The sequence below is a fragment of the Lactuca saligna genome, chromosome 4, assembly GCF_052625555.1.
Source record: "Lactuca saligna cultivar CGN05327 chromosome 4, ASM5262555v1, whole genome shotgun sequence".
Taxonomy (NCBI): Eukaryota; Viridiplantae; Streptophyta; class Magnoliopsida; order Asterales; family Asteraceae; genus Lactuca; species Lactuca saligna.
In genome coordinates, this window is record NC_136420.1 from 195,437,841 (window position 1) to 195,509,929 (window position 72,089).

At 34.9% G+C, this 72,089-nt stretch overlaps 2 protein-coding genes across 2 annotated transcripts; one reads left to right on the plus strand and one right to left on the minus strand.

Moving 5' to 3' along the window:
* Positions 1 to 36,946: 36,946 nt before the first annotated feature.
* On the minus strand, positions 36,947 to 40,636 carry LOC145040409 (uncharacterized). Its single transcript, XM_078988342.1, has 4 exons — positions 37,992 to 40,636; positions 37,808 to 37,907; positions 37,098 to 37,730; positions 36,947 to 36,964 (listed from the first exon to the last, which is right to left on the minus strand). Exons 1-4 carry the CDS (start codon positions 40,634 to 40,636, stop codon positions 36,947 to 36,949), a joined length of 3,396 nt encoding a protein of 1,131 aa, XP_078844468.1.
* Positions 40,637 to 48,172: 7,536 nt separating this feature from the next.
* LOC145038986 (uncharacterized) lies at positions 48,173 to 48,898 on the plus strand. Its single transcript, XM_078987162.1, has 3 exons — positions 48,173 to 48,259; positions 48,331 to 48,588; positions 48,691 to 48,898. The coding sequence occupies exons 2-3, from the start codon at positions 48,334 to 48,336 to the stop codon at positions 48,817 to 48,819; spliced, it is 384 nt and encodes a 127-aa protein (XP_078843288.1). The 5' UTR covers positions 48,173 to 48,259; positions 48,331 to 48,333; the 3' UTR covers positions 48,820 to 48,898.
* The last annotated feature ends 23,191 nt before the right edge of the window (positions 48,899 to 72,089 follow it).

Consider the following 72,089-nt stretch of genomic DNA (forward strand, 5'->3'; position numbering starts at 1 on the left):
CAAGTCAAAGACCAATAATTGGCTACCGATCACTCATACCAGACATACTAAATGATCCAGATCATACTCCAAGGAACGAAAGGGTCAGATCATACCAAGGACCCATCCACTGTACTGTAATCAGAACTCAATTGAACAATGAACTCTCAACATCCTGTCCTTATACATAGAAAATGATCATGCTCGCTCAGAAGTATCCTCTGACATCTAATAATCATAACCACCAACTCCCTTCTCAAATATCCCGTTCAACACTGAGCACCAGGTCAACTCCCGACCTTACAGTTAAACCTCCAAAGGTTACCCATTGCATACCCCAAAACGTCTCACTGACTTCATTCTCACAATAAGTATCTCAGCCCAGTGTGATACACAAGTCACGAAGTTCGTTTTACCCCAAGCGAATATTACAACCCTAACTAAAATCTTCGACCTCTATCATATACTAATCATTAGTTTCATTGGTCTCGTGGTCCTTCTCATACAAAAAAAAACTAGCCCACTCAGGTCTAACACACCAGATGAGACACAATACCCCTCAAAATGGAACCCACCTCTAAATCTAGAATCTCGTTTCGCCCTTTCAATACACCATTAGAGCCAAACTGAAACTCGATAGTCTGGCCCGACACAAAATTGGAGCCACCCATCCTAATGAAGCACTCAACTCATAACCCATGACCCGCAACTCACGCATACATCACTTCTCCAATTCCTTCTGATTGCGATAAGCACACCTTAACTCAGAATACAACGATTCCCGGTCATTAGGGAGTTCCCAATCTCGTCCCTGGCCCGACCACCAGGATCCCACAGATTCAATTGATAAGGCTTCACAAGACTAGGAACTCCCCTATGTCATGCCCTAACAAGTGAATAATATGGCTCCCCATAAATTCACAACGATTCTCTCTTATTTGTTGGCTAGTGAAAGTTATGGTTCCCCGCAGTTCCATAATACTCTTCCGCTGACCAGTGAAAGCTACGGCTCCCCGCAGTTTCACAACGCTCTCTTGTTGTTTGGTTAATACTATGGATACACGCGGTATCACCACACCCTCTCGCTGACTGGTGAATACTACGGTTCCCTGAAGTATCACCACACTCTATCGCACTAACTCATAGGTGGTATAGCCCCCTGTAGTCTTATAACACTTTATCTTATCACCCCATGATCTCATCATCAATTCGACACCACACTGTGTTCACTAAATCATGCTCTACATCCCAACATAGATAGGTGCACACACCTATCCAAAATAAGCATCAGTACTCCTGATGGCAACCGCCATGAAAAAACTCCTTTTCTCATTGTAATTCCCATTCTTAGATAATCTCACTTGATGTCAAATAGCCGAAGGGCTCCCACTAGAGCCATAGATACTTGATACGCCACTTGCCATCTCTTAACTCAAGACTCAAAATAATCTAAAATTTATGACATCGTACTCAGATACCTCATTACACCATCACAGAACCTCACGATGTCTTGCCTCAACCACTGATCTCATACTCACGGCATCGTACTCAGATACCGCAAACTACCCTATCAGAATCTCACAACTGTTCTCCCTCTCACAAAACTTGTAACTTCAGAATATTCCATTTCTCAATTTGAAACACGGAGGCATCATCAATGACTCAGAACACATTGACGACAATCTGAAACTCCCTTCTCTTATTTCTCGAGACCCAAGCAAGAATACTCATACCGAATCTAAAGTTGGTTGCCCATTCAACTTCTTCCCTTCCCAAAATGCATATAACAATCCATACATCTAACTAGAAATTCTCAATCGTGGAATCTACCCTTACGAGCCAACCACCTTGAATTCGCAATTATAACCTTGAAGAGTCCCTAACCATCATAATGTCCCTAGCCTGTGGCTGCTCGTTGTGGAGAAACTTATCCTTTCCTGAACACGTACATCATACGTTACCTCACTCTGCACCTCGCCTCTACCACCAATAACATTGGCCTCATGCATTAGTACCGCATGTCTCCATACCCCGTTCTCTAGCAGCACTTGAACAAATCTATGATCCTCTCAATAGAATACTTAGTTCTCCTCCACTTAGGGCTTGAACCATCACCAATCGGCATACCAACAATCTACTCCACAGGCTGTTCCACCCGGTATCTCACACTTGACTCTTATAACGTACCACATAATCACTTCAATGATATTCCCGATGGAACAATCAACTCCAACTATCCCGTAACTCAGACAAGAATCTTAGAATCCTCCCAACCTAACTGCCTCTAGTCATCTCGAAGCCTCATACTAATATACCGACAGACAGGCCAACTATTATGAATTAGTCCTGAGTCTCGGTCCAGAAATAATTAACTATCACACACCTTGTATCTGACTCCTCGACTAGGCTACCATCGCGGGAATCATCATAAAAGCAAGAGACCCCACTCTCACAGCCGATACACAATGAAGACAACAAGAGCCACTGCCCCGATATACTTCCCTTAACCACCTAAAACAGCAGCTAAAAGTATTCCTCCCTCAAAAGGCACCTACCTGATCTCTTGAATCATAGACAGACAAATGACTCTCTCATGGTATAATAAATACCTTGTAGCAAACATACTACCCAAAATACTTTAGTGAAATGGTTGCAACCTTATGCAACCCCACGAGGTTTGCCCGCAGACTCTTAAGACCGGAACCTCGTCATCTCTTTTGCTTCTCCCAGGAAACGGGGACAACGCAACTCTTGCCATAGAAGATGACACCTCATCTTTCAGTCGATTGCTAAACTCAGACCACGATCCTCCAATAAGCATCATCTCTACTCATCCCTAAGTCTAGCGACTTCAACTGTAATCTCACCAAAAATCTCTTGGAAACTAACTCGATTTCCCCCTTAAGGTACGCTCCACTGAGACACGTTCAACATGGCCCTCTGGCCCCATATTTTATCACATCTGATCTCAGTCTAATCAATCACAATCGCATAACTGGTAAAATCAAAAGCACTGACTGCCACGAATCATGGTACTCGAACCATGTGATCACCTCTCGATCTGCTATGAATGATGGTACCCGAACGATGATATCTCCTCTCAATTTGCTACAAATCATGGTACCCGAACCATCTTATCTACTCTAAATCTGCAATGAATCATGGCAACTGAACCATGTTATCTCCTCTCAATCTGCTACTTAGAACCTCTTGAATTCTCCCTGTGTCGAGTACGGGTCCACTTCTTTCAGTAGTATGGGCCTATACTACCTGCCACATCTACCCATACTTTCCGCACGGATCGTCCCAAAGTTCCTAAGTAGCTGCTCAACCTTCTCGATCACCAATCCCGTTAAACCTGGTCACTCCCAGCGAATACTCTCCTCTATCAGCGTACTCATATAACTAATGCTACTCCCTAGGATCTTCTGAGGTTCTCACACTTCTCTGCCATCAGCTGTTGAGGAACTCCTTACGATACCAACCATCTACCTCTTGAATATCTTCATATTCACTTAGTAGCTGACTCCCATCATCAAGAGTTCCACAAAGCATGAAGCAAGCAGCATTCGGGCATTGAATAATCTCCACCAGCACGTAAAATCACTCTATGTTACAACTCTATCTTCTCTACTCACACTCGAAAGGTATCACCGAACTCTAGTAACCCTACCTCTTGTAGGTATCTAATTACTACCTCAGTTGGCTTCTCCAATGCTCATCTAGGTATCTCTCCTTGATTACTCCTCTACTCAAAGCTCTCTAAAAGATTCCTTCTGGATACTCTTACTCCGCGCATACTCAAAGCACATCAAAGACAACAACAACTCCTAAGTTAAGGCATCACAAATCATGAAACTCTAGCCCTAATATATGAAATACCAAGCCTATCATCTAGCATGCATCACGAATATCTCAATAATAACTCATAATGCAAATCATTAAGGGTATTTTGGGAAATCACCATTCAGGCTCTGGCTGATTGCACACACTACTCCTTCTCGTTTTCTCTAAGAAACTCTTGCTCGTTTTAGAAAAATCATTTCTTTTGAAAAAATTTCGCAAATCCCCAGTTTGAGTCCAAACGTACCTGAAGGTGCATCTAAATCTCTCAAACCAAGACTCTGATACCAACTTGTAAAGACGTAAATTTTTAAACCAAAATTTTCAATTTAAATTTACCTTAATCAGCATAATAAAATCTCATAATGTCACAATGTGAAATCATCAAGTCTCATAATCAAAACTGTATAAATTAAAACTCCAGGATCTCCTTAACCATAACTCAATCTTGGATGTGTGTACATTCAAGTCGTTGCCTTCCCGTGATTCAAAGAAGTACCTGAAACACATAACACATAACACGGTAAGCCCGAAGCTTAGTGAGTTCCCCAAAATACCATATACAACTTATTAGCCACTCAAGGCTATAATTCTGAAAGACCCTCTAGTCAATGTGTCTCAGTGGGACACTCCATTCCCACGACTCTGATGGACCTTCTGGTCCTAACTTTGTGCACCCTTCGGTCCTAACTTTGTGGACCATCTGGTCGTAACTTTGTAACTCATAATAATAAATGGCATAGATCACACAATGCATGATATCACTGTACTTAAATATACACATAAGACCCTCCGGTCACACACAACTCATATTACCACTTTAGGTCCGTATAGTGAGAAGTCTCACCTTGCATGCAAGTGAGCAAATAACCTCGCACTCGTATCTCGAACTAGCCACCGTCTAACACAAAGGATGAATATCTCTAATTAATACTCTTTTCTCGACTCTAATAACCAAAAGATACTCTTTCTCTCTCTAACTCTTGAAGTGGATAAAATACCATTTTACCCCTAAATGGTCTCCATTACTCATGTTTGACCAAATCCTAAAGTTAACAGAAGTCAAAGTCGAGTCAATAGTCTATGTTTGACCTGACTCTCGAGTGCACCGATGTGACTCGTCGAGTCCACTCTACTCCTCAGAAGTCTCGTGAAGATCCAACTCAGCTCGTCGAGTTGACCCCCAACTCATCGAGTTATCGCATCATCAAGCTAATCAAGACAAACCCTCACCGACTCGTTGAGTCGGCTCATCGACTCGGCGAGTCCATTCAAACTCATTCCTCATTCAGATGATTCTAAGCAGATCTACCACTCCAAACACTAGATATAGCATCTCAAGACTCAGTTATCACGTAAAGCTTTGATCTTTACGCTCATGCATGGTAATTTGCTCCAACATACCAAAACATGCTCTCATAAGGTGTTAAGCACAATAATCCTCATGTGGATGAATAAAATTAGGACCTCTGGACTCTAGGGACCTCACAGGGTCTAGATCTGAGATTTAAACCCCTAAATAACTTTATATGCTCGAAGTCCCATCAAAAGGTGGAAGAAACCCTAATCTTCCGTAGTAATGAGATCTAGGCAAGTAAATGACAAATGTGTTAGATTAGTGTCTAAGTCCATAACTATAATTGGTATGTACTTGACCCGACTCAGCATGGTCCATTTGGGTTGCATGGCATCAAAACCTTTGGATAGACCATTTCTGAGAAGAGGACATTTGTGACATATTAATATATTATAAGTTCTAATATATTAATATGACATCATGTTATTTAATTAGTATTGATCAAGAACTAATTTGGACTTAATTTAGTGATCAAAAGAGACTAATTAAATATATGGGGATTGATTGTGTAAATCATTAATTCTTTTATATATTGGCTTATAATCCAAGATCCCTTATGTTGATTTAACCCATGTGATGACCCATGGATACTCCATGGATGTTAAAACCCATGGAGCATAAGGAATGGGTAAAGTCATGGGTTACATGGTGTAACCCTAATGTGCACACTATATAAGGACACCTTTGGCTCAAGAAATTGGCACTAGTGATACATATATGAGGGCTAACTGATTTGAGCATGAATTGTCTTCTTCTCATGGTTATTCCAAGTGTTGATGATGTTGTGTGAACCATTTGAGGTGTCACACTTCGGGCACTAGGATCTCCTGCTTCATGGAGTCAAGTCACATCAAGAGTTATGTATTCTAACTTCTTATATTACCCAAGTATTAAAAGATTTAGAGAAAACATAGATCCAAGGTATTTAGGGTTGCATATACACTTAGGAGTGTTAGAATGCTCAAAAACCCAACAGTGGTATCAGAGCCACGGGTTGTGTTCTGTTATATTGATGCAAATGTTTTATTTTCAAAGTTGAAAAAAAAGAAAAAAAAACATGACGTTTGTCAAATTTTAAGGTAAACTAATTATTTGTAAAATTTGAATCATTTGCTATATGAGTTGAATTAGGTCAAATTTGGTAAATGATAAAATGACATGATTATTTCAGTAGTTTTAAAAGTTTGATCTAAAGAGTTTTTTTTTAAACGCCCATAAGTTATGGACATGAAAAGCTTTTAAAAAAAATTGATTCAAAGTTATTATGGAGTTACAAAATTTGTTGTTACTGTTTTAAAAGAATTCCATAACTTATTTTAGATTGATGGAAAAAAAATTGTATCCTTGATTTATGAGTTAGTTTAGATTGGAAAAAGATAGTGTTTTAGTTGTTTTCAATCCTAATTAATCTAGAGGTAGTTCATAAAATTTGTTTTTGTAACTTGTCCTCAAGTTACATAAAAGGTCACATTTATGAATCTTAAAACTCATAAAAGTGTTATAGGTTACATAAAAAATGAAGAGTGTTTTTCATTAAATAATATTATGACTCCATAACTTGTCATCAAATTATGGATGTTTAAGACTCACTTCTTTAAAAGTGTTATTTAAGAATAAGAGTTTATATAAAAAAATGAAAAATCTTCATTTAATGAACCATTAAACTCATAAGTTATGAAATGAAAAGTTTTGAATAGTTTCACAAAACCTTTCTCTCGAGTTTTGGAATTTGTAAAGTTTTCACATGAATACTTTATTTCCAAGTTAAGCCCTTAGAATTTTAAAAGTTAAAATTTAACCCATATACTTTATAATATTATAAGTTAATAATATATATATATATATATATATATATATATATATATATATATATATATATATATATATATATATATATATATAAGAGGAAGTCGTCTTACCATTATTACGCCTCATTCACAAAGCCGGTCTATAAGTGGGTATAAGGTTACTGCCTATAAAATGGTAGTCTAGTGGGTGTTAACTCTCACCCACTACTTCCTTAACTAGTGGAGGGTCGTTAGCCGAACAGGTAGGACAAGGACAATAATTCTCACTTCATTAAAAGTATTAATGATAAATATTAAGTAACTAAATGTTTTTTTATAATTCTCAATCTTAGTTACTTTACGAAAATGTGAATAAGGTGCTAATCCATGAAAGGGCCAATATTAGAAAAGCCCTTAAATTTTAACGTATAATTGGAAAAAGTCATGATATTTTTTTTATTATTGTTGTGGCCACAACTTTCTCGCAGAATTATCACTCTAGCCCACTTAACGAGTTTCATTGTTAAGTTCGTTAACTTTTTTCCAAAATTAGTCCTAAAAAGTTCAAATTTAGTCCCTGAGGTTTGAAAAAAATTACACCACATGGTTTTTTAACTTTATTCTTCGTTTTTTGTATACTTTATTTGTTTTTGGTTTTTTTATAAATATATGTATATTTTTTATTTTCTTTTTATATATATACTTTATTTATTTTCATTTTTCAACAATTTTTTGTAACCTTTTCACCTTTTGTTTTCTATTTTTTAGTGTATATATAGAGTATATTAGAGTTTTTTTTTTTTTTTTTTTTTTTTTTAGGTTTTTTCATATTTATTTTCGTATTATATTTTATTTGTTTCATCTTTTTATTTATTTATTTATTTTTTCTATTTTTTGTTATTTATAGTTTTTCGAATATTTTTTCTAAGGTTTTTTCATATTACAATTTTTGTTTTCTATTTTTTTCCTATTTTAGTTATTTATGGTTTTTCTAATGTTTTTATTTACTTTGATTCAAGTAAACAAACTTGAATTCAATATAAATTACTATAACAAGTTTTTTTTTTATATAGATCGACTATTATTAGTATTATTATTATTTTGTTTTCTTTAGTCTATTATCAAATTCAAAAATATTATCTTGAATTTAATCTATTGATATCACATATAGAAATATGATTTAATTTGCAAGTTATATAACACATTAAAACACTAATTCTTAGTAAACAAACTATTTTTTTTTAATTTTCAGTTTTTGGTAAGATAAATATGATAACACTAAAGAAAAAAAAAAAAAAATAAGTTGGACCAAAATTACAAATATAAACATAACTACTTTATTTACTTGAATAAAAATAAAAAACAATTATAAAAACTATAAATTATCAAAATTGTAATATACTCTAATATATTAATACAGTTTATATTTTTTAAAAAACGTCAATAAAAAGATAAAAAAAAAATAATTGGAAAACAAATAAGAAAAAAAAGATGAAAAAAAATAAAATATAATTCAAAAATAAATATGTAAAAACCTAAAAAAAACTCTAATATATTCTATATATACACTAAAAAATAGAAAACAAAAGGTAAAATTGTTTAAAAAAATTGTTGAAAAATAAAGTTAAAAAATGAAAAAAAGTAAAATATATACATAAAAAAAATTAAAAAATGTACATATATTTATAAAAAAACCGAAAATAATAAAATATACAAAAAACGAAAAATAAAGTTAAAAAACCATATGGTGTAATTTTTTTCAAACCTCAAGGACTAAATTTGAACTTTTTAGAACTGATTTTTCAAAAAAGTTAACCAACTTAACCATGAAACTCGTTAAGTGGGCTAGAGTGATAATTCTGCAAGAAAGTTGTGGTCACAGCAATAATAAAAAAAATATCACGGCTTTTTCCAATTACGTATTAAAAATTTAGGACTTTTATAATATTAACCCTCCATGAAATTACACTTTGCATTTTGTTTAAGTCAGTCAGTGGAGCGTGTGTGGTTAACCGGCACACTAACTCGTATTTAACAAGGTAGGCAAATGGTAACTTAACTTTTATCATAGTATTGATGGAGCGTGTGTGGTTAACCGACACATCGATTGAGGGGTAAACACTTAAGAGTACTAGGTAATTTGCTTGGTTACTTCACACCTTGTTTTGTGATCCTCGGCATCCCAGTCACAAAACCTGAAGGGCATCAAGATTGAAACATGCCATTGAACAGTTTAATGAATCTCAAAAGATCTAGGAGTTTCAAATAAAAACCTAATAGATTATTTCGTTTTTCATGGTGGAAATTGGTGAATTGTCATTCACCTACATTAAAATATTCTATAGCTTGGATTACGGCATCCCTCTTCCAAGTTATAAAATATTGTGTTGGGTCCTAGCCTTAATATTTCATATTGGGTGTTATATTAAGGACTTTAGATCAACTATCTTAAATATCTCCCAAAATATGTTTAATTCAGACATCTATGATCTTCCCAAATCTCTTGAAACTTCACTTTCTCCATCTCCTCCAATTATTTTCCCTAACCCACAAGTTCAAGGTCACTCAAGCCCTATTGGCAAGGAAAGTCTATGTATGCTCACATCTTGGAGATAAAGTCACAAATTGACAAGCCAGGAGAGTTGGGTGTCAAAGTCTTGAGAAAGTTGGATGTTCAATCACTTTCTATGTGACATAGTGAGTTCCTTTGGGACTACTATGGAACAGACTATGACATGACCCCTAATTATCTTATACATTTGCTTGGTGCTTCTAAATCAGCAATGATTAGGAGGACTAGTAAAGCAAATTTTATTAGAAGATCAACTTCCCAAACTTCCATGGACATTGACAATGGTACATGGTAAAGGGCATTGGTTACTAAGCTCTTAAATTTACCTGAAAGATCTTCAGGTAAAGTCCACTATCAAACTTTGTTAAGTTTCTATTATGAGATTCCTATTACATAATGTGACTGGGTCACATATTTATGTTTTAAGAATCAAAGAAAAAAGTGAAGAAGGAAGTATATGATGATTCTGATCGCGTAGATGGATTTCGATCGCATGATTTGTTGATCAGAATATTGAGCTGTTACTTAGGAGTTATGTAATATTGCATAGGAATAGATAACAACAAGTTTTTCATATGCTTTTGCATCGTAAGGATAAGTTTTTCACAAAGTTTTTAAATAAAATTTTTGGTTTTATTTATTCTAAGTATCCTTACAATGGCATTTGTGAAAATTTGTTGTATATATGATTAAATTGATAGCAATATTGGAAAGTGGATTTGATTCTTTCATTTGTGGTGGTGTGTAAATTTACCAAACAAGGAAAGATTCTCATCACCCAAGTTTCAGTCGGATAGAAACTTGGAATCATGCAAGTTGTATGATGAATGAGAATTTTCATCTTTGGAAAATTAAGACTAATTCCTTGTTCACATGTTTAAGTGAATCAAGTGAAGGACCAAGGGATCGAGTACACATTTGTCATGATTTACTGAAGATTACTAAATATGGTTATACTTACAAGTTTAAGGTATAATTCTGAAACATTGGAAAAGTTTCAATGTATGGCAGAACGAAAGAGAAGAATCAACTTAGGCAGAAAGATAAAATTTTCTCAAATCTGAAAAGATGGGAGAGTACTTTAGCATCATGTTTTGTGTCCGTCTTAATGACTTAGAAATCATGTCACAATTAGTCCTCTAGAGTCATCTTAGTGTATTCTTATGAATAAGAAGAGGAATCTTGAATTGTTTAAATGATTAAATCAATAAGATGATTCATACCTCGTTCCAAAAACAATTCTTAGAGTCATACTCCAAGATTCTAACTTGAGTGACATATCTTAAAAGAAGCTTTCTTAACACAAGTCGAATGTAAGAGTAAAAGTATCCTACTCTTGTACATTTAAAATTGGTAAGTTGTGATGTTTTGGATAAAACAAAGACCAACTAAGGAAAATTGTGTGAAGTGTTTGTCTTGATAAAGAATCTGCACTATCTATTGAATATTTGGCAAGATAGTCTTATATGTCAAGAGGGTAGTGGGAGTCTTAAAGATCCTAAAACAAATTTCAAGATCTAATCAAGAATAAAATCCTATAGTTTAACATTAGCACACGACGTGAGGTTTATAACCTATCGTGTTGACATATTTCCATTTCTATGCCCATTACAGTTAAAGTTAGCTTTGCATATGAGGTCTTAGAGTTCTCAATTTCTTGCATAACAACTTGGAAGCAATGGCATGCCCTTGAGCTGCCAGGTGGCAAGATATTAAGATTGAGTTCAGTCCATATGGGTTTTGATTTGTCATTAACCGTGTCTTGTAATTTTGGTTTTGAAAAATTCACATGGATAAGAACACATACATCATAAAATCTAAGGGTCATAAGGTTTCTCTCCGATTCATGAAAAATGATGGTGAGGATATATGTCCGCCAAGTAGATTTGAAGTCGATAGCAAAGATCTAAACAATTGAGATGTCACACCCCGAAACCAATGGCGGAAACGTTCCGGGGCGGAGGACATCATGTAAAGTATCACAACCAATGTACATAGCAAGCATAGTAAACACAACCATTACATTACATAGAAAATATTTACATTTGTTTGAAAGCAAGGTAATACATGTTTTATATATACATCAGTAAGAACAAAAGTAAAGACGAGACTTCTATATACTCCGTCTTCTCCATAAGAACGCGGGATATCTGTCTAACGAGAACCTGAGAATACAAGAAGTTTTAAAAATATCAACATAAAGTTGGTGAGTTCATAAGCGGTTTGTTTTTGGTAAAACAATAAGTTTACTTTGGTTTTATGAAAAGTTGTTTCCCAAGAAAATCCCATAATATCATAAAAAAGTAGTTTGGTTATTCATTTGTCAAACAGCCTGTTCATGAAAAGTAAAGTTATCCCAGGAAAAACCCTTATTTTCCTTTAATGTTGGTGGTTAGTTATCGATACGGAATGAAGTGTAAAAGTATCTACCATACTTGTATTGTTAAGTGACGTTTCCCTGAAAGCTTGGTCATCCTTGAAAAGTAGGTTAGTTTTAACACGTATATAAAACTAATAAGTAGGTAGTAAACTAATTCCTAAGGGTATTACTGATAACCTCTAGTAATCAAAATAGTTATTACTTTGAGGTTAGTTTACTAGGTTTATAATTACTAAAGTAAATCTCCACTATCTAAGTTGCGAGTTCAATAACCATACAATAAACTAGATATGGCTCGTAACAGGGCCAGTATCATTTTATGAATTTTGTCACCCGTGGACCTATGGGTCCCACTTTAGCTAGCAACCAGGTACGGGGTAGTCAGTCCCGTATAGATCTATACACTCAAGTCACGTTCTCCCTCCAGGAGAATTTGGTTACAGGGGCGGTCCTCCACTCTCGTATCCCTGGGGAGTGTTACCAAAGACGTGTCTCCAATCTTAAGATTAGTGAATTTACAAGTAATAATATAAAAAGAAATTCCTGTCATATGAATGGCATGAAATCCTTTGTGAAATATAAAATATATCATTTTATAATGAGTTTCACAAGTTTTTTTTATTTTACTTTCGAAAGCAAACTCTACCAGTGAAACGGTTGGTAATACGGTTTTCTGTGTCAAAAGCATACTAAACATGTAACATTTCATACAAAATAATAAGTTTTCAATACAATATTCCCTTAACCTTTTGCTTGTATCCCCCCCCCCCCTGAAAACATGAAATACACGGAAAATGGTCTAGGGGTATGAACTCACCAGACGAGAATGTGCCGGGTAGGATGCTAAGTGTCAATTTAGGGCTTGAACACGCACGAGGGTCCTATGTAACATGAAGTGATACATAATTGTATCTAATTAGAGATTCAATCACTAGTTAAGTAAGATAATACACTCCGATGCAGGAAAACACTTTAATTCAAGTGTTAGAGGTGATACGGGTTGCATCTAAGAAGTGTATGGCCTCAATAAGGAGTTTACTCTTCGAGTGTAAACCCTTAGGGGTGTTTACGGCCCAAATACCATATCCCCATGAGTTTACATCCATAAACTCATGGGTGGGGGTGTTTTTGGGTGCTCAAAGGTCTTAAATTGCACAAGGGGAGGTTCTTGGGTTGAATTAAAGGCTTAGGAAGTGATCGGGACTTCAAATGACCTTGAAAATGGAGTTTGCATTTCTTGAAGGACCCTTGGTGAGTTTACTGCCGTAAACACATGAGTTTACGGCCGTAAACTCATGCTTGGCTTATTTTTGCATGCCTTGGTGCATCAGATGAAGGGATACAAGGTTCTAGGCACTAATCCAAGCTATAGGAGTTGTTAAAAGGGCATTTTAACACCATGAAAGGTGTTTACGGTTCATGAAGGTTCATGGACCATAAACTCATGTTTACTCCCATAAAGAAATGATTTTGGGGTCCTATGTTCATGCATGCAAGTTTCTAAACCATAGCTAAGTACTAGAAGGGTTTTGGAGGGGTTTTGGGGCTTTAAAACCCCCTTATGGGAGTTTACGGTTTTGGGGGGTGTTCCCCAATCGTAAACACAAGATTTTGGGGATTTTAAATGATTCAATCACGAATATGAATGGATACCAAGCTATACAACAAGCTGGGAAGGATTACTTAGGATTTTGGAGCTAAAATGAGGCGTTTTTCGATCAAAATCGACTTGTAGAGAGAGAGAGTAGAGAGTGAAAGCTATGAGGAGGTGGAAAAGGCTCAAATGGAGGACCACTCAACCCTTATATAGGGTTGACTTCATAGCTAGGTGGGGATCCACCCGATCCCGACGTTAAACGGAGTTTATGATCGTACCCGATTAAATGGCCGTAACCTGACTTGGCCGTAACTAGAAACTTTTTCAATTGAAATCGAGAATGTTAACGCAAAATTTAACATTTTAATAAAAATGAGTTTTATTAACGGAAATGGGTTACAGCGACGGAATAAATTTTAGGTTGTCACATCATCCCCCCGTTAGAGGAAATTTCATCCCGAAATTTAGAATTAAGATACAAATGATGGATTTGGAAAGAGATGCGCATATTTCTGCTTCATCGAGTCTTCGCGCTTCCAAGTGAATTCGGGTCCCCGCTTAGCATTCGAGCGAACCTTCGCTATCGGGATGTGGCTCTGTTTCATACGTTTGATCTCTCGATCCATGATTTCAATTGGTTCTTCCACAAAGTTCATGTTTTTGTTGATTTCGATCTCATTAAGAGGGATCACAAGGGTTTCATCGGATAGATACTTCTTAGGATTAGAAACGTGAAAACAGGGTGGATGTTGCTAAGCTCTTGAGGTAATCGGAGTTTATAGGCTACAGGACCAATCCTATGTACCTTGGGTTTAGTTTCCCGCACTTTCCAAAGCATATCATGCCTTTCCAGGGCGAGACCTTTAATAGAACACGATCTCCAACTTGGAATTCCAAAGGTTTTCGTCGTTTATCAGCGTACCTCTTTTGTCTGTCTCTAGAGGCTTTCAGTCGTTCTCGGATTTGAATGATCTTTTCGGTGGTTTCGCGGATGATTTTTGGGCCAATGAGAGTGCTGTCAGGCACTTACCCTTAACTAGCTGCGTGTTGTCCACCTTAGCCCACAGCAGAGGGGATCCGCACCTGTGGTCATAGGGAGTTCCAAATGGCGCAGCCTCGATGTTGGATAGGTCGTTGTTTGTTGCAAGGAGGTTCAAATAAGAATAATTGAGTGTCCTATGATGTATTTTTAATTCTCTGGATAACTCTCTTACATTGGCTATATCCTTATGGGTGGCACCCTTTGTATGAATACTTCCGGGCTCTTCGAAAAGTGATGAATTTTTGAAGTTCGCATATAATTTGTCGTTACGAGTGATGAGAGTTTTGTGATAATATGATTTAAGATGATAGGGTTTTGCATAACATAGACTCAGTCGGACTAAACAGGATGTCGTCAAAGAATTGCACGCTAAGTTGGTTTGGAAGGATCGATTTGCTAGAACATTGATGTCCCTAGGTAAATGTCTATGGTGCACGCAAACCGTGTATAATTATAACTGACCCTAGTGTATTCACTAAGTTATCATAATTTGCTCATTATGGCATTAACCCTTACAAGGATTTCGTGATCTAATATGGACGAGAAATTAATCACAATTATGAACAATCACCAGGGTTTTTGAAAACATACCAAAACGTGGCAGGGTCTTTTGATGCTTCCTTACTCTCGGAGGTTAGGCTCCTCCAGTTTCTTCATTGTTCTTTTCTGTTGGGCAATCTCTTTTGAGATGTCCCATTTCGCCACATACGCAGCACACTTGGGCTATGCTAGCATCAGTAGTGGAAGTGATGTGTTGGGTTGGGGTCTGTATGGAGCTAGTTTCCCGGCCATCCATAATCCTTGTACAATTTCTTTTGAAATGATCGGGTTCGCCACAATTGTAGCAAACTTGATTCATCCTTACACCAGCAATCGAGGTGTTTGGCTGTGCAGATGCCCTTCAGTATCGCGTGGTGTGTCCTTACCTGTTACAGTTCCTACAACACTATCCTATGTGGTGAAAGTTACATTTCTCGCAACTTGGAAGTTTTCCATCATATTGCCGCACTGGCGTTGGCACTAGTTGGGTGGATATAGTTGTTGTAGAAGTTATCTCGGGTTGTCGTTTCTTTGCAAGTTTCTGAGATGACTTGTTCTTCTTCTCGGACCGAAATTTTCGTTTGGCACTCTTAGGTTTGGGGGCTGGAATGTTCTCTAGGATAGGCCCTTATTGATTTCTTGATGTATTGTTACAGCTTGAGGTGTGGAAGTCATTCCCATTTCCGTTTAGGTTGTTAGCATTAAGAACAGCTAAAGCGGCTGCTACGGCTATTATGACAGTAGCTTGGAATGTAGTTGAGTCCATTTGGAGGATTGGTGACTTACTGGTGGATTGGTTCTGTTTCTTCGAAGACATGATCTGTTATTTGTCAAGAAAAGAGTTTGTGAGCAACAAATGTTGTCTCTGGATGTATCCTAAATGTTTTTCTATGCATTGATATTTCCCGTTTTGCTACTGACTCTCTTTGATTCAACCCACATCGCCAAGATGTGGTCTTAGCAAGTATAGAAAAGATTTGTGCACACAAATTTCACATAAAATAGTATTAAGAACTTTTGTTTGCTAAGCCCATTGGGCTGGCGGAGTAACTCTCCTATTTCTTCGGCTCTAGGTGAGATGAAGGGTTATCTATAATAGTAGCCACAGATATCAAGTTGATATGGGGTTCAACTTGACATTTGGGAGAATCTCTAGAATGTCTTTAGGGAAGACATTGAGAATGTTGTGGGCTTCGGAAATTCTCTCGAGGTCTTTAACTTTCTGCATCCTAATGAAAACACGAGCCAGGAATGCATAACATTCCATTCATAGATGCTCCTCGGCTTTGACAGAGGAAATGATATGAAGTTGCAAACGATTTTATCACTGAAACCGGTGAGGACTCCCTCAGAGGGACAACTGTAATGAATTGCTTTTTCAAAGCAAGGACATTGGCACCATGAGAGGCTCATTCGTCCTATGCCGACTAGGACATTGAAGCTTTTTATGAGTACTGATACGAAATCGATTGAGGAAAAAGGAATAATCGACTAAGGTAAGGGTACATCCTATGATACATGATTTAACTGAAATATGATTGTGTTCATCGTTACTGAAACTGGGATTATATATTTAGGAATTCAGGACCTACCAATAATCCTTAGTCCTAATATTAAAGAGAAAATTTTGGCAATATAGAAAACAGAGGTGTTTACGGGAAATGGTTACATAGAACATAAACATGAAGGCCATTCCTTATCCCAGAAAGGAAGGATGAGTAGAGTGATCCTCTATCGATGATGGGTACTCCTCAAGTGAAATTCCAATTTGGTCAGCTATCGCCCTACGTCAAGCAGACGTCCTTCATACTCTGACTGGCCAGTTCAAAGTTCTGCGATCTCGACTTGGGTCGTGGCTAACTCTTGCTGTAGAGCTTCGTTGTTAACCATAGTTCTCCTGGTGTTCCTAGATGTTCTTGCCTTGGGGAATTTTCTTTTGTAATGACCGACCACACCACAACCATATCACGCTTGAATGGCACTTGCTCCGGATGCTTGATTAGTTGGTTGGGCTAGTGTTTTGCAGTTTTGAGTAGTGTGGCCCTTTTTTCCACAGTTGTTGCAGAGCATCTCACAGCATGGGATGGAAGTGAGATGATGATAGTTGCACTTGTCACACCTAGGGAGGGTACCAGCATACCTACTGGTAGGTGCCTGAGCTGAAGGAGTGGCGACAGGAGTAGTAGCAGTGTGGACCGCCACTGTTTTTTGCTGTTTCTTGGAGGATCCTCGCGAATTCTCACCCTTCCGCTTTCTCCAAGATTTCTTCTTATTTTCACCGCTCCCTTTAGCCGGTTCAGGAGCGGCGGCCACTTCATCGAGGTCGTCTCCATGATCGATTAGAGTTTGTGCCAGGCATTTAGCACTGTCGAAGGTGTCTGGCTTCACAGCCAAAACATTTCGCTTGGTTGGCTGGGTCATCCCCCAAATGAATCTTTCAATCTTTTTGCTTTACGGGGTAACTGTTCCCGGATAGAGAAGCACTAGGTCTTCAAACCTAGAGGTGTAAGTGGCGATATCGGAACCCTTCATCTTTAGGTTCCAAAGTTCGTGCTCCAATTTCTACATTTCGCCGTGCGAGCAATACTCAGCAAGTAGAAGCTCCTTCATGCTCTCCAACCCATAGCATTGGCTACTGGTAGGGTTAGGGATTTAACTAGGCCATTCCACCAAGTCAAGGCTTTATCGGTGAAAGTGAAGGCAGCGAACTTCACCTTGTCATCTTCCAAACAGGAACAGATTTCCAAAATAGACTCGATCTTCTCAAACCATTGACGCAGAGCAATAACACCTCTAGTGCCATTGAATGGTGTGGGTTTCGCGTTCATGAAATCTTTATAGGAACACTCCTTCCGGTGTCCCTGATCACCTTCCTTGTTATGGGGCTGAGTACCACCTTCTAGCCCGCCGGAACCACCAGGGTTCATTTGTGACATTGCAGCAGTTACAGCAGTAGTAACAGCTGCTTGGAACATGGCGGGATCAAACGGAGGAGGTGGTGGAGGAGGAGTGTTGTTTCTTGAGGTGGGTCTTCTCCTTGGAGGCATCTTGATCTAAAATGATCAGGAAGAGAGGATGGTAAGTCCTCTGAATTGATTCAAGAGATATGGAACAAGAGATATCTCATTATGGCAGATAGACTGTTCTACTATGTGATAGGATAGGAAAAAGTTACTATATCAAGTAAACTATTGCTAATGAAAGAATGAGTAGCAACACTTGGAATGATTTTCTACAACGTATTCGTCTCTGACTAAAATACTCCTATAGTATTTTATGTTTTGTTGCGACGATGACTTGTTGTTTGGACATTTGGTAAGTTTTAGGCCTGCTGTACACCACAGTTACTCCCAATCACATGTTGGTTGTGTCTCAAATGAATATAGTTGATCAAGCTATATTGACCCTAGACACGACTACATAACTGCCCAGGTTTAACCGTAGTGTACAACACCCAATTACTAATGTTTTGTTCTACTCGTTGTTACAGTTTCTGGAGCTTAGGTATTCTTGTATACTTTTTGAAAAATAATTGTATTTTAAAGTATACTTTTAGTTCAGAGCTTCGGCCCCTTAATGTTTATAGTTATATACCATGTAACGTTCGGTATACTTAGTTCAGTATAAACAAGGGCTCTGATACCAATCTGTCATACCCTGAAACCGATGGTTGAAACGTTCTAGGGCGGAGGACGTCATGTAAAATATCACAACCAATGTACATAACAAGCATAGTAAACACAACCATTACATTACGTAGAAAATATTTACATTTGTTTGAAAGCAAGTTAATACAGGTTTTATATATACATCAGCACGAATAAAAGTAAAGACGACACTTATATATGCTACGTCTTCTCCAAAAGAACGCAGGATAATTGTCTAACGAGAACCTGAGAATACAAGTAGTTTTAAAAATATCAGCATAAAGCTTGTGAGTTCATAAGCGGTTTGTTTTTAGTAAAAGAATAAGTTTCCTTTGGTTTTATGAAAAGTTGTTTCCCAAGAAAATCCCATATTTTCTTATAAAAGTAGTTTGGTTATTCATTTGCTAAATAGCCTATTCATGAAAAGTAAAGTTATCCCAGCAAAAACTCTTATTTTCCTTAAAAGTTGGTGGTTGGTTATCGATCCGAAATGAAGTGTACGAGTATCTACCATACTTGTATTGTTAAGTGAAGTTTCCCTAAAAGCTTGTTCATCCTTGAAAAGTACGTCAGTTTTAACACGTATATAAAACTAATAAGTAGGTAGTAAACTAATTCCTAATGGTATTACTGATACCCTCTAGTAATCAAAACAGTTATTACTTTGAGGTTAGTTTACTAGGTTTATAATTACTAAAGTAAATCTCCATTATCTAAGTTGCGAGTTCCATAACCATACAATAAACTAGATATGGCTCGTAACAAGGCCAGTATCATTTTATGAATTTTGTCACCCGTGGACCTATCGGTCCCACTTTAGCTAGCAGCCAGGTACGGGGTAGTCAGTCCTGTATAGATCTATACACTCAAGTCACGTTCTCCCTCCAGGAGATTCTGGTTACAGGGGCGGTCCTCCACTCTCGTATCCCTGGGGAGTGTTACTAAGGACGTATCTCCAATCTTAAGATTAGTGAATTTACAAGTAATAATATAAAAAGAAATTCCTTTCATATGAATGGCATGAAATCCTTTGTGAAATATAAAATATATCATTTTATAATGAGTTTCACAAGTTTTTTTTGTTTTAGTTTCGAAAGCAAACTCTACCAGTCAAAACGGTTGGTAATACGGTTTTATGTGTCAAAAGCATACTGAACCTGTAACATTTCATACAAAATAATAAGTTTTCAGTATAAGATTCCCTTGACCTTTTGCTTGTATCCCCCCTGAAAACATGAAATACACGGAAAATGGTGTAGGGGTATGAACTCACCAGACGAGAATGTGTCGGGTAAGATGCTAAGTGTCAATTTAGGGCTTGAACACGCACGAGGGTCCTATGTAAGATGAAGTGATACATAATTGTATCTAATTAGACATTGAACCACTAATTAAGTAAGATAATACACTCTGATGCGCGAAAACACTTTAATTCAAGTGTTAGAGGTGATACGGGTTGCATCTAAGGAGTGTATGGCATGAATGAGGAGTTTACTCTTCGAGTGTAAACCCTTAGGGGTGTTTATGGCCCAAAGACCATATCCCCATGAGTTTACGGCCGTAAACTCATGGGTGGGGTTTTTTTTGGGTGCTCAAAGGTCTTAAATTGCACAAGGGAAGGTTCTAGGGTTGAATCAAAGGCTTAAGAAGTGATCGAGACTTGAAATGACCTTGAAAATGGAGTTTGCGTTTCTTGAAGGACCCTTGGTGAGTTTACTATCTTAAACACATGAGTTTATGGCCGTAAACTTATGTTTGGCTTATTTTTTCATGCCTTGGTGCATCAGATGAAGGGATACAAGGTTCTAGGCACTAATCCAAGCTATAGGAGGTGTTAAAAGGGAATTTTAACATCATGAAAGGTGTTTACGGTTCATGAAGGTTCATGGACTGTAAAATCACGTTTACTCCCATAAATACATGATTTTTGGGGTCCTAAGTTCATGCATGCAAGTTTCTAAACCATTGCTAAGCACTAGAAAGGTTTTGGAGGGGTTTTGGGGCTTCAAAACCCCCTTATGGGAGTTTACGGTTTTGGGAGGTGTTCCCCAACCGTAAACACAAGATTTTGGGGATTTTCAATGATTCAATCATGAATATGAATGAATACCAAGCTATACAACAAGCTGGGAAGGATTACTTACGATTTTGGAGCTTAAATGAGGCGTTTTTCGATCAAATTCGACTTGTAGAGAGAGAGTAGAGCGTGAAAGCTATGAGTAGGTGGGAAAAGGCTCAAATGTAGGACCACTCAACCCTTATATAGGATTGAGTTCACGACCAGGTGGGGATCCACCCGATCCTGACGTTAAACGAAGTTTATCGTCGTACCCGATTAAATGGCCGTAACCCGACTTGGTCGTAACTAGAAACTTTTCCAATTGAATTCGAGGGTGTTTCACGTGTTTTTGTTTCGTTTCGACACTTATGAAGTCATAATGAAAGTATCAATTTAATTTGCCTAATCCAAAATGTTAACATAAAATTTTAATAAAAACGAGTTTTATTAACGGAAATGGGTCACAGCGCCGGAATAAATTTCAGGTTGTCACATGAGACTATGATTACGACATCCTTTTTCATAGTTCTAAGATTGTTTAGACACACTTGTGAGCTATCTAAGATAAGGTGTATGATTTTGATAAAGTATTATCAAGGCAATCTCTTCTCAGAAGTCTAAAATTTTGTAAGAAAGTCAGTAAAGTATTGACTTCAAAAAGTCCAACTGATTTCTGAGTACATGTCAAAGCTAGTGGAAGCATAAGTGTTATGCTAATAATCATCATGTTAGTGGGATCATCATAATTATGATAAAAGTTGCAAGTTAGCATTGTTAATTATAGAAAACAAAAGTTTCAATTCGTGGAGTTGCAGGGGTTGAAAAGTTGTTTTCCTATAATTAAAGGAGAGGAAATTATACTTCATTTCAATTCTAAAAGCTCAGATTGAGATTTTAATCATCTTTAGTCAAGAATATATATATATATATATATATATATATATATATATATATATATATATATATATATATATATATATATATATATATATATGAACTTTATGTTGGTTTGGTTCAACTTAATAAAATTCTATATATTGCGTTCTTAAAATTTGATTATGATTAAGACATCCCTCTTCATAGTCAAATTTTGAGAACATGGCAAATAAAAAATATTGTAGCAAAAGACTAGTCTAGAATCATGTCTTTATGTGAGACATCATGAATGGTGTCCCATTTACTTTGGGTACAGGATCGATTGCATGTGCTATAATATTCATCCTTTCTAAAAAATTTCTAATGCCTGAGGCATTAAAAGGGAAAAGGTCTAGAATTAGATATGACTAAAATGATTAAGCAATTGTCGAGGAAAATCTAAGGTTTATTAAAGATTGCTTGCTCAGGGACAGTTGGAAGTATAGTGTTAGTTTTTTGGAAGGACCATATTGACATATTCTGAAAAAAGGAAACTCTTGTTCAGAAGTGATAGTAAAAATCGAAATATGGAAATGATTACATAGGTGGAAGTTGTTCAATTTGTGTAAGATTACGAAAACTTAATGCAAGAAGGATGTTTCCATGGAGTTGATCTCAATTGGATTACTCTGTAATGTCTGTTGACAAGTCTTTGTGACTTTGTGCATAATCATTACAAGAGGATCAGTGCATACAAGTTTAAAATCTAACAGATTTCGATGAACGATAGGAATTTGGAATTCTTACATTTTTTATAAGGATTTGGGTATGTGAAAAGAGAATCATTAAAATTATGTTCAATCGATCTAGTTCACAAAGTAAGGATCATAGACAGACAAATAGTGCATACATGGTGTATGGCAAAGCTATTGTTTAGAAAAACATAGTGTACATCCTTGAAGAATGGGATAACTAGTGTTTTTAATTGAAGTATAAAGTTGATAGTTTAAAATAATATACAATGAATAATGTGTAATCAATATGGTGATAAATAAAAGGTGTTTTATTTATGTTCGTAAGTTCTGAGACCATATGGGATTCGATTATTATTGTGTTTCATTTTTCATGTTTTGACTTCCAGAATAAACAAGATCATTCTTCCCGAATGACTAAGTTATTCAAACCATCCACAGTCGGTCATATGTCTCACACCCCAAAACCAAGAACGGCGGAAACGTTATGGGGCGGAGGACGTCATGTAAGTATCACAACACAGTAATTGTAAATAAGCAAACAACATCATCCATTGCATTAAATATATATAATTTTAATACAAGCGTGTTCTGTACAGTATAGACACCAAAAATAATGTATATCAAAATAAGAAGATGAATCTTGAATGCGCTCCATCTTCTCAAAAGATGGCGTCGGTACCTGTCTATTGATGACCTGAGAATACAAGTTATTTTGAAAGAGTTTATCAACATTAAGCTGGTGAGTTCATAAGTATTTTAGTGTCGGTATTTGTCATCCAAAAATGTTTGAACATGTATCAAGTATAAGTTTGTAAAATTTATGTAAAGGTTTGCAATTGTTTGTAAAAGTTTGAATCTCTCAGAAAAACCTATATTTTCTACTAAAGTATCCTTCTACCAAGGCTTAACTGTTTTGTATGCTCGTTTGATGTTAAAGTGTGTAATTTCCCAAGTGTAACTATCATTTAACAAAATATTGTTTGTACATTATCGTTTAAGTGAGGTTATCACTAAAATATGTAATGGGTAAATCATTGTAGTACTGTAGCCTTGTATTATAAGAACTACTGTTGTACTAACTACCTTAAACCGGATTTATATTAAGGCATTATGTGATAAATTGCACCATACTATCGACTAGTAACAACGACATAATGAATGGTCGTAATAACGGAATGAAGTTTGGCACCCGCAGACCTGCAGGTCCGGCTGTAGCTAGCAGCAAGGTGTAGGATTGTCAATCCAGTATAGATCTATACGCAAACTCACGCTCTCCCTCCAAGAGAATTCTGGCTACAACTCGAGCCATGACATTTAAGTCATGCTCCGATTTAAATCACAATAATTAAAGTATTCATGTATATGTAATGTTTCTCGTTCTAGTATAGTTGTATATGTAGTGTTCTAGCATCGTTGTATATGTATTGTTTCTAGTCTAGCTGTATATGTATTGTTTCTAGTCTAGTTGTATATGTATTGTTTCTAGTATAGTTGTATATGTATCGTTTCTAGTATAGTTATATATGTATTGTTTCTAGTATAGTCGTATATGTATTGTATTACCCCGATGGTAACTAGCTATTGATGTACTGATAAATATGAATATGGAAGTACTTTTATGTCTATACATGTATATAAGATATATAACTAATATTGAAATGACCTTCGGATGGTCACCCGAAATCCCACCAGACCACATCTCAGTGCGCGAAAAGGAAATAGGGCGGATGGCCTTCCTAAGCCCTTTAAACATTACTTATATATCTATACATATATGGGCATGCAATTTATAAGAAGTAAGACAAAGTTTAATAAAAGCATTTGATAAGTAAAAAGAGTTTGTAAAACATTTTGAAGTGAAACAGTTTGATAAACAGTTTGAACAGTGATAAAATCATTGGTTTTCTAGTTATTAATCACATGTGATTAATGCAATCACATGTGATTGATGCAATAACTATAAGTATATTACTTGTATCCCCCCCCCCATAAAGTATTTAAAACATTTAAAAGCATTTCAAAGGTTGATTAAAGGGGTATGAACTCACCTGTGGTGAGTAGATTGGATTGATGTATCGGGTACCGTGCTAGGTGGCAAACGGAGACTTGTTCACACGTTCGAGTCTAGTTATCATATAATGAGCATATATATAACTAATTAGCCAAATAATAACTTAACAAAGTAAGTTAAGACACTTAGGAACATGTATACACTTTATATAAGTGTTATAGGTCCTAATGGTTGCATCTAAGTTGATATGGGACAAGGCAAAGGGGTTTAATGGACCAATGACCTTGTATATGAGTTCACCACCCAACAAACCCACCCTTTGGAGTTTACGGCCGTGAACCCATGAGTTTACGGACGTGAACTCCTTACTTGGTGGTTTTGAGTGTTTTGAAGTGTTATCTTGATCCTAGAATTAGTCTACCCTTGTTGGAATAATCCTTGAAGTAGTTTAAGGCCTTAGAATGATCCTTTGGGGAGTTTACGGCCAAAGGACCATATCCCCTAGAGTTTACGGCCATAAACTCCTATGGGGTGTTGGTTTTAATTCTTTTGAGGCCCTTGCATATGTAGGATAGCTTCCATGTTTTTATCTAAGGCTAAAGGGGACAAGAGGCACACATTTGTGCCTTCACTTGGATTTTACGGCCCAAGATATGTTCCTTGGCCGTAAACTCCCTTTAAGGAGTGATTTTGATGTCTTTTGATCCCCATTCAAGTCCCATGTGTTCAAGGGTAATTGTCTTAAAGCCTTAGGGGTGTTTAGGGCATCTTTAACACTTGAAAAAGGGGTTTACGGCCCAAGAGAGTTCCTTGGCCGTAAACTCCTAAAACCTTATCGTTTTGAAGTGTTTTGGTGTCCAAAATAAGCACAAGTATTAGAGGGTAAAGTCCTTAAGCTTTAGGGGGTGATTTAGGGCATTTATGACCCTTAAAAAGGGGTTTACGGCCCAAGAGAGTTCCTTGGCCGTAAACTCCTGTAACTTGTGTTTCTTGAATGATTTCTAGCCTCTAATGATCACACACTAAGTCCTTAACTAGTTTCTTAACAAGAAAATGGGACTAGGTAACCTTTAGGCTTCGTTTTGGAGTTTACTCCCCAAGAACATTCTTGGGCGGTAAACTCCCGGATCTTGCAGTTTAGACATGTAATTGATGTTATAAAGCATATAACAAGTATTGAAACACATTCAGGAAAGTAGACTCACAATCCGGGATGAAAACCCGAAGATCCGTCAGAGAGAATTGGCTTTTCTCTAGTTGGAATTGTGAATAATGAATTAATTAAATTCAGAAATCTATTTATAGTCCTGGAATATTTTGACAGAAAATATTTTTATTCCGAAAGTCGGACTATAACATTATGAAACTTACAATGTTCAAGTTTCACAATTACAGGAGCATCCACTCTCCCGATTTATCCAGAAACGTAAACCCTAATGAACACAAACTTGTTCGGGCAAGTCTGAAAATCACTGAAACTGGACTAGCTTCTATTGAATAGATAATGTTCGTACAAATGGAAATTTAGGGTTGTCACAATATGTTGGAAGTACATATGAATCAAGACTGTCATGGGTTGGCTTGTAGAGACCTAACATGTTGGACAAAGTGGTGCTACAACACTCATGAGTGCTCATAAGTTCTGAGTATTGGATTCAACCCACGCTCATTTGAATCACTTCATGGATTTTATCATGAGTGATCGTGAGACGGTAATATCGTATATTCTTCAATCCTAGAGATATGAGTTGTTACTATGAGTTGGTTATACATTGATTGCATGAAAACGCATTGGTAACTTGATGTTATAAAACGTGCCTTTGTGTATGATTCAACAAGTAGTAGAACAAGCCATATGAGACGATGTTTATCCATTCCTTTTACCTTCGTGTTAAAAACGATATATGTGGGCCCCTTGATGATTTAATGATGATACATGTGACTGCTTGGCCAAGATAGGACTGATTTGATCTATTAAATCAGTCAGTCATCATGAATCGGAAATCAGGAAACAACAAAATGGACAGAGAGAATGATTGATAATCCATGTCTCAATCTATATGATATCTAAAATGGAGGAATATGTGATCACTTATCTAATGGACAAGTCATTGACAAAGGTCAAAGTTCATCGACAAGGTCAGAGTTCGACAGCGGCTTTTGAGAGCTACGATTTCCAATTAGGTTTTGAAGTCATACCCAATAATAGTTTTAGATTTATCCAACTGCGAGACTGTTGGGTTAGTGTCTAAGTCCATAACTATAATTGGTATGTACTTGACCCGACTCGGCATGGTCCATTTGGGTTGCATGGCATCGGAACATTTGGATAGACCATTTGTGAGAAGAGGACATGTGTGACGTATTAATATATTATAAGTTCTAATATATTAATATGAAATCATGTTATTTAATTAGTATTGATCAAGAATTAATTTGGACTTAATTGAGTGATCAAAAGAGACTAATTAAATATATGGGGATTGATTGTGTAAATCATTAATTCTTATATATGTGGGCTTATAATCCAAGATTCCTTATGTTGGGTTTAACCCATGTGGTGACCCATGGATACTCCATGGAGGTTAAAACCCATGGAGCATAAGGAATGGGTATAGTCATGGGTTACATGGTGTAACCCTAATGTGCACACTATATAAGGACCCCTTTGGCTCAAGAAATTGGCACTAGTGATACATATATGAGGGCTAGCTGATTTGAGCATGAAGTGTCTTTTTCTCATGGTTATTCCAAGCGTTGATGATGTTGTGGGAACCATTTGAGGTGTCACCATTGGGGCACTAGGATATCGTGCTTCTTGGAGTCAAGTCACATCAAGAGGTATGTATTCTAAATTGTTATATTACCCAAGTATTAAAAGATTGTATGCTAGATCGAGTAATACCTTGGAGTATTCGTATTTGCATGTATAATAGAGAAAACATAGATCCAAGGTATTTAGGGTTGCATGTACACTTAGGAGTGTTAGAATGCTCAAAAACCGAACAAAATGTGATTTTGCATCCTACTGAAGCCCTTGCATGAAGATACTGTTGGGTTTTGAGCATTCTAACACTCCTAAGTGTACATGCAACCCTAAATACCTTGGATCTATGTTTTCTCTATTATACATGCAAATAAGAACATCCAAGGTATTATCCTAATCTAGCATACAAAACAATGAGTGTAACAAGATAGAATACATACCTCTTTGATGTAGAAAGTCTTCATGAAGCTTGAGTGCCTAGCCCCAATAGTGTGGAAGCCTCAAATGGAATCACAATCATCAAAACACTTAGAATAACTTGAGAGAGTTCTACACTTCATGAAATCGGCTAGCCCTCTTCTTCACTTTCTAATGTGATTCTAGTGGCCGATTTTGTCAAGAATAAGATCTTTATATAGTGTTACAATTAGGGTAAATCCTTAATTGTCATGACTTTCCATTTCCTTGGATCCATGGGTTCAAATACACCATGGAGCATCCATGGACCATCCTATGGGTTTTAGCCCAAGTTGATTATCCATGGAGCATTAGCCCACTATATAAGTATGGATGATTTACACAATCAACCCATATACTTAATTAGTCTTCTTTTGATCACTTAATTAATCCTAGATTAACTCTTGATCAATATTAATTAAATAATCTTATTATTCTTATTATTAATATACTAAAACTTATAATATATTAATAACCATAAGTGTCTTATTTCTCTCATTATAGTCTATCCAAGTGCAAGATGGTATGCAACCCAAATGGACCATGCCGGGTCGGGTCAAGTCTTACCAATTATAGTTATGGACTTAGAAATTAATCCAACAGTCTCCCACTTGGATAAGTCTAAAACTATTATTGCGTATGACTTCAGGAACCAACTAGCAATCGTAGCTCTCAAAAGCTTCTATCGAACTCTGACCTTGTAGATGAACTCTGACCTTGCCAATGACTTATCCATTAGATAAGGGATCATATAATCCTCTGTCCTCATGATATCAGCCGGACAAATACATGGAACAACGTCGTACTTACTGTCCAGCAGTTTGTTTCCCGATTTTCGATTTGTTTGACAAAGAACTTAATCGAACACATCAATTCAGTTCTGACCGGCCGGTACATAGGTCACAACAAAATCATCGAGGGGCCCAGATATCGCTTCTATTTGTAGAAGGAACAGATAAACTTCGACTCATATACTTGTTCTACTACTTGTTGAATTGTACACTCATGAATGTGGGTTTATTCCAATACTCATCACTTATGAGCACTCATGAATGTTATAGCAACCATTGCCATGAATAAACCCATTTAGCCATCTACAAACCCGATTCATGACAGTCTTGATTCATACCTACTTCCAACATATAAACGACTGTGGAGTGTTTAAATAACTTAGTCATTCGGAAAGAATAACCTAGTTATTTTGGAAGTCAAAACATGCAAAGTGAAACACAATAATAATCGAATCTAATATGGTCTCGGAACCCTTTTGAATATAAATAAAACCACCTTTTATTTATCACCATATTGATTACACATTATTCAACGTTTCAAATAATCAACTTAAGACTTGAATAAAAACAACAGTCGTCCCATGCTCCTAGCATGTACACTTTGTTTTCTAAACAATAGTTATGTCATACTCCATGTATGCACACTATGTTTGTCTATGATCCTCACATTGTGATGTAGATCAATTGAACATGATTCCAATGATACTCATTTCACAAACCCAAATCCTTATTGTAAATGTGAGAATCCCGAATTCCTATCATTTACCAAAAAATCTGTTAGATTTTAAACTTTTATGCAATGTTCCTCTTGTAATGATTATGCACGAAGTCAGAAAGACTTGACAACAACCATTACAGAGCATTCCAAAGGAGATCAGCTCCTTGGAAACATCCTTCTTGCATTAAGTTTCCTAATCTTACATAGATTGAATAACTTCCACCTATGGAGACATTTCCATAGTCCCATCTGACTATCACTTCCGAATAGGAGTTACCTCTTTTCAGAAAATGTCAATATGGTCCTGCCAAAATTAACACTATACTTCCAAATGTCCCTGAGCAACCAATCTTTGGCAAACCTCAGATTGTCCTCAACAATTGCTTAATCACTTTAGTCATATCCAGTTCTAGACTTTTCCCTTCTAAATGCCTTAAGCATTTGGAAAATTTAGAAAGGATGAATATTATAGCACGTGAAATCGATCCTATATCCGAAGCACGATTCATGATGTTTGACATAAAGACATGATACTAGACCAGTCTTTTGCTACAATATTTTTATTTGCCATGTTTTTCAAAATTAAACTATGAAGAGGGATGCCGTAATCATAATCGAATTTGAAAACGCAATATATATATAGAATTTCTTCAAGTTGAACCATTCCAACACAAAATTCATATATATTCTTGATTAAAGATGATTAAAATCTCAATCTAAGCTTTAGAATTGAAATGAAGTATAATTTCCTCTCCCTTAATTATAGCAAAACAACTTTTCAACCCTTGCAACTTCACGGATTGAAACTTTGTTTTCTATAATTAACATTTCTAGCTTGCAATACTAATCATAATAATCATGCTCCCACTAACATGATGATTATCAGCATAACACTTATGCTCCCACTAGCTTTGACATGTATTCAAAAATCGATTGGACTTCTAAAATTTATATTCATACACCCTTTCTTAGATAGCTCCCATGTGTGTATAAACAATTTTCAGAACTATGAAAAGGGATGTCATAATCATAGTCTCAATTGCTTAGGTATTTTCCATTTCTCACAAGTCCATGTTAGCGTGCCGGTTAACCACACGCGCTCCAGTAACGACTTTTGAAAATGCAAATAACACAATTGCTATCTACGTAAAATCTACTTAGTGAAAGCGTTTCCTCACCATCATTTTCATGAATCGGAGAGAAACCTTATGACACTTAGATTTTATAGTGTATGAGTCCCTATCCATGCGAATTTATCAAAACCATAATCACAAGATAAGGTTAGTGACAAATTCAGCCTTACATGGATTAAACTTATTCAATCTTACTTTCTTGTCACCTTGGTAGCACAAGGCCCACCAATGCTTCCAAGTTGAACTCTGATAACTCACATGCAAATCCAACTTATTTGAAGTAGGTACAGAAATGAGAATTATGTCAACACGATAGGTTGCAAACCTTAAGTCGTGTGCTAGTGATAAATTACAGGTTCCACTCTTGATTAAATCTTGAAACTCTTTCAGGATCTTTAAGGCTCCCACTGTCCCCTTGACATATAAGTTTCCCCAGTCAAGAACCATTCCTTGACAAAACAAATTTTCAAGGGATAGTGCGGATTCTTATCAAGACTAACACTTCACACAATTGGTCTTAGTTGGTCTTTGTCTCATCCAAGACATCACAACTTACCAATCTCTTTCAGGATCTTTAAGGCTCCCACTGTCCCCTTGACATATAAGTTTCCCCAGTCAAGAACCATTACTTGACAAAACAAATTTTCAAGGGATAGTGCGGATTCTTATCAAGACTAACACTTCACACAATTGGTCTTAGTTGGTCTTTGTCTCATCCAAGACATCACAACTTACCAATCTCAAATGTACAAGAGTAGAAACATTTCACACTACATTTGATAAGTGTTTTAAACCTTACTTTATGTCACTCAATGTTACAATCTTGGAGTATGACTCTAAGAATTGTTTTGGAACGAAGTATGACTCATCTTCTTGATTTTAACCAATCCAACAATTCATGACCTCTCTTCTTAGCCATAACAATGCACTAAGACGTCCTTAGAGTATGAATTTGTGATATGGTTTCTAAATCATTAAGATGATCATAAAACTGATACTAAAGTACTCTCCCATCTTTTCAGATTTGAGAAACTTTTATCCTTCTGCCTAATTTGATTCTTCTTATTCGCTCTGCCATACATTGGAACCTTTTCAATGTTACAGAATTATACTTAACCTTATAAGTGTAATCATATTTACTAATCTTTAGTAAATCATGACAAATCAATCTTTGTGGTGGACCTCGACTAGCGCACACCCAGTGTACCTAATTCCTTAGTCCTTCAATTGAACCACATATACATGTGATCAAAGAATTAGTCTTAATTTTTCAAAGATGAAAATTCTCATTCATCATACAATACAACTTGTAAGATTCCAAGTTTCTGTCCAATTGAAACTTGGGTGATGAAAAACTTTCTTCATTTGGTAAATTTAGACACTACCACAAATGAAAGAATCAAATCCACTTTCCAATATTGCTATTACTGGAAACATATAAGCAACAATTTTCCACAGATGCCATTGTAAGGATATTTTTAAAATAAACAAAATTAAAACCCCTTTTTTTTCTTTTATTTTAAAACTTTGCGGAAAAACTTATCCTTACAATCCACATGAAAACCTTGTTGTTATCTATTCACAAGCAATATATTATAACTCTTAAGCAACAGCTCAAAATTCTGATTACCGAACCATGCTATCGAAACGCATCTTCGCAATCAAAATCAGCATATACTTCTTTAAGCTTCCTATCTTTTCTTTGATTCTTAAAAGACATCAGCATGTGACCCATTCACATTATGTAATAAGAATCTCCAAATAGAAACTTAGCAGAGTTAGATAGTGGACTTTACCTGAAGTAGAGTCAAACTTATCGACTTTAACATCCTTAGGTAAATTATGGCAGCTTTGCAACCAATGCCCCTTTCTTTGGCAATATAAACATATGGACCCTTTGATAATGGTACACGGGACTATCACAGACTTAGTTTTTCTCTTTACCATTTGGTCAACCGAGTTAACTATGGCCGGTCCCTTTCCATTGGGAAGAGAATGCTTTTCTGGATTTCCTGTGTCACTATTGTCAATGTCCATCAAGTTTTGAGGAAGTTGATCTTAACAAATAGATAAAATCATTAAGGGTCTTGTCATAGTCTTTTTCATAGGTGTTCCAAAAGAACTCACTATGTCACTTAGAAAGTGATTGAACCACCAACTTTCTCAAGACTTTGACACCCAACTCTCCCGGCTTATCAATATGTGACTACATCTCCAAGATGTGACCACACCAAGACCTTTACTTGCCAATAGGGCTCGAGTGACTTTAAACTTTTCAAGAACTTGTGGGGTGGGGAGAATAATTGGAGGAGATATAGGAAGTGAAGCATGATGTTGAGGAACATCATCTTTAAGAGATTTGGGAAGATCATAAATGTCTAAACCAGACATGTTTTGGGAGATATTCAAGATAGTTGATTTAAAGTCCTTAATATAACACCCAATAAGAAATATTAAGGCTAGGACCCAACACAATATTTTATAATTTGGAAGAGGGATGCCGTAATCCAAGCTATAAAATATTTGAAGGTAGGTGAATGATGATTCACCAATTTCCACCATGAAAAACGAAATAATTTATTAGGTTTTAATTGGATTTGAAATTCCTAGATCTTTTGAGATTCATTGAACTTTTCAATGGCATGTTTCAATCTTGAGTGTGCCCTCTCAAATTTTGTGACTGGGATGCCGAGGATCACAAAACAAGGTGTGAATAACCATACCAATTCACTTGGTACCCTTAATATTATCACCTAATCAATGTGCCGGTTAACCACACACGCTCCATTAATCTATGACAAACATTAAGTCACCCTTCGTGGTCCTTACTAGTCCAAGTTAGTGTGTCGGTTAACCACACACGCTGCACCAACGACTTGGTAAGGTACAAAGTGTGAATTCCATGGGCTAGCACCAAATTCGCATTTTTCCTAAAGTAACTAAGATTGGGAATTATTAAGATTTTAGTTACTTAGTATTTATCATTAATACTTTTAATGAAGGGAGAATTTAATGTCATTGTCCTACCCGTTCGGCTAATGACCCTCCACCAGTCAAGCAAGCGGTGGGTGAGAGTGGACACCCATTAAGTCGCCATTTTATAGGCAACAACCTTATACCCACCTTATAGACCGGTTTCGTGAATGAGGCCTACTAACGGTAAAACGACTTGTTCTTATACATATATATAATAATTAACCATTAATGTTATAAATAGTATAAGTGTTGAATTTTAACTCTTTTAAAATTCTAAGGGCTAACTTGGAATTAAAGTATTCATAAGAGAAAACTTTTCAAATTCCAAAACTTGAGGGCAGGTTTTGAAACTATTCATAACTAATTAATTCCATAACTTATGTGTTTAAAGTAGTTTTAATCCAAAAAACTCTTCAAGTTCCATAACTTATGGAAGACTTTAAACTAATAAGAGAATTAACTTTTCTTTATTTTTATAACTTATGGAATTAATTACTGTTACACTTTATTTATTTATTTATTTATTAATGAAGTGACTCTTGAACTTCCATAACTTGAGGACAAGTTATGGAGTCATAAAAAAAATTCAATGACACAAGACTCTTCATTTTGTAACCATTACCAACTTTTATGAGTTTTATGAGTCTTTAATGTGACTCTTCATGTAACTTGAGGACAAGTTACACAAACACATTTTATACTCAATTCTTAGATTAAAATGGATTGAAAGCAACTATTTCAGTTAACTTTTCTATTAATCTAAGCAACTCATAAGAACAAGATAATTCAAATCAAACTTTTTCATGTAATTAGTCTAAACCTTAAACTAATACAAAACATGAATCTATTGACAATTATCTTTGAAAATGGATTAGCATGAACATTACCACATTAAAAAAAACTAGTTTATAAGTTCAAAAACAACTTAGGGTAATGTTCCTAGTCCATTTCTAGCCAAAAACCTCGAAAATATGCTGTCTGGGGGTCCAACTCGTCGAGTGCATGAACCGACTCAGCGAGTTGGATCGTTTTGATCAATTTTTAGGCATGGACTCGCCGAGTCCCTTGATGGACTCGCCGAGTCTGATGATCAAACAGCAACAAATTCGTTTTTTCAGCTTCTATTGCAGGTATAACAAGAAAACAAGCCTAGTCTCTGATACGACTGTTGGGTTTTGAGCATTCTAACACTCCTAAGTGTACATGCAACCCTAAATACCTTGGATCTATGTTTTCTCTATTATACATGCAAATAAGAACATCCAAGGTATTATCCTAATCTAGCATACAAAACAATGAGTGTAACAAGATAGAATACATACCTCTTTGATGTAGAAAGTCTTCATGAAGCTTGAGTGCCTAGCCCCAATAGTGTGGAAGCCTCAAATGGAATCACAATCATCAAAACACTTAGAATAACTTGAGAGAGTTCTACACTTCATGAAATCGGCTAGCCCTCTTCTTCACATTCTAATGTGATTCTAGTGGCCGATTTTGTCAAGAATAAGATCTTTATATAGTGTTACAATTAGGGTAAATCCTTAATTGTCATGACTTTCCATTTCCTTGGATCCATGGGTTCAAATACACCATGGAGCATCCATGGACCATCCTATGGGTTTTAGCCCAACTTGATTATCCATGGAGCATTAGCCCACTATATAAGTATGGATGATTTACACAGTCAACCCATATATTTAATTAGTCTTCTTTTAATCACTTAATTAATCCTAGATTAACTCTTGATCAATACTAATTAAATAATCTTATTATTCTTATTATTAATATACTAGAACTTATAATATATTAATAACCATAAGTTTCTTATTTCTCTCATTATACTCTATCCAAGTGCATGATGGTATGCAACCCAAATGGACCATGCCGAGTCGGGTCAAGTCTTACCAATTATAGTTATGGACTTAGACATTAATCCAACAGATACACAAGATCCAACCAGTTCCCTTGCTTCCTTGTTGAATAATCTACCCTTCTCCTCAAGATGTGCACTAGGTTACTCCAAATTTAGCTTCTAAGACTCTCATAGCTCACTACACACGCTTAGGGTTTTACACCGGAAGCACTAGTACAAAAATGACCTATGGTCACACTTTTGCCAAAACTGCCCAGCCACACTTTTGACTAAAACTGTGTCTAAAGGTTATTGCTAAAATTCTGTCATTGTTGTAGTGACATTTTAAGTTGTATTTCATGACCATTAGTAATATAGTTGAAACATTTAGACACGTTTAAACATAACAAATGTGACAATTATTAGCCACACCGGAAAAATGAGGCCAAATGTCACCATCCGCCACATGTTTGTCAGATATATGGAAAAACTTTGTGATGGTTTTTTTAAGAGACAATATATTATTATATGGTCACATGAAACAAATGTGTATGTGGTTGTATCATGGAGCAAATTTTGACATTTGAATGCAACATAACTAAAAGGCAATATATGGTCACATTAATTATTTGTGTGTCCCTACTATAACATTTATTACACACTGATTAAGAGCAACCAAACAAGTAACTATAAGTACTTTATGGTCATGTTTAGTGTATTATGTGTGTCTAAAAATAAACATCTGTCATGATAAAAGATAAAAAAATGTATAACTATAAGTATGTTATAGTCACAGTGAAACATGTTATGTGTAGCTAAAAGGTAAATCATGTTCGTGAAAAAAGAAAATACTTGTAACTATAAATAATTTATTGTTACTTTTTACAATTTGGTGTGTGTATAAAAGTAAAATATAGTCATTATTAAAGTAAAAAATTGATTATAAGTATTTAATTGTCACTCATTAAATTATTAGGTGTGTAAAAGCAAAAAAAAATAAAAATAAAAAAAATCTTTTGTTAAATACAAAACATATGACTGTGAGTATTTTATTACCAATTTTTAGAACACATAGTCATGATTTAATATCTTATGCTTGTTTAACAGTTAACAATAATCATGATACAAGAAAAAAATATATATGACTGTTAGTATTTCATGGTTACCATTTAATTCTAATGTGTGTCGAAAATGAAGAATTTTCATGATAAAAGAAATTAAAACATTTGCGTATAAGTATTATTATACCACCATGTTCTACTATATGGGGTGTCGAAAAGTGAATATTTTGTTATGTAACACAAAAAGAAAACATGTGACCATAATTATTCTTTTGCCAATGTTTAATAGTTGAACTCTAAACACCTTTTGCAAAAATAGTCAAAGTAAATATAATGATGGTTTAATTGATCATTGATGAAATAAAATATTATAAATTCATAGAATTTGAATAGAAACTAAATTATATTAAATTAAATTGCTAACTAGGAACTTGGAATAGTATAATTACAACGAGAGAAAAACAAAGTACACTCTTATAATTAGAGTTCTCGATCATTAATCCACAATTTTGTTAAAAACAAATAGTTTAGCAATAAGGGTATTATTGTCAATTTTGGGTTAAAACATAAATGAGACAAAGGAGTTTTAATTCTAATTAATATACATCAAGCAATTGACAATTTTTTCAGGGAGACCTAGTAGCAACTGCCAACAAGCATGCACTCATTCGAGCAAATTTCAAAGAAACTTTTTTTTTTCTCTTTCAGACAACCAACTTTGGGGTATCGAGCACCAGACAACAAAACGTAAAATTAATAACACCAGGATCAAGGATTCTCATGTGCCTGATACAAACAAATGAAATCATTAGACTCAGAAAAATGTAGCAAAAATATTACTTATAAACATGTAAATAATGGGATGTTCACAGTTGAAATAAAACAAATGCAAGAATTAATGTGAATGAGAAATTTATACCTTATGTATGACTATACCCGGACAGTCAGTCCGAAAATAATCATTCCGTGATTCTTTACGCAAGTCAAGTGGATCTACACGTGGCAATATATTGTCATTGTGAGGAAAAAGTACAGTACTAAATTCCTCATCGACATCGTCATACGTATCTCTATAATTTTTGGGAGGTGTCATAAAGACAATTGACCATTTTTTATTCAGTTGGTCTGTAACGTAGAACACTTGTCGTGCTTGTGAGGCTAATATGAATGGATCATCTTTGTGGCCTAACCTACCAAGTTCAACCAAGGTGTACCCAACCGGATCCTTCTTGACTCCGTTTTTATTGTCAACCCAGTCACACATGAAAAGAGGAATTTTTTTAAAATGATAATCTATTACCCATATCTCTTTTACAACCCCATAATAAGAGTTTTGGTCATAGGTTACAACTTCATTAGAAATATGCGTGTCAGTTGCCACTACACTAATCCCACTGTTCTGATGAACTTTACCTTCACGACATTTTGTACGAAATGTATATCCATTGATGTCATACGCATCGTATTTCAGTACATTGGTGTTTGGTCCATGTGAAATCCACCTAACGGTCTCTGATACACTTTCTTTTGAGATCAATAACTCTTTTTCAACCTAAATCATATTAGAAGGATTAGCTTCAACTCATATACAACAAAGAAAAAAATAATTTCAATATGAAAATAATGTACCTCCTCTCGTAACCATTGACCAAACATTTTACTGTGCTCATTCTCTAGCCATGCATTTCGTTTAAAAGGGTGTTGGTTTCTTAGAAATGCCTTGTGTCGACTGTAAATACATTGATTATTATTATATTAGATACACGATATTATAAAATTTTAAAATAAATACATACATGTAAATAATACTTACTTAATATATGGTACAACTTCAGTTGTATTTTGCATTACATAGAAATGTGCTTTGATGAAGAGGTCCGGAGAAACTTGAACCGATCGACATGCTGATACTGGAGTGCCATCCCTAAGAGAAATACTATAGTCATCAATATGATTACCAAAGTTGTTATGCTTCTCAAGTGGAATACCAACAGTATTCATATTTTTTTGGAATTCACTTAAAAACTCAATTGTCTCTTCTGCAATATTTTCTTCTGCAATGCAACCTTCTGGTTTATTTTTATTCCGCACGTGCCCCTTAATAACCTTCATACACCTTTCGAATGGATACATCCATCGAAAGCATACCGGACCACATAATTTTACTTCCCTAATTAGATGCACAGTTAAATGAACCATAACATCAAAAAATGATGGAGGAAAATATTTCTCAAGCAGGCACAATGTGACACATAATTCTTCTTGCAACTTATCGAGCTCCTTAACTTTTATTTCTTTGCTACATATTGATTTGAAAATGAAACAAAATCTTGTAATAGCATCCCTTGTGGATTTCGGCATAATAGACCGTATTGCGATGGGCAAAAATTGTTGCATGAGCATGTGATAGTCATGTGATTTAAGTCCGATAAGCTTCCTATCCTTTAGACTCACCAAACTAGAAAAATTAGAACAATACCCTTGTGGAACCCTTAAATTGTATAATGTTTCACAAAACATGGTTTTTTCCTCTGTTGTTAATGTGTAACTTGCTGCCGGAAGTGTGGTTTTGTTGCCTTCAATATGAACTTGTAACTCTGGCTTTAACCCAAAATGTGCCAAATCCAATCGAGCCTGCAATCCATCTTTTGTTTTTCCAGGAATATTGAGCATTGTTCCAACTAGACTCTCACCTACATTCTTTTCGACATGCATAAAATCTATACAATGATGGACAAGATTATGCTGCCAATACCTAAGACGTCGATACCATATATTATATTTCTTCCAATATGTGTTTTCTTTGTTGCTAACATCTGAATAACACACTTCTTTTGATGTTCTTTTTTTTCTTTTTATCTTCCCACCTCTTCCTGTCGAAGTTTTTTGGATGTCTGATTCCTTATTATTAGCTCCCTTTCCCCATTTATTTATAACATATTTGACATTGTTAAATATTTCTTCACCACTCAAAGGTTCTGGAGCAGTTGTGAACTCTTGTTCTCCATTGAACGCATGCCTTTGACTTCTAAAAGGATGCTTATATGGTAGATATCGTCTGTGACCAGCATAGCTCTGCTTCTTTGATTTAGGAAGTCTAATACAATGCGTTTGTTCCCCACACACTACACAACCTTTGTATCCGCTGTAAGGACAACCACATAATGTACCAAGAGCGGGGTAATCATTTATCGTCCATAACACAACTGCACGTAGAGTAAAAATCTCCTTTGAAGATGCATCATATGTTTCGACTCCAACATCGAATAAGAGTTGCAAATCATCGATCAAAGGTGCTAAAAAAACATCAATATCATTTCCTGGTGTTCCTGAGATCAATAACGAGAGCATGATAAACTTTCTTTTCATACACAACCATGGTGGAAGGTTGTAAATGACAGTCAAAATAGGCCACACACTATGATTCCTATTTCCTCTATTCACGTCGACCCCGTCAGCCGAAATGCCTAGTCGTAGATTTCTTGGATCATTAGCAAATTCAGGATATCGTTTATCTATGGCAGCCCATGCTGGTGTATCTGCTGGGTGACGTAAAACATCGTCATGTATTCTATCGGTGGCATGCCATTTTAAATTTTGTGCTATTGTCTTTGATTGAAATAGTCGTTTCATTCTCGGGATAATGGGAAAATACCATAACACTTTTGCCGGGATATTTTCATATATAATTTTTTCTTTCTCATCGACCTTCCATCTTGATTTCCCACAAGTGGGACATACTTTCACATCTTTGTACTCGTTCCTGTAAAGAATGCAGTCATTGATACATGCATGTATCTTTGTATACCCTGAACCCATTGCTTTCATTGCTTTCTTAGCCTCATAGGTACTACTCAACATTTCGTTACCTTCGGGTAACATCTTCTTTATCAAAACTAATGTTTCAGTAAAGCACTTATCTGAAACTCCATACTTACTCTTCAAGTTTAGGAGTTGCACAACTGCAGACAACTTTGTGAAGTTACGACACCCTTTGTATAGTGGTTTCTCAGCATCTTCAATTAGTTTTTTAAATTTGACATGATCTCCTATGAAAGTTTCTTCTGTGGCTTTAACCATGTCTACTGTATCTTCAGCATCCGTTGGAATTCCTATTGTGAAGCTCATGGATTCATCGACATATGTTGTGTTCATTGAGTAGTTGTCATTAAACGAAACATTTCTTGGTTGGTCCTCTTCTTCTCCATGCTTAATCCATTTTGTATAGTTTTGATCAATTCCATATCTGAATAAGTGATGATCTACTTCTGACACATGAAGACTTATGTGGTTTACACAATTAATACACGGACATGGAATTTTTATTTTTATTTTGGAATCTAGTGGGTCCATATTCATCGAGATCTTCAAATTGCGGACTGCATAATCCAAAAATGTTGCAACTCCATCGATGTAAGGCTTTTTGTGTCTATCAGTTCCCATCCAAGACTTGTCCATCTTTTTGTAAGGATCTGTTGTAAAAGATATTCATCCCAACATGTAAAATTTGATACGACATTGAACATTCAGTATGGTATGAAAAGTAAAATCACTACAAATTGGACTACATTAAAATAGGAGCAATTTGTTCGATAATTTAAAAAAATATGGGTCAATATTAGTCTAGTGTTCCTCCCCTGTTCGTTATTTTGTCCACTATGAAGTTTCCATTCTTCAAGTAAAATGATATCACAGAAACAAACTTAACATAAAAGATTACTATTACTGTTTTCATGAAGTGCATCATCCTAGAAACCATTATGATAATTATTCAGCCAAATAAATATTGTAAACCGTGTTTCTACAGAAAATTACTAAGAATAATAACTAAATTGAACTGTGGTGGATTATGAACTATGAATTGATCAAAGAGGTCACCTGGATGTTTCACAGAAATGAGATCAAAGGAAGAAATTCAATTACCTGCACAGACACTGCTCTTTGGATGTTTCTTGACCGACTTTGTGATGTTGGACGAGATTACCCTAGGCTCCTAATCACTTCCAACATTGCTAAGAATTTTGTTTTGCAAGTGCGAAGTGGTCATGTATCATAACTGAAATAAACAAATTAAAAAAAAATCATCAAACACCTTATGTGCATAGGATTTAACATGGTAAACTTCTTCAATCGCCCAGTTCTTGAATAATAACACTTTAAAACACTACAAAACTTGGATCAAATTAAAACCATTGATTGACATTTATACAAATTGAAGGAATCGTGTGACAACGTTTCTAATTAAAATTTGATATCAATAAAGTGAGGTCACGGGAAGAATTCAATTACCTAAAAACCCATCACTTCTTAGATGTTTCTTGACCAACTCTGAGGGGTAGGCTGTTTATTTGCGATCAGTAACTTGCTGGAAGGTAACTAGGTAACGTCAAAGGCAGAAGGAAATATTGAAATGTAAAAATTGGTATTAGTCGATTAAGTCCAAAAGCAATTTTATTATTTATCCCAATTTACATATATGAAACCCATTACGTTTTTACTGGGCCTCAATATCAACTGAATTATTTATTTACATATATCAAATCCTTTATTGATTTTCACATTTTTGGACGCTATTGCGCTGCACAGTGTTTTTATGGTAGTTATAGTCAATATCGGACCTTTCAAACTGTTTTTATAGCAAAAAAATTAAGGATTTTCACATTTTTTGTACCATATTGCCCCTGAGCAGTTTTGGTATAATAAAAAAAAAAATCAATTTTTACATTTTGGTTCAAACTGGATCCTGCACACTTTATAACAAAAAATTATGGATTTCATAATTTTAGACCATATTGCCCCTGTAGTGTTTTTATAATAAAACAAGTTCAATTTTTAAAGTTTTGGTTATTGTCGGATTCTACAAACTGTTTTTATAGCAAAAAATTATGGATTTTCACAATTTTGGACCGTATCGCCCCTGCAGTGTTTTTATAATAAATTTTTTTTAGTTTTTCTAGTTTTGGTTAATACCGGAACCTGCAAACTTTTTTTATTGCAAAAAATTATGGATTTTCACATTTTTTGACCATATTGCCCCTGCAGAGTTTTTATAATAAAAATTTAATTTTTACAGTTTTGGTTAATACCGGAACCTACAAACTGTTTTTATAGCAAAAAAAATATGGATTTTCACAATTTTGGACCATATTGCCCCTGCAGTGTTTTTATAATAAAAAAAATTAATTTTTACAGTTTTTGTTAATACCAGAACCTGCAAACTGTTTTATAGCAAAAAATTATGGATTTTCACAATTTTGGACCATATTACCCCTGCAGAGTTTTTATAATGAAAAAATTTAATTTTTACAGTTTTGGTTTACCGGAACCTGCAAACTGTTTTTATAGCAAAAAATTATGGATTTTTACAATTTTGGACCATATTGCCCCTGCAGAGTTTTTTAAAATGGAATGATCAAATGGGATGCAAGGTATATTCCTGATTTACTACTGGGTTAAATGCAAAAGTAACACTATACTTTCTTTTTATTTATTTCTTGTATTTTAGCATTATACTTTAATTCTTTCTCTTTTATCTATGTTTCTCACATAAGTTCATGCTATAAACACTAAAATGGATTTACTTGCAAAATCTATTGGTTAAACATCATTTGGAACCAATGTTTACTATAATCTCGATCTCTCATATGTGTATTTATCTCTCCCTATAACAACCCCTCTCGATTCTAACATCCAAATTCCAGACCCAAATCTATAGGAACGTCTTAATCCATAAGTTCATGAACTTGGAGCCTTTGCATGGGTCAAAAGAACCCAAACCTTACTTTAGCATGATACTTTCACCAAATGGACCTAGACACTTGCATAGTTAATCCACAATCATCAATATACTAACTTTATGAACTAGGGACCTCAGTAACATCAACAAAAACAACTCCTAACCCCTGGAGTGGAAGAAAACCACTAGATCACATCATAAGACTAAGAAGGGACAAAAACTCCATAAAGATTGGATTTAATCATACAAGGAGCAAGTTCCAATCTTTATACCTCAATGAAGCTGGAAATGATGTGTGAAATATGGATCTACAAATTCTACTTGATCAAGGCTCCTTCTTCCAAACTATTTTTCTTCAAATCTCACCAACACACACTAAAAACACACACATAAGAGGGTCAAATCTCTTCAAGAGGGTCTAGGGTTTCGAAATGGGATTCAAAGGGCTATAGAGGCTGAGAAATGAGAGGATAAAGGTTCACAATGTTGTTTAAACAAGGTCAAAACCCTAAATTTTAGGGTTTGTCCCCTACGTGCATACAACCCGTGTATGAGAAGTACGCCCAACATACTACAAGTTTTCCAAAATGGCAAAACCGCCCCCTAGGGACCAAATCTACAAGGTATTTACATACCAAGGGTCAAAATGAAAAGTACATTGCATTGGGTGTTACAGTTGTGATTCAACCATAGTCTTTCATGTTAAATTCACAAAAACTATCCAGCATAGCATGACACTAAGTGCCCTCCACTTCACATACATAGCAAGGGGATATCCTAGTCAGATAACATACTCGTACTCTAATAATCCCTCTACCTTACCATACAAAGGATATACGGTGTCACATGTGGTATAGTGAGAAGACCCAGTAGAACCTAATAATCACATATACACCCTCACTCCTTGTACTGATTATACCCACGAACACTCTGTCATAAAACAAAGGTCACACTTCAAAAAACAACCTAACTCCTTCAATTATTACCGAAGGCCAACCGGCCAAAAGTCAACGGTCAACGAAGTTAATAGACATCGTGGTGAACTCTTGGCCACTCTGTGGCCAAGTCAGGACAAATCAATCGTGATTCAAAGCAACACCACGTGTGGGCCTTATACCATACCAACGTTAGATTCGACCAAAATTGAAATTTAGTTTGGTTTACGACTAAACGATCAGAATTCATATTTATTATATATTAGGAATGAACATTATTTGGACCCACCGAACCGACCCTATACCATACCGACATCAGATTCGACCAAGATTTTAATCCATGGTTCAGTTCCCAATTCTTCACTTCTCATTCGACCGGTTCGAGACGAATGAATGTATAAATAAACAAGTTTTAAAATTAAAAAATATTACTTTTTTTGAAGTATAGCTTCATGTTTGCAGCGGAGGATCGGTGTGTGAAAGTTGATCTTGAATCTTCATTAGGGAAGTTCCCGTTCAAAAAAAAAATTACATGATTTTTTGTCAAATTAATAAATTATATTTATAATGATGTATACTAGGAGTTTAATAAGCAAAAGATATCAATTGCAATTTCTATGGACTAACTTGAAATTTTTAATTACTTAAGGGAGTGAAGTATATATTGTACAATAATAATAATAATAAGAATAATAAATAATCAGCCAACATATTTTTTGGATATCCCGCCATGGAAATTTTATAGCCCGCCACAAATTTTGAGATACAGTCAAAACCCCACAATACATTTTCACTCCTTAATTACCCCTCCCATTCTAATTCACCGCAGCAACCGACGATTTGACCACCATACTGTTACATCAAACCCTTCTCTTGTGATTTAACCGACGACTCTACCTCATCGTCCCGACTACCACTCCGATTGCTCACACCCTTATCCTTTTCTGGATTTTCGTTATCCCCTACCCCATCTCAATCGATCGCCAAAATCATTGCTAGGGTACTCGTTTAGATGACTCCACATCTTTATTGGTTCTCTGTTTGCCACTGATAAACGTTTTCTACTGTTGCAATTTGTAAGTTTTATAATTTGGTTTTTGATTTGATTTTATTTCGTTTAATTATTATACCTTTGATGAAATGGGTTATCGACTTTTGACAATTTTACTATAGAGGTGTATTTAAGGTTTTTCATTACAGAATAATTGCTGCAAAATTGAACCTGTAGTTGCTGTTAGTCATATTTGCAAAACAATCAAGTATCGTTGCTCAATATATCATTGGTAATAAACAGTTATTACAACCCATATATCTAGTAAACTGTTTTTACAGCAAAAAATTATGACCATATTGCCACTGCAGTATTTTTATAATAAAAAATTTAATTTTTACAGTTGTGGTTAATATCGGAACCTGCAAACTGTTTTTATTCCAAAAAATTATGGAATTTCACAATTTTGGACCATATTGCCCCTGCAGTGTTTTTATAATAAAAAAAATTAATTTTTACAGTTTTGGTTAATACCGGATCGTCCTGGAAACTGTTTTTACAGCAAAAAATTATGACCATATTGCCCCTACAGTATTTTTATAATAAAAAAATTTAATTTTTACAGTTTTGGTTAATACCGGAACCTGCAAACTGTTTTTATTGCAAAATATTATGGAATTTCACAATTTTGGACCATATTTCCCCTGCAGTGTTTTTATAAAAAAAAAATTTAATTTTTTACAGTTTTGGTTAATACCGGATCCTGGAAACTATTTTTACAGCAAAAAATTATGACCATATTGCCCCTGTAGTATTTTTATAATAAAAAAATTTAATTTTTACAGTTTTGGTTAATACTGGAACGTGCAATATGTTTTTATTGCAAAATATTATGGGATTTCACAATTTTGGACCATATTGCACCTGCAGTGTGCTTGTTGCACACCAATTGTTTGATGAAAAGCCTAAATCAAAAATTTATATTAAATATCATTGTATGGTGTCTTATTCCTTAATGACATACTAATATACCTTGTATGTTATTTTTTCATGTTTAATTAAGCATTATGGAAGGAGAAAACACATTGATTGAAGATGTACCTATATTGGAAATGGAGGAGGAGGACCAATATGATGGATCTGATCTAGATGATTCAGAACATGAAGACAAATCTGATTACACTTCCAGTGATTCCGATAGCAACAGTGATTCCGATAGCAACACAGAGACTACAAATAAAACAAGGAAGAGGGGATTGACTCGATTGCCAAAGTTACGGACCGAACATACAAATTCTGGTGGAAGAAAAAAAACGTGTAAAGTTTGATGAATTTGGAAGGTTTGCAGGGAAGTATAGATCACAACTACCTAGTTATCTGGGAGACCTAGTACGGGAAAGGGTAGGAGTTAGTGTTTTCAACTGGAAGAAGGTAACAAAAGAAGTCAAGGAAAAACTATGGGAAGAGATAACGGTAAATAATGTTTTTTTTTATATGTAGCCCATATGTTATTGTTTTTCTCCATTGCAATTTCATTCATGATTCAACGCCTAACATATTAGTGATTCGTATTTTAGCGTTTTTATGAAATTGAAGATAGTCGAAGAAAATATATAATGAATCGGCTTGGTATCCTTCTACGGAATTTTAGAAGAAAATTGTACGCAAAGTACATAAAGCCCAACTTAGGGAATACCACCAAGCTTAAAAGAATTCCTAAACGGTATCGTACAATAATCCTTAGCCAAGATCATTGGGACAAGTTCGTTGAACACACACAGTCTGAATAATTCAAGGTTAAATTCCTTTTTTTTCATTATCACTTTTATTTTATAGTTTCTTAAAATAAAAAATACTTATAAGATCCGTGAATTTATTTTTTGGAAGGATATGTCGACAAAGACGATAGAAGCGCGTTCTAAGTCGAATTATAATCACCGGATGGGACGGGGAGGATATACGGGTTTAAGAGAGAAATTGGTAAGTTCTATATTTTACTCAATTATGTATGTCTCATGTGTTTGTTAGTTAAAATTGTGAAAGTGGAACTACCAATTAGAGCATTATACTTTCAAGTTTTGAAGTACATTCTTTACTAAAAACTGAATTTAATATGCCACCACTGTTGGAGTAATTAAAAACTGGGATAATTTTAATGCCAGGGGTATTTTGGGAAAAGTTTCATTATTTTAAGTCTTGCTATTTGTTTAAGTTTTGTTTTTCCATTGGATGTATTTAACTATGTTTCTTTCATGTTTAGTATAAATAGGAGTAATATATATATATATATATATATATATATATATATATATATATATATATATATATATATATATATATATATATATATATATATATATATATATATATATATCGTGACTTTTACGAGTTGACAACTATGATTACTAGGTAAATAATAAAGTACTTGCCAAAGATGAAATACCACCCCGGTCATTAATGTGGTGTAAAGGACGTGAAAACAAAGCAGGCGAAATAGAAGATGCTAATGTAAAACTCATGGCAGAAAAACTAGTAAGTTATTGAAACTTTCTCCTTGGTTATTTGATTACTATAACAAATGTGACTTGTTAAATAAATATTGACGATGTTATTTTGATATCTTTTTGTGTACAGGTGGAACATGAAAAACAAATTAAAGATGGAGATGTGAAGCTTGATCCTGGGATAGATGCCATGTCATTAGTCTTTGGCAAGGATAATGGTGGATTCTTAAAAGGGGTTGGCACAGGTGTGACTGCTAGTAGATATTTCAATATTCCTAGAACCAAAGGATCTTCAAAAGAACAAATTGCGGACCTAAAGTTTGAACTACAGAATGAGAGACTTGAGCTCCAGAAAAAAGATGAAGAACTTAAAGCGTTGTCAACAAAGGTGAGAGAACAAGATAAAACACTAAAGCTAGTTTTAGCTCATCTTGAATCACAAGGAACAATGATACCAAATCTAACATCTCATCCGAATCAGTCTCCAACACAAGTAAGTGAATTGTTATTGTTTTTGCAAAATGCATTTATTTCATAAATTGACCCTTTTCCTTCAATTTTGTAGGTCTTTTCAGTGGACAAGAATGTTGAATCTCATGGTACTCCTGTTACTAATACTATCATAGAGAAAACACCTATCACAGATAAAGCATTGACAAATGAACCAGTTACACGAGTAAGTAATTGTTTGATAAGTTCATTGATTTTAATATTTTTTGTAGTACTTTGTAAGTAATTATTTGAAAAATTCATTGATTTTAATATTTTTTGTAGTATTTTCTGATTTCCACATATTATTGAATTATTGTTTTCTAGGTAATAACAAAAACCGGCAAAATAACTGTTGAATCTAAGAGTGTGACTACAAATTCACATCCAAAAACAAAAGATACTCATTCACCAAAACTCCCACAGGTATGTATTTTAAAATGAAAATATAAATATGTGTTTATTCTTTTTTATCTAAATATGTGCAATCATTGTAGACAATGAAGACGACGAAGTGCATTCTACAATATCCAGATAATAGAAGCAACGTTGCTTATGGTACAGTTTACATTTCTTCAGAAAGACAAGCCATTCATGGAGTTCCACTTCAAGACGACTGCTATAAAGTATCAATTGATGAAGTGATAAAGGGAGCTGCATTTTTACCATATCAAAACGGTGATATCAAAACAGTTGAGGAGGCACATAAAACTTTTGTTGCATGGCCCAAATACCTTGTCAAATGTGACAAAAAGGTTTGTTTCTTCTATTAACTACATTATGCATTAAACTTTTTTCTTTTGGAAATTAGTTTTTTAAATTATTAGTTATTCAAGTTTGGTTCAATGTTGCTATAGATACCACGAATGAGATCAACTCAAGATGATGAATGTAAAAGCTCCAAGAAGCAAAAAAAAAGTTTTATAACAAGAGAGAGCCTTGGCAAGCATACAAGGAGCACTTTCAACAAGACTAAACAAATCTAGTTTTTGGTTTATGCCTTTTTTCCTTTCTTTAGCATATTTAAGTAAACTTGTTTTGATTACAAGAATTTTTACCTTTTAACTAGGGAAATTATATATGAGAATTTTCATTTGAATTATTATTAATATTGATCTTTTTTTTATCGTTTCGCATTGTCCATTTATGGTTACATTTATTTAACATTGTTTTTTATTCCATGTGTCTGTAATTATTTTACCATCATGTTTTATTATATTTTATCACTAAAATGTATACAATTGTTACTTTACAAAAAAAATGTGTCGTGTGACTAAAGAGTTAACAATAGTCATGATAGAAACTCAATATGTGTCCACAAGTGTTTTATAGTCACTTTTAATTAAACATGTGTGACTAAAAGTAAAAGAAATACAACATTGAAAATTTTTGTGTCTCGGAAAAGATACACATGTCACTCTATTTAATAATCATGTGACTATAAGTAATATCACAATAGGGTAAATGTAGTCATGGTAAATGAATTTGAGTGTCGATACAACACTAATGGTTACGATTGTCTTGATTCACGATATCTAAATTATGATCAATAGCCACACTGAAAACTATAGGTGTGTCTAAAGGATAACAAATGTTATGGTTATGAAAAAATTGTGTGGCTAAACACTAAACAATAAGGACAATAAACATTAGTTGTGTATCTACAATGATTTTATAGTCATGCTTCAATTTAGTATACATGACTAAAAACTAAATAGTATTGTCAATGTAGATATATGTGTGTCAAAATCTTAACATATGTCACTTATTTCTACATTCATGTGGCTGTATGTTCTATAATAGTCATAGTTATAAAAACATTATGTAACTATACGACATTTGCAACTATGGTTTAAGTATGTATATGTGACTATAATAAAAACAATCGTCACACTCTGAAAATTTTTAATGTCTAAATGATAAAACCGGTCATACTTCAAACAAATTGTTATGTTCATAAGATGAATATTAGCCACTGTTATATATACTTTTGTGTCTATAAATCAATTACAGTCATGTTTAATTGATTTTCTATGTAGAAAAGATATAAAATAGCCACACTACAACTTTTTATATGTTTGAATCATAGCAATGGTCATGATAAATTATACATATGTGGCTGAAAGTTATTGGATGAACATAGTTAAAAAATAGTATGTGTCTTTAAAATACTTTTGGTCATTGAAATTATAAATTTATGTGACCATTTTGGGAACATGGTCATGATTTATTTTATTATGAGCGTGTCTAAAAGATTGTTAATAGTCATTTTTTTTTTTTGTGTGTGACAAATTATTAGCAAAACGTCATAGTGCAAATAAATTCATGTTGCCATTTGTTGAATATGGTCATGTTTCGCTTAATTTTGTGTCTCTAAACGATAGTCAATAGTCATAATGAACATTATTTTGTGTGACGAATTATTATCAATACGCCACAGTGAAAAAAAACTTCATGTGACCATTCCATGAAAGATCGTCACTAAAATAACTAGAAGGTGTGTCTATAAAGGGTTTATAGTCACAATATTGGATAAAATGATAGATTACAACAACAAAAAACTTCACCCTATAGCAACACTTTTATGCTATGGTCATAGTTTTTCATATGATATAGCCACTAAACTTAAAAGTGGTCGTATGGTGTCTAAAATGGCACGGCCTTCGGTGACACTTTCAATGAAAAAAAAAAGTGTGACTATAGGCATATGGTCACAATTTTTTGGTGTGACCATAACTCATTTTTGTACTAGTGAAGGTTAGGCAGCCGGGGAGGCAGAAATGAGGGCATAAGTTCTCTTATATAGGCCCCCACCCTTGGAAATTAGGGTTTCTCTGCCCAACACAAACTCAGTGAGTCGGCTCTCTGACTCGTCGAGTCCATTCATTAATCCCACGCGGTCAACTCAACTCTACTCGACGATTTGGACTCACAACTCATCGAGTCGCTCAATAAACCTCAACATTAAGCACAAAGATAATATATCAGGGAGTCTGGATGTTACAATAATACTTAGCATATATCACATAGACATAATGCAGAATATTAAAATGCATAGGTAAGCACATAAGGCATGTCAATCACAAAAAAATACCACTCATGGTATGTATAGTGAGAATACTCACCTCGGATGAGGAACAAGTCCTATAGATGCTGCTGCTGCATCTACCCCTAACACTGGACCAAATTCCACAATTACCCAAATAAGATCTAAGTCTAAATCCTCACTCTTTAGGTCTAAAGGTAGACAATTAACTATCCCATTAATAACCTAAAACTCATTGGGCCCACCAAGGCCTAACAATGAATGGTCGGGCTCTCCGAGTCCCAAATATCAAGTCCAAGTGACAAACCCAACACAAGGCCCAAGGGATAATATTTCTCTAGTCAAAGTCTCTAGTACACAAGCCCAAAGATCTAGGTCCAACCGTTAAGGCCCATTATACGATTTAGCCGAAAAAGCCCACAGTAAGGTTATGTGGGGCGTACCTCCCATGGTACGCACAACGTACACCATCATGCACGAAATCTGATCGGGGACACCAACCCAGTACGTGGGGCGTACTAGGATTACACTCTTCGTACGTCCAGTATGGATTTTCTCACAGATCTGGACTCCCTAGAGGCTCTTACTCCATAAAGTTTGTGACTTTAAGGCTTTGCATGGATGATAAAGGCCGAAACAAAAATATGCTCACCCTTTACTATCAAAGATGCTCATATCTCATGCATGAGGTGGTTCTCTCATCCAAGACCTCATTTTTATGGATCCTTTACCCTAGAAACACTTAAAAAGGACAAATATTAGGCTCTGGAGTGCAATAACTCATAAAGCTTCAAGCTTTGGGACCAAAACCCTAAAATGGAACATATCATGCACAAATCAAAAAGAATGGGAAAGCTTTTAGCTTTATACCTCCAAGTGATGCTCTAACCACAGAAAAGCTCAGATCTAAAGCTTGGACTCTAACTCCATTCACTTCCATGCTCCTTCATCACTCCAAAAATCCAACAAGATCACTTATAAGCTCACTACTGGTCACTCGATCTCAATGGATGGGAGTTAGGTTTTGAGAGGGTTAAGTTTTTGGAAATGGTGGCTAGGAATGAGTCCATCTTATTCTTTATATAGGGACACCCCCTTATTTATTGTTTTCATTATTTTTCTAGTACGCCCAGTGTACCCTCTGGTATGCCCAGCGTACTACGTGGCTCCGCTTCATTTCCACGCTTATGACTATGCTAAGTGTACTCACATGTACGCCCCCCATACTCATCTACCACCTTTCTCAAATAAGGGATCTTTCTTGCCAACACTTCAAACTATCATAGCTTCCTCGATATAACTCTGTTTCGAATGAACCTTATATCCACGGAAAAGTGATGAGAATACCTACACTTCTAGCAATTCGTCGCATCCCCGAGGTTCCTCATGCCCAGGTTACAACCCACGAACCCTAGTTACGGAAGATCCAAAACATGATATTACGTTTCTCCCCCATTTGAATTAGATTTCACCCCGAAGAAGGACAGACCCTTCTGCCACTGCAGTACTCGATCTGTCTTTCCAGAACTTGAAAAACTCTAGTGGTCTGCCTCCCTGCCAGACCACCCTCTCAAAATATCATCATGTTAATAATTCATCGAATAACAGACTCTAAGAACAATCTATCAATTTTGATTCTCTAATCGATCCCGTTCATAACTCAAAAGGAACAGAAAGGTCACGTCCCACCACGGACCCACCGCCTGAACAACTATCAGAACTCATCTGAAAGAATGAACCTCAAAACTATGTCCGCTGACACAAGAAAATGATCATGCTCGCTTGGAAGCATCCTATGACGTCTATAGACATAAACCCCATCTTCCTGTCAAATATCCCCTTCAATACTGAGCACCAGGTTAGCTGCACACCCAATAGTTGAACCTCCAAAGGCTACCCATTGCATACCAAAAGAAATGTCTCACTGGATTCCTTCTCAAAATAGCTATCTCAAACCATTGTGACATGCAAGTCACAAAGTTTGCCTTATCCCAAGCGAATACTACAATATCAACTGAAGTCGCCTCACCTTCGACCTCTGTCATCTATTACTCACTTGTTTCATGCATCTTGCAGTTCTTCCCATACCAACGAACTCACCCACCATGGTCCAAGTCATCAGATGGAGATCAATACCCCTCAAAATGAAACCTATCTACGAATCCAGAAGATCATCTCCCTACTCAATACGTGAATTTTTCCAAACTCAACTCGAGAGTATGTTTCAACAGCATAATTGGAACAACTCATTTCCAATATGATACATAACCCATACCCACGATTCACCATCTCTCCATTTCCTTCCGATTACAGTAATCCCTCCTCTACCTGGGATATAGCAATTCCCGACCATCAAAGAAACCCCAGTCTCGCCCCTGGTCTGACAACCAGGTTCCCGAAGACTCAAAAGGTAAGGCTACCCCAGCCTAAGAACTCCTCTATGTCATACTATGACTAGTAAAAACTACAACTCCCCGTAGGACATTATTTATATTTATCGACCACTTAGTTCTATGGTTCCTCCAGTAGTCTTAAGACACTCCTTTAATGTCTCATGAATGCTACGGCTCCCCGCAGACTTACGACACCCTCTCACTGACTCGTGAATGCTACGGCTCCCCGCAATATCATAACACTCTCTTGTTAACCAGTGAATACTACAGCCCCCTGCAGTAACATGACACTCTCTTGCTGACTAGTGAGTACTACGACTCCCCATAGTATCACAACACTCTCATGCTATCCAGTGAATAGTACGGCTCCCCGTAGTATCATGACACTCTCTCGATGACTCATGGATGCTACGGCTCCTCGTAGTCTTACAACGCTCTCTCGCTTACAGACTCACCATGGGCTCATTCCATAATTTTTCCCGATAATCCCAAGCTATTACTCCCACTCGGATCCACTTTCTCTCTTATCATCCCATAATCTCATCATCAAGTCATCACTACACTGAATTCACCCACTCATGCTCCACAGCTCAGCATAGATAGGTGCTTATACCCACCTAGCTTATGCATCATCACTCATGATGTAAGTTCTCGTAGGCAAGGCATTTTTCTTAGCACATATACACCCTTAGACAGTCCCACTCTGGCGACAATTAGCTGATGGGTTCCCACTTAAACAAAAGTTACTTGGTACTCCACTCGCTATCTCACAACTCAAGTCTCAACATGACCAAAAATTTAGGCCCTCATACACGGGTACCTCAGTACACCATCACTACATCTTACAATGTCTTACCTCAACCACTAATCATCTACTCACACAACTTGAAACCTTGAAATATTTCCATCTCACAAATTGAAACACGGAGGAATCATCAACAACCGAAAACAAGTTGATGAAAACCCAAAGCTCTATCCTCTACCGATCACCACCCATATGAAACTACTCATACTGACTCTGAAATTGGTTGACAAATCAATTATTGCCCCTCCTGGAGTATATATCATAATCTATACATATACCCGCAATTCTCAACTATTTCACCTTGAACTCAGCGACCCAACCGCCCTGAACTCAACATTTTACAAACCCAAAAAATCCCTGGCCACAATAAATTCCCTGACCAATGGCCACCTGCCGTGGATTCACTCATTCTTTCATAAGCACATACACATACATCATCTGGCCTTTCACCTTGGCTCATTCACCAATAACCTAGGTCTTATGTGTCCACACCGCAGATCTACATAACCAATTCTCTAACCACGCTTGAATGGATGGCTGATCCTCTCACTAGAATACCGAGTTCTCCCCTACTCAGGGTCTGAACCATCACCTATTGGCATACCAACAATCTAATCCATAGACTGGTTCACCAGGTACATCACACTTGACTCTTGGAATCGTACCACGTAACACTCGATGATCTTTTTGATAAAAAAAAAACAAGCAACTCCAAATATCCTGAATCTCAAATGAAATCCTCAAAATCCTCCCCATGTGACTGTCTCGGGCCATCCCGAAACCTTGTATCGACACACAGCTGGGTATCCCAACTATTCCAAATTAGTCCTAACTCTCTATTGGGAAATAATGCACTATCACACACCTTGTCTCGGATTCCTCATCCAGCCTCCCATCGCGTGAATCATCATAAAAGTAACAGACCTCCCTCTCGTAGTTGATACACAACATAGTCAACGAGGGCCACCACCCTATATACTCCTCTTAATCACCTGGAACTGCTTAATAAGGCACCTCCTTGTTCTCTTCCATCTTAGTCCCACTAATGATTCTCTCATGGTTTAAGAAATACCTCACAACAAACATACTGCCCAAATACTTTGGTGAAAAGTTTGCAACCCTATGCTACTCCACAGGGTTTACCTCTAAACTCTGAAACCGGAAGCTCACTATTTCTTTTGCTTCTCCCGAAAAAGGGGACAGATTAACTCTTGTCACAGAAGGTGACGTCTCATCTATCGGTCGATTGCTCAACTCAGACTATGATCCTCCAATAAGCATCATCTCTACTCATCTTTGAGTCTTGCGACTCCAATTGGCATCTCACCAATAAAATCTCTTGGAAACTAACTCAATTTCCCTCTCAAGGTATGCTCCATTGAAACTCGTTCGACATGGACCTCTGGCCCCAAACTCTATCATATTTGTTCTCAATCTAATCAATCACAACGAGATAACTGGTAAAATCAGAAGCACTAATTGCCACGAATCATGGTACTCGAACCATGTGATCACCTCTCAATCTGCTACGAATCATGGTACTCGAACCATGTTATCAACTCAGACCGTGATCCTCCAATAAGTATCATCTCTACTCATCTCTGAGTCTTGCGACTCCGACTGGCATCTCACCAATAAAATCTCTTGGAAACTAACTCGATTTCCCTTTCAAGGTATGCTCCATTGAAACTCGTTCGACATGGACCTCTGGCCCCAAACTCTATCATAGATGTTCTCAATCTAATCAATCACAACGAGATAACTGGAAAAATCAGAAGCACTAATGGTCACGAATCGTGGTACTCGAACCATGTGATCACCTCTCAATCTGCTACGAATCATGGTACTCGAACCATGTTATCAACTCTTAATGCTACTTTGAACTCCTGGAATTATCCATGTTTCGAGTATGGGTCCTCTGCTTTCAGTAGTATGGGCCCATACTACCTGCCACATCTACCCATACTTTCCACACGGATCATCCCAGATTTCCTAAGTAGCTGCTCAACCTTCTCGATCACCAATCCTGTTATACCTGGTCGCTACCCAGCAAATACTCTCCTCCATTAGCGTACTCTTCTGAATAAAGTCACTCCATAGGCTCTTTCTAGGTTCTCACACTTCTCTGCCATCAGCTATTGAGGAACTCCTTATGATGCTAACCATCTACCTCCTGAATATCGTCATATTCACTTAGTAGTTGACTCCCGTCATGAAGAGTTCCACAAAGCACAAAGCAAGCAACATTCGGGCATCGAATAATCTCTACCAACATGTAAAACCACTCTAGGTTACAACTCCACTTGCTCTACTCACACTCAAAAGGTATCACCAAACTCAAGAAACCCTACCTTTCGTAGGTATCTAATTACTCCCTCAGTATGCTTCTAAATTGCTCATATAGGTATCTCTCCTAGATTACTCCTCTACTCAGAGTTCTCTCTAAAAGATTCCTATTGGATGCTCTTACTCTGCACATAGTCAATGCACATCACGGATAGCAAAATTACTAGGTTAAGACATCACAAATCAGGCAACTCTAGCCATAATATATGAAATACCTAGCCTATCTTCTAGAATACATGGCTAATGTCTCAATAATAACTCATAACACAATTAAATAAGGGTATTTTGTGAAATCACCATTCGGGCTCTGGCTGATTGTACACACTGCTCCTTCTCATTTTCTCCTAGAAACTCTTGTTCGTCATAGAAAATCATTTTTTTGGAATTTTTTTCTCAAATCCTTAGTTTGAGTCCACATATACCCGAAGGTGCATCCAAATCCCTTAAACCAAGGCTCTGATACCAACTTGTAACACGGTAAATTTTCAAACAAAATTTTCATTTTTAAAAACACATAATTCTTATAACACATTTCAAAAAATCCTAATTATCTCATTAACAAAATGCAACACCACAATTGTTTGATTAATAACCCAGAATCCTCAAAACATAACTTTTTCTCTTGTGTGTACAATCAAGTCGGCGGCTTTCTGCGATCCTGAGAAAAACCTGAAACACATAGCACATAACACGGTAAGCACGAATCATATTGAGTTCCCTAAAATACCACATACACTGCGCAATAGCCAATCGAGGCTATAACTCAGTAAGACTCTCTGGTCAATGTGTCTCATTGGGAGCATCCGACCCTAACTCAATAAGCTCATTATAATAATATTCAGCATAAATCACATAGACACAATGCAGAATATTACAATGCACAGGTAAGCAGATAAGACATCTTAGACACATAAAGATACCATTCTTGGTAAGTATAGTGAGAAGACTCACCTCAGATGATGAACAACTCCTATAGATGTTTTTACTAAACCAACCCCTACACTGGACCAAAATCCACAATTACCCAAATAAGATCTAAGTCGAAATCCTCACTCTTTAGGTCTAAAGGTACACCACTAACTAGCCCATTAATAACCTATAACTCATAGGGCTCACCAAGGCCCAATAATGAATAGGCTCTCCCGAGGCCCAACTCTAAAGTCGAATTGACAAGCCCAACACAAGGGCCCAATGCATAATGTTTCTCTGCTCAAAGTCTCTAGTACACAAGCCCAAAGATCCAGTCCCAACCCTTAAGGCTCATTATAAGATTTAGTCTGAAAAGCCCATAGTGAGGTTAAGCGAGGCGTACCACCCTTGGTACGCTCAACGTACACCATCATGCATGGAATCTGATCTAGACACCAACATAGTACGTGGGGCGTACTAGGATTACGCTCGACGTACTTCTAGTATGGCTTTTGTCACTTTCTAGGTCTTAACCCGTTAAGACCTTAGCTCATATCATAGATCTGGACTCCCTAGAGGCTCTTACTCCATAAAGTATGTGACTTTAAGCCTTTGCATGGCTGATAAAGTCCCAAACACAAAAACCCTCACCCTTTACTCTCAAAGATGCTCATATCTCATGCATGAGGTGGTTCTCTCGTCCAAGACCACATTTTTATGGATCCTCTCCACTAAAAACACTTAAAAGGACAAATATTGGGCTTTGGAGTGCAACAACTCATAAAGCTTCAAGCTTTAGGACCAAAACCCTAAAATGGACCATATCATGCACAAATCAAAAAGGATGGGAAAGCTCTGAGCTTTATACCTCCAAATGATACTCCAACCACAAAAAAGCTCAGATTCAAAGCTTGGACTCCAACTCCATTATCTTCTTTCCTCCTTCTTTACTCCAAAATTCTAACAAGATCAATTATAAGCTCACAATTGATCACTCAAGCTCAAGGGATGGAAATTAGGGTTTGAGAGGGTTAAGTTTCTTGAAATAGTGGCCAGGAATGAGGCCATCTTATTCTTTATATAGGGACACCCCATCATTTACAGTTTTCATTATGTACCTAGTTCACCTAGCGTACCTTCTGGTATGCCCAACATACTAGGTGGCTTTGCTTTGTTTTCATGCTTATGAGTACGCTAAGCGTACACATATGTACACCCCGCGTACTCATCTGCTACCTTTCTCAAATAAGGGATCCTTCTTCCCAACACTTCAAACTATCAGAGCTTCCTCAATATAACTAAGTTTCTAATGAACCTCATATCCACGGAAAGGTGATGAGAAGCCCTACACTTCTAGTAACACGTCGCAACCCCGAGGCTTCCTCATGCTCGGGATGCAGCCCACAAACCCTAATTACAGACGATTCGAAACAGGATGTTACATAGATAGTAAATTGTTAAAACTACAGAACCAATAAAACTTCTGACTATGTGACACATTTCCAAATAAGGTAAACAATATTATTGATTAAATAAATGTGGTTATACATATATATATATATATATATATATATATATATATATATATATATGTATATATATGTATGTGTGTGTATATATATATATATGTATGTGTGTGTGTGTGTATATATATATATATATGTATATATATGTATGTGTGTGTATATATATATATATATGTGTGTGTGTATATATATGTATGTGTGTGTGTATATATATATATATATAGGGGACGGTTCACTTGAGATTAAAAAAACAGTAGAGATCTTGAGATTCAACCTCAACCACATATTTCTCATTTGTTGCTCTAATGCTCCAACGTACCAGCAACAACGGAGTATGCCTAATCATAAATGATTATATGGCAGATAGATATAATCATATAGGATTATTCATGTTTATACGTATAGGTCTAATCATAAATGATTATACATATATGTCTGTTCACATATTGAGTAATCATAAATGATTATGACAGTTGGTAGCAAAAGAGATGGTCGTGACAGAGTTGGCAGTGGTATAAGTAATAGAGGTGACGGTGGTGGGGTCGGCCGGTGTCAGAGGTGGTGATAGTGGTGGTGGCGATGACGGTTATGGTAGTGGGGATGGTGGCGAAGGAGAAAGGAATGGGCCGCGCTGTATAATCACTTATGATTATACCATACCATCGTGCTGATATGTTGGAGGGTTAGAGCGGCAGATGTGAAATATGTGGCTGATGGTGATTTTCAATATCACTGTTTTATTTTTAATCTCAACGGAATCTACCTCTCTCTCTCTCTCTCTCTCTCTCTCTCTCTCTATATATATATATATATATATATATATATATATATATATATATATATATATATATATATATATATATATATATATATATATATATATATATATATATATATATAACGTTACGTTTGAATATATTTAATTTCTCGGGATTATTGATACCTAAACCATCATCTTTGGTGGTCAGGTGAATCTAGATTCAAATAAATAACATAGGATAGGTACTAGCAGTAACACAAATCTCTCACAGACTCATTTTGATTTCTTCATATATAAAAAACATCACGTTTGAGTTAATTCACAAGAGAAATGACACAAAGAGCAAGCGAGGGGAATGAACTTTATTTAATTAATAGGCCCTATTGTAGGCACTACATAATTGTACCTTCAGTTACAATACTAGACATTCAACATGAAACCATGCATACTCAAATTCATTTCTTTTCATCCGGCTTAGTGCATGCTTTCGCTTCAGTCTTTTCATAATCTGGCAGAGGAATTTGCCCAGCCTCGATAGCATTCAAGTCATCAACCAACCTTTTGTAATGAATCTTGACTTCCTCTACAGTCTTACCAGTGATCTTTGCGATGTTTTGCCATCGATCAGGGGTGTCCTTGTCATACTTAGCAAGCGCATTCTCAAATAGCTTGTTTTCTGCCCAAGTCCAGACGTTAGAACTTGAAGCCATTAATCCAGAAGAGCAATACAGAGAAACACACGATATAAGAGAAAAGATGTTGAAATGTACGAATGGAAGTGCATTTTCTTTCTCTATTTATACAAGAACTGAGAGTTCGAGAGGGCCAGGTGATGAGTGTTTGGTTCACACGAAAAGCATTTCATGTTCAGTGTCATTCAAAAGCGTCATGTAAGACAGTGTTGGACTTTTCTGAAACTCAATAGAAAAGTCCTAGTAACTTGCTATATATCCGGGGAAAGAAACAGGTTTTAAGTGGGTCAGAGTATAACCTCGTGCCAAGATTGTCTTTATGCGAGAGAAGGTGTTCCCCAACATGACGTATGAAGAACCAATAGTTATGGTGAAAATATTTGTGTGAATGTGTGCTATTTTGAATGTAACGTAAAAACATCTGGCGTTTATCAGGTGGGCTCCAAACTCCTATTTGGCAAAGAAGCGGGTGAATCAGTCCTAGCAGTGGCTTTAATTTGTCACATAGTCACGGGTATAAGACTTTTATTATTTTGGTCTCATATTTTTATATATAATATCACATAGATATAGACCTAACAATATGTGTCGTGTTGTGTATTTATGTCGGATACGAATTTATACGACATGAATTTGTTAAACCTTAACACGATACGTAGACAACATGTAAAAAAATTCGTATGACACGTAAAAAATTCATATGACACGTGACACGACATGAGTAGACATGTTTTTAATGCCTTTTTTTTAAGCTAGGGTTATATAATGATTATCAACTTTTACGAAATCGGTCTCTAATATTTTATAAATATAAAATTTAACCTTAAAGTCCATGTTGCAAAAAACGCTCGACGTTTGCTAGTCGGTGGACTGAGGTCAAAGGATTAATCGGCTAGGCGGAGATTAATCGGAAGATTAATCGGGTACCATTAATTGCTAATTTGTTGAATTTTAAGAAATTAAATATGACTAATATCATATCAAAGTTCGTAAATACCACTAATATGATAACAAAATAGGTTAATATGATTAATACAACATTAATCATGTCTCAAATAGTTTCCATTGAGATAAAACTTCTTCAAAATGTTAAGATTTCATTGTTTTATAATGTTTCACTCATTATGTATGCATAGATTAATCGTTAGGCGGCCTCTAATCAGTCGAGTAGCACCTAGGGATTAATCGGAGATTAATCGGGACCTAGTCGGGATTTTTACAACAGTACTTAAAGTATATATGTTATTATACGTGTCACGTGTAAACATGAATTTGTATCGTGTCTTATACATGTTAAAACAGATAAATCCGTTTTTGTCACATGCCAAGAAACACGAATTTAAAATACGTGTCAGATACGAATAAACATGAAACACGAATTTCTAAAATAAATACACGGAAAACTCGTATCGTGTTCGTATCATGTTAATAGTATCGTGTATCAAATTGTCAGGTCTACATAGATAGAGTGTTTAACACTTTATCAGATATTTAAAATTAATTTACAAGTATACGATATACATAAAAGTCTTGTGAATCATAGCAAATGCTACCACGTTGTTTTATAATTCTTCGTAATGAACAAAAGAAAATGAAATACAATTTGCTATGTATTCATTTCTTTTTTTAATTTTTATCTATCTTATAATTCTTCATTTTTGGCTTTTGGTCAAGCCATTTCAACGACGAGTCTAGAATAAAAATCTGCATGGTTCACTAAGGTTGATTAAAAAAATCCAAGTTTAATTTGACCAGTTTAACTAGAAAAGTAACCGATTCCACATGTATAAAAAACTGGTGACGAGAGGATGAAGACCAAGCTCATCATTCTTTAAATATTGCTTTTGACTCAAATAAATTTAAATTTAGAGTAAAGCTGAATTTATTTTATCGACCCAAATATTTGTTTATAAATGTGTAACTTAAGTATATATATAGCTTTCCTTTAATCAAAAAATGACATGTTGGATAAGTTCAAACATAACGGTATGGAGTGATCATCTCATAGGAGAGGTCAGAGTTCGAATCTTGATGGAGATATATATGGTTATTTAGGAATATATTATAGTTAGTTTGCGGTTTCAAAAAAAAAACCTATACATATATTAAAACATATATACATATATATATATATATATATATATATATATATATATATATATATATATATATATATATATATATATATATATGTGTGTGTAAGCTAATTATTACTCAACGAATAGTCATTAATAAAATATGTTTTTTTAGAAACGGATTAATAAAATATGTGAGTAAAGGTTTTTTTTTTTTTTTTTTTTTTTGGTTTTTTGGTTTTTTAAAGGAAAAATGATATGGATATTTAAAAGTAAAGCAATAAAACTAATAATAATAACAAGATAAGTATAGAATTACGATCTGAAAACGACAAATCAATAAACAAAATATATATTCAAATATGATAGAATAATTATCAATAAAAAAAACATGCACAATTTGTATAGCTTTTTTTTGCACACCTTGGTGTAGCTTTTTTTCGTCCTTTCTCCTAATTAATGGATTTGGGAACTAAAGTGGCAAAAGCCCATTTCTTCTAAATGATTGGTAAAAGCCCATTACCTCTAAATGATTTGTAACCTACTTGTCTCTCTTTCCTTTACTAGCTCCTCCTTTTCAAAGCTTCAAGTTCTGTGTTTCTTTGGCAAATTTGGTTCGTGTTCGATTTATATATTAATTGGGTTCTAGGTTTCAATCGAATTCAACTTATTTATTTTAATAGGTTGATATTTTCAATCCAACCAAACGTTTTAGATAAATGAGTTGTTAGCGGGTTGATCTGTTCATATAGTTCTCGACTCAATTTACTACATAAACTGATTAAAATTTGGATAATCCAATTGAAATAAAAAAATATAAATTAATTAACTAAAGATTATGTCATTTAAATTAGTTCCAAACATAAATAAAGTTTCAAAAAATAACAGAAACACAATCATAATTCACAAATACATATAAATTGTTCAAATAACATTAAAAATGTTCAATTTTGAAGTGATTTACAAAGTGGGTAGTATTGTGGGTATTAAGAAAAAAAAAAATGAGAATTAGGATTGCATATTTTTTAATCATAAATAATAATGCAACATTATAATTTATAAATTAATATTTTGATCAATACATGATAATATTCCAATAACTATCAAATTAAATAAATATTTAAGTTAAATGGGTTGGTGGGTTGAAAACGTATTGATAATCTTTACCCAACTCGATATATTTAATTAAATGGTTGCAGCAATTCAACTTAAATATGTTAAAAATCTCAACCTAACTCGTTAATTTTGATCGTTAATAAAGTATGGTTAAGCAAACCACACTTTATTCAATAATATTTAACATTTTGTTTTCTGAAGTGTATTTTATTTCACTATATACATGGTCTAAAAAAACCTATTTTCACATACGACAAAAATAAACAAATTAATCAACGATACAATAAAAGTACATTGTTAACGAGGAATCCATATTGCATTAATGAGGAAACAAGATAAAAATAACAGAAAAATCAATGAAAGTACATTGCTATAAATGTAATACGAAGAACTAGAAGTCTAGCAACATTAGTAGCACATTCTTTTTATGCAACATTTTAATGGAAATTTTCATGTAAAAGTGGACCGTAAAGCGTATAACTTGACATAAGGAATATAATTAACTGTATTACAACGATGATTGAAGGAGCCACAACAAAGAATTTATTAGTTTTAATTAAAGCCAATAAAAACTCATTTGGACATGCAATATTTCCTTAAAATTATTAAATTTAATAAGACAAGGTAGCGTAAAGAATCTACATTCTAACTTAGGTCTAATAATTATAATTAGTGTATCGAAGAACAATCATCACCGCAATATGTAAGAAAACACTACCTGGAGTATGGAGTCAAGTGGCCGGTGTGCAAGATGAATTGAAAAAATTTGGAATTGACATTGATGAAGTAATAATGAAGAAAATTGGATCATGAGAGGATACCATGTTCTGGCTTGACAGATGGATTAGTGGCTCAACGCTAAAGAATTCCTTCCCAGAGTCATATAAACTGGAATGCCGCAAGCATTGTAAAATAAGTAACCGTCTACAGCATGGTACTATGAACTGGTAATGGAAATCAACTCCAAGAACAGTGGATCAGATTAGTGAGATTAACATGCTCACTACCACAGTCCGTGATTATCAACTTATGGATGGGAGAGATAAGTGGATGTGCACTTTATCTAGTGATGGTGTTTTCCATGTCGATGCTCTTAGATTTCAAATTGATTGCTCGAACATACCATCGATGGAGACTCACTTAAGATGGATTCATGAGATCCCATTGAAGGTGACATGCTTTATATGGAGGGCAAATTTAGACAGAATACCAACCGCATGCGCTCTACTCAAACGAGGTATTCAACTGGAATCCCCCCTATGCACCTATTGCGGGAATGAAGAAGAGGATGCATCCCATGTGATCCTACGATGCCCAAGGGATGTGTAGGTTTGGGATTGAGTGTTCCGTTGGTGTGACATCCCTAATGCTCAATTCGCATCTGTGGAGGAATTATTGAAGTTTTCATCGCAGTGGGGGACATGTGCAAAGAAGAGAAAAAGCCTCATCAGTATTTGTTACGGGACGGCATGGCTTATTTGGAAAACAAGGTGTGATTGGGTCTTCAAAAAATCTAGAATCTCTCCTATTAAGGTGGCGGACTTGATGAAATCCACAGTGTTTCTATGGATCAAATATAGGAGAGAGCATTGTAATTTTCAATGGATTGATTGGTACATCAATCCTTTTTTGTGTCTATAATTTCTTCTTATTCTTTCTTGTATTCCTTTGCACTACCTAGCGTCTTGCTAGGGTGTGGCCTTTTAATGTTATTTGCCATTTCCAAAAACAAGATCTTTGTGCATTTTGAGAGTAAAATCGCATTTTGTTTTTTTTTTCTTCATGAAAGAGCACTCAAAATCTTTCGATCATGAGAAGAATACAAAAGGGATCATATCTACATGTATAAATCCAGACATAAATTAATAGAGTTCACAAAATCCATAAAAAAAAATATATGATAATAAAAATATATATGAGCAAGGCTTTAAGATTTAGTTTTTTCGATATTTTTAATTAGGACTCACAATTATCACAAGCTTTAAACCATGAGACATATTTGATTAAAATATATTATTTTAATTCTAACCTAACCAAGTGATAATAAATAATCTTCAGAACTTGAATATCAATTTCATAAGATCAACCCCAACAATCCAATTAATTAATGCAAATACATACACTGAAGATATCAAGATGAGTTTAACTTCATTATTTTACGACGTTGAAGCCAATCATAGAAGATCTCTAAATTCAAGATCAAATCACAACTACAAGTAACATACAAAGTTTTTCTTATGCCATTTTGACATGATCAGAACCTCCACTGAAAGAATCATTATTGCTTCATAAGATCGATATTCATGTTATAAAAACCATCAAATTTCCATATTCAATAATTCCAACAACAAACCAAGGAAATTACGTTGTTATTATTTATTGACCATGTAGAATACACTATGTGATATCTAGTAGCAGATTCTTCAAAACAACAATCTTTTAAACCTTTATACATCTGGGTCCTAAGTGGGAAAATGTTAAAAGCGACTTGTCAAAAAAGGATGTGATAATAGAAAAAATAAACAAATCAATGAAAGCATATTGCTATAAATGTATTATAGGGAGTTAGGAGTCTAGCAAGCGTAAGTATAACATAATAGAGTCCATTCATCTGTATATTCAAACTATCATTAAAGTGAAGAAATAATCATTTCATTAATGAATCAATATAACAATAAAACTATCCATCAAAATACGATCCATAAAGAAACATCTAAAAAAAGTTTTACTAAATTGATGAAGATAAATCTTCTGGCACATAACCATACAAACCCCATAAAATGTAATTCCTTTCTTATCTTCTTAGGTACTATGTTAATGATCTATGACAAATCATTTTTTATGCAGGTTCATGACATCTTAATGGTTATTTTCTTGTAAAACTAGAACGTAAATCATATCAGTTAACATAAGGAATTAAATTAATAGTATTACAGCAAGGATTCAAGGATCCATAACATAAAATTTAATATTTTCAATTAAAGAAAATAAAAACTCATATAGGAATGGACGATTTCCATAAATTTTTAAATAAATGAGGAAAAAGTAACATAAAGAATCTATATTCGAACTTAGGTTTAATAATTATATTTAATAAATAAAAGAACCCTCATCATTTCAATGGATCATTATGCATTTTGAGTAGGGCTGATAATTCTCGATACGACCCACAACACGACACAAAATAAATATGTTTGAGTTGAGTTTTTCAACACGCCAACACGCCAACCCGCCAACCCGTTTATTAAACGGGTCATATATGGGTTTCTCAATAAATAATCATTATTTCTTCAAAACTAGATATTCATGTCAATAATTCCATCAAAATTCGATAATCAATAGTTCCAACAGCTCACCAGGAAAAGCATATTGCTATTATTTGATGAACATGTAGAAAATCTATGTGATATCTAGTTGCCAATTCTCTAAAACATCAATCTTTAAAACCTTAATGCATCTGGTTCTTAGTTGGGAAAAAGTTAAAAAGTGATTTGTCAAAAAAAAATGTTATAATAACAAAAATAAACAAATCAATTATAAGTATATAGATATAAATGTATTATAGGGAGTTAGGAATCTAGTTACATAAGTATCACATAGTATAGAGTCCATTGATTCATATGTGAAAAACTTCATTAAAGTGAAGAAATAACCACTACATTAATGTATCAATATAACAATAAAACAGTCTATCAAAATACAATTTATAAAGAAATATCTAAAAAAAGACTTACCATGTTAATGAAGATAAATCTTGTGGAACATATACCATACCAAACTCATAAAATGAAATGTATTTCCCAACATTTAATCTATGATTTTGATGATCTATGGCATATCCTTTTTTATGCAAGTTCAAGACCTCTTAATGGATTTTTTTCCTGTAAAACTAGAATGCAAAACGTATAAATTGACATAAGGAATAGAATTAATAGTATTTCAAAAAGGATTCAAGGTGCCAAAACATAAAATTTAACACTTTCAATTGAAGCTATTAAAACCGCACTTGGGCATGCAAGACTTCCCTAAAATTCTGAAATAAATAAGCCAAATTAACCTAAAGAATCTATTTTCTAGCCTAATAATTATAATTAGTGTATAGAATAACCATCATCATTGCAATGGATCCTTTTCCATTATTTTAAGAATATAATTCCAAAAATAAATTATCAGAGACCATAAAATTCACAAACAAAAATATATCCTCCTTAATAAATGAAAGTTTGTTTTGCCACATGTCATTTTCTCCTTCATTTGGACACATATCATTTTCTAGATTTTTTAAATTTTCTATTTTCCACTTGTCATTTTATTTTAATTTTCATTTTATTAAATTAAAATTCCACATTTAATATGTAAGGTAATATATATGTAAGGTATTTATTAGAAATCATTTATATATGTAATGTATTCAATGATGTATTAAAGTCTCATTTATTTTAATAATTTAAATTTTTTCTCATTTTTCTTATAAATTCAAACTTCTCAAATTATTAAAATTTCATATTTTTTTTAAATAAACCCATGTAATACATGGGTCTCACACCTAGTGATTATAAAAATAAATACGAGCAAGGCTTTACAAAGTTAGTTTTCCTATATTTTAAAATATAACCATAATTAACATAACCTTTAAAGCATGATACATATTTAATTAAAATTATTGTTTTAAATCTAACTAACCATCTGATAAGTAATTTTGAGAACTTGAATATCAATTTCTTAAGATCAACCCCAATAATCCAAATAAATAATGAAAAATCATACGCTTAATGATATAAAGTTGAATTTACCTTTATTATCTTATAATGTTGAAGCAAACCACATAAGCTCTCTAAAGTCAAAATCAAATTAGAGCTACGAGCAAGATACAAAAGTTTTTTGTTGCCATTTAACATGATCAGAGCTTCATTGAAATAGACATTATTGCTTCATAAATTTGATATTCATGTCAATAATTCCACTAGAATCCCATAATTAATAACTCTAATAGCAAACCAAGATCCTGGTCCCTATGTGCAAACTAGGTATGTTAAAGGGACCAAATAGGAGTGGAAATAGATGCCCCCACCCCACTCATAAAATTACTTGTTGACTATACGCCGGTCCCGCCCTCAAATCCCTCAGTTACCTAGCCCTCGATCCCAACCCTGTCTATAGACTTAAAATTGACTTTTTTTGCTAAAAAAATTCTATTGTTTGGAAATTATCAAAATCATAGCAACATCAAAACTTAAATTACAACATCTTAACAATTAGCGACATCAAATTACCTTAACTGGAAATTATCAACATAGTCTCTTTGGAATAAAATAAGAGCAAACACCATATCAAAAATTAAATCACATCAATATAATAAAAATTAGAAAACATAAGATAACAGAAATTTAGGATATGTTAGAAAAGAAATCATAAATCAAAACAACATAGCAAACATTAGATGAAATGAAATCAAAAATATCCTAGCAACACAGTTTCGTTCGAACTAAAACAAAGAAGAATCAAGTTTAATTTGTAGGTTGTCAATGGCGGGTGGAAGCCAGAGGCTATGATAGGAGGCGATGATCATCTGATTGTGTGAGGACTGAGCCTATAGGAACATGGTGTTGACTGTTAACAAATGACGTTACCGAAGGAATGAGGAACAGTCACTTCATCTCCTCCTGAAGGTGGAGGTTGAGGCTGTAAAGGGTAGGGGTGAACATTTAGACCTGTAAACCGAACCAGACCGATGAAATGGACCATTTTTTTAACACTGGGCCGGTTCTCGGTTCTCGGATTTCAGTAAACTCAGTCCGGTCCGTCCGATTCCCGGTAAAAAATGATTTTGGACCAGCTTATTTTTAAAAAACCTTGTGTTTTGTAAAATTATTTAAACAAGCATATCTCATCCGTTTTAAATCGGATTGACATGCGGTTTTTTTCGAATGTGCAACTTAGAGTTTGTAGATGATTTTAGACTATAATTTTGTTTTTTTGGTATTATAGTTGATGAGTTACAATACTTCAAAGATGTGATATCAAAGCTAAAATATTTCAGCTTTTTAAGCAATTCTGTGAAAATTTTTAAATAAGCATACATCATTCGTTTTAAGTCGGATTAACATATAGATTTTACTAAAGCGTAATTTAGAGTTTCTAGATGGTTTTAGACTATAATTTTGTTGTTTTTTGTATTATATTCGATGAGTTACAATGTTTCAAATATAAGATATCAAAGCTAAAATATTTTATTCTTTTAGCAAAAAATTTAAACTTTTGTATTCTGTAAAATTCTTTAAACAAGCACATTTTATTCGTTTTAAGTCGGATTGATATGTGGTCTTTTCCAACGTGTGATTTAGAGTTTGTAGATGATTTTAAACTATAATTGTGTTGTTTTGGTGTTTTATTTATTAAGTTACAATCCTTCAAATATCAGATATCAAAGCTGAAATATTTCATCTTTTCAACAAGAAATTAAAATCTTTTTATTATCTGAAATTCTTTAAACAAGCGTATCTCATTTGTTTTAAGTCGGATTGACATGAGTTTTTTTTCAAACGTGTAATTTAGAGTGTGTAGATGATTTTAGAATATAATTTTGTTGTCTTTGGTGTTATTTCAATGAGTTACAATCCTTCAAACAAATGGTATAAAGTACAAATAATCAAAGTTTGACCGGTCAAAAGAGCACAATAAACTAAAACACATTCATTTTTACGAGTTGTACTGTATCAAACCAAAGAAGTATTTATTTTAACGAGTTTTAACGTATCAAAACCAACAACATATTTGTTTTAATGATTTGTATCAAAGCCAAAAACACATAATAACAAGTTATCCCTTATGCGTATAAACTTTTACCTGTCCAAACGGGTTCAAGAAACAGAAAACACTTGGACCCAATAAGTCTCATCCGGTCCTATCCATGATCCATAATATTCTCCAAAACCGGTCTGGTCCAGTTCGGTCCGATCCAAATGCTCACTTCTAGTAATGGGTGGCACCAGGTGACAAGGGGTGAGACGGTGATTAGAGATTGAGATTTGAGGGTGATGGTTGAACCAAGAAGTTAAGGCAAGAAGCCAAAGTTATTGATGAAAGGCTCTAAACAACCTAAACAACCTAAACCCTAAACCCTATATATATATATATATATATATATATATATATATATATATATATATATATATATATATATATACAGGAAAAATTAAATATACCCTTAAGGGTATATAAGCTTAGGTATCCAAACACAACATAATACGTCGTTTTGTTTGATATATTCATTATAATAGTCTTAAACATTAGATGAAATGAAATTAAAAATATCCTAGCAACACAGTTTCGTTCGAACTAAAACAAAGAAGAATCAAGTTTAATTTGTAGGTTGTCAATGGCGGGTGGAAGCCAGAGGCTATGATAGGAGGCGATGATCATCTGATTGTGTGAGGACTGAGCCTATAGGAACATGGTGTTGACTGTTAACAAATGACGTTACCGAAGGAATGAGGAACAGTCACTTCATCTCCTCCTGAAGGTGGAGGTTGAGGCTGTAAAGGGTAGGGGTGAACATTTGGACCTGTAAACCAAACCAGACCGGTGAAATGGACCATTTTTTAACACTGGGCCGGTTCTCGGTTCTAGGATTTCAGTAAACTCAGTCCGGTCCGTCCGATTCCCGGTAAAAAATGATTTTGGACCAGCTTATTTTTAAAAAACCTTGTGTTTTGTAAAATTATTTAAACAAGCATATCTCATCCGTTTTAAATCGGATTGACATACGGTTTTTTTCGAATGTGCAACTTAGAGTTTGTAGATGATTTTTGACTATAATTTTGTTTTTTTGGTATTATAGTTGATGAGTTACAATAATTCAAAGATGTGATATCAAAGCTAAAATATTTCAGCTTTTTAAGCAATTCTGTGAAAATTTTTAAATAAGCACACATCATTCGTTTTAAGTCGGATTAACATATAGATTTTACTAAAGTGTTATTTAGAGTTTCTAGATGGTTTTAGACTATAATTTTTATTGTTTTTTGTATTATATTCGATGAGTTACAATGTTTCAAATATAAGATATCAAAGCTAAAATATTTTATTTTTTTAGCAAGAAATTTAAACTTTTGTATTCTGTAAAATTCTTTAAACAAGCATATTTCATTCGTTTTAAATCAAATTGATATGTGGTCTTTTCCAACGTGTGATTTAGAGTTTGTAGATGATTTAAAACTATAATTGTGTTGTTTTGGTGTTTTATTTATTAAGTTACAATCCTTCAAATATCAGATATCAAAGCTGAAATATTTCATCTTTTCAACAAGAAATTAAAATCTTTTTATTATCTGAAATTCTTTAAACAAGCGTATCTCATTTGTTTTAAGTCGGATTGACATGAGTTTTTTTTTTCAAACGTGTAATTTAGAGTGTGTAGATGATTTTAGAATATAATTTTGTTGTCTTTGGTGTTATTTCAATGAGTTACAATCCTTCAAACAAATGGTATAAAGTACAAATAATCAAAGTTTGACCGGTCAAAAGAGCACAATAAACTAAAACACATTCATTTTTACGAGTTGTACTGTATCAAACCAAAGAAGTAT

Excerpts from the sequence above, each read along its gene's own strand:
- LOC145040409 (XM_078988342.1), bottom strand. The coding sequence starts at position 40,636 with ATGGACAAGTCTTGGATGGGAACTGATAGACACAAAAAGCCTTACATC. Across the intron at positions 37,908-37,991 it reads GAAGTTGTACCATATATTAA|TCGACACAAGGCATTTCTAA; the intron begins GTAAGTATTATT and ends ATGTATTTACAG. Across the intron at positions 37,731-37,807 it reads GTCAATGGTTACGAGAGGAG|GTTGAAAAAGAGTTATTGAT; the intron begins GTACATTATTTT and ends AATATGATTTAG.
- LOC145038986 (XM_078987162.1), top strand. The coding sequence starts at position 48,334 with ATGAAGACGACGAAGTGCATTCTACAATATCCAGATAATAGAAGCAAC. Across the intron at positions 48,589-48,690 it reads TTGTCAAATGTGACAAAAAG|ATACCACGAATGAGATCAAC; the intron begins GTTTGTTTCTTC and ends ATGTTGCTATAG.